At 49.8% G+C, this 71,553-nt stretch overlaps 1 protein-coding gene across 1 annotated transcript; it reads right to left on the bottom strand.

Annotated features, from left to right (window-relative positions):
- Positions 1-52,748: 52,748 nt before the first annotated feature.
- RPS19 (ribosomal protein S19) lies at positions 52,749-65,533 on the bottom strand. Its single transcript, XM_077336784.1, has 6 exons — positions 65,372-65,533; positions 64,093-64,163; positions 62,681-62,781; positions 57,856-58,039; positions 56,907-56,961; positions 52,749-52,812 (listed from the first exon to the last, which is right to left on the bottom strand). Exons 2-6 carry the CDS (start codon positions 64,161-64,163, stop codon positions 52,786-52,788), a joined length of 438 nt encoding a protein of 145 aa, XP_077192899.1. The 5' UTR covers positions 65,372-65,533; the 3' UTR covers positions 52,749-52,785.
- Positions 65,534-71,553: the final 6,020 nt, after the last annotated feature.

Raw genomic sequence — 71,553 nt, 5'->3', positions numbered from 1 at the left:
AAGGATGGTGTCCTCTTTAGGACAGGTATGTGAAATGAAATTCTGCATCCCTCCCTCCACTGCTGTTCGGGGGCGGGGGGGATCCAAAGTCTTCTGCAACCATCTCAAAAACACCCCAAAAGCAAGATCTATGCATCTTACCAGAGCCTGCATGAATATCCAGTGTCCTCTGAATTGAAGCACATATTCTGGCATATTCACGACTGCTTAATATGGGTCATTTGGCCAGATAGAAAGGTTGTGGGAGTTTGGTCTCTTTAGCCTAGAGAGGAGACGATTGAGAGGGGATCTGATAACCAGTTTCAAGGATTTACAAGGGTGCCATATGGAGCAGAGTTGTCCTCTTTTGCCCTGGAGGGATGGACCAGAACCAATGGGATGAAATTAATTCAAAAGAAATTCCGTATAAACATCAGGAAGAAGTTCCTGACAGAGCGGTTTCTCAGGCTTCCTTGGGAGGTGGTGGGTTCTCCGTCTTTGGAAATTTTTAGGCTGGATAGTCTAGATAGTCATCTGATGGAGAGGCTGATTCTGTGAAGGCAAACGGGTGGCAGGTTACAGTAGATGAGTGATTGGGATGTGAGTGCCATTAAAGGTTTTGTATTGTATTGTATATGTGAGTGTCCTGCATAGTGCAGGGGGTTGGACTAGATGACCCAGGAGACCCCTTCCAACTCTATTATTCTGTGATTCTATGATAGATATCTTTTTTCACATTTTGGAAGACTAAATACTTCCGCTAGAAACATGGGAATGTTCAAATACTTTTTGTTCTTCTGTCTGGGAGAGCCCTCTGGATCCATTGTAGTTTAAGTGCTATGTTAACTGCATGAGCATTAAAGTCCTCCTCTGCAGGAATCTACTCCTTCCTGACCAGTACAGGGTGTTGAAAATGGTTTACAGTGAGGGTTAACAAAGAACAAGGACGAGAGAAATGTTGCAGAGAACTGAAAGAACAAAAAAAGGTAACTGGAATTCGCTAAGGCCTAAGTACATATAGTGAATATGGTAATTTTTCACTTAATGGCCTTGTGTATGTTTGTGTATGTTTTTAACCTTAAAGAATTTTATTAAAAGCTGTGCACAATAAATGTTTATATAATTTTGTAACCTGTTGTCTCAATGGCACAGACGCCCAGCCGTTTACGTCCTACAATGAAGGTGGCCAACTTCCAAGGGGTGTCTGGAGAGTTGCTATTACAACTGGGTCGAATCTGAACTCCCCTCTGCACTGTATTCGATTTCCATTTTGATTTTGGGCGCTTTCAATTTTCCCTCTGCAACATCCATGATTGATCTGCAGCAACTCTACTTTCCCCCCGCGATATCCAGGAGCAGATATAAGTCACTATATTCGAAGACCCGGCTTTTACAGCCCATTCGTCCCAATTTTAGCGGAAGAATTCCACTTTTAAAAGAATTGTCCCGTGTCCTGGGGCTTTATTAAAATGTCCTGATTTTAAACCGCTTGGATGCACCCCCGCCAGCCTTCGAAGGCCACTCCCCCACTATAAGCCAGCTGATATACCATGCCACTGCTCAACGCCCCCTTCGTGGCTGGGGGAAAGAAGGAAGGGTGGTGGCTTCAGACCCCGGGCGGTGTGCAGGGACAGCAGGAAGCACGCAGCCGTGTGACAGGAGTCCTCGGGCTGTGAGCCTGCTCCGGCATATGCGGTTTCAGGGGTGCGGCGGTTTGCTTTGCAAGAACTCCGCTCTTGACGGCTGCTGCGGTTTTCTTGCCGCCGCCAGCAGAGAGGAGGCAACATTGCAGCTCATCTCTGCGGCCTCTTCACCAGGTCCGCCTCCGCTCACCCTCTTTGAAGGAGAAGCGGTAGTTTTGGCGGGCGGAGGAGAGATCCCTGGTCTTGCAGACACAGGTTCCAGAGCAGCTGTGGTTTGCTTCTTGGCGGTGATCCTGGCACCCCCTGCATGCTTAATGCAATAGAGCAAGCCTTTTGAGTTCTGGCTCACTGCCGCAAAGTTTCTCTCTCCCATCCACCCCCCACACATCTGAAGCCCTCGGATCTCCTGCAGTCAGCTGATCCCCAGAATTGCCCTGGATCACCAGACAGGCTTCTTCATCCCATCCCTACCCTTCCTCCCGTCTTCTCTGGCATTGCTCCAATCTCTGTGGCTTGGGGATGAGCTGTAAAACTGGGGGATTCCCCAGGTCCCACCTGGAGACTGGCATCCCTGTGGGACAGGTTGAGTGGGCGGAGAGGTTTGTTGGGGGTTAGGGAGTACCTTTGATGTAAGTTGGGGTGGATGCCCTGTTATATTTTGACCCAAACTACAGCAAGCAAGCGTGTAATTCCAGGTAGGTGTTAAAAGAGGTTTGTGTTTTGTGTATGTGTGTGTTTGTGTGTCTGTGTGTTTGTGTGTTTTACCACTTATCTCTTCAAAGTGGCTTCACTTGGGCCCCTTCTAAATTTTGTGATTTGCCTTGATCCTTACCAAGAGGAACAGACTAGAAATAAATAAGTTAAGGATTGGAAGGTTTTAGAAATTGTTAAAGGATACAGCTGGCATTGTGCCCCATTGAATTCCTTCCCCTCCCCAAGCCCAGCCATCTGCAGGTGTCACCCTAAAAAGTGTAGGTATTCCCCAACCCGGAGCTGGCAGAGCCTTCCCCTTCATACAGAGTTAGGGGTGCCACGACAGGCTTGGTGGTCTCCCATTAGGGCTGACAGCCTGAGGGGAGTGCGGTTTTGGGAGGGGAGGGAGACCTCCAGCCTGCCTTAGGTTGGCAATGCCATACTCAGTCTGTGGGCCCCACCACATAATCCAGCATGGATTAATTATAGACACCCTTAATTATAGATGCAAGTGATGCAGAGAGTGGTAAAGGCGGGGAATAAAAAGAAGGAAGCAAAGGGTACGATCAAGTATGAAATGCTGGTGGGCCCTACTTTAGCACTACTGTCCCCAGACGGTTTTTATTCCCTCCATGTCGTCCTTGTGAGCATTTACCACTTTAAATTTCGCTGGAGAAGTTGTCTTGTGATGGGGAGGTGGCAGGTTTTGCTGTTTGGGAGCGGTCCCCCCAAAATGATGCACGCGAATGACAACAGTCTATTGAACCTCAGTTCTTAACCATGCAATCTCATGTGTTTGAAATGAAGCCACCTTCCCTTCCCAGATATCAGGGTGTAAACTGCATGGAGCTTTTATTCCAACCCCAGATCGATTCAGTCCCTGCCCTCTACACAGAATGCGATTTCTGTTTGGATTTTGGGCGATTTAAATTTTCCTTCTGCAGCAAGAACGATTGATCCGGAGTGACCCTACCTTTATTGTGCGATATCTCAGACTGCTGTTAATCCTGAATAAAGAAATCTCCATGGTAGAGAACCTCTGATAGGCTACATCTGGTCATGTGACTCGCTTGCCTTAAAGGAGAAGCCCCTAATTTCTCTCAACTTCTGTCGGTCCTGGATTTTTCCTCCCTCCTCGGCCTTTTCCGATCCTCTCCCCCTCCCCTCCAAGAAAAGAAAGAGGCTCCACAACATGAGGAACTGTATTAAAGGGTCATGGCATTAGGAAAGTTGAGAACCACAGCAGTAAGGGATGTGAGGGGCCTCTTCCGAAGACCCTCGAGAGCTGCTGACCACCTGACACTAGAAAGTACTGGCCTTGATGTACTGATGGTCCAAGTCAGGGCAGCTTCGCACGAAGGTGGTAACTCTGGAAGATCTCCAGGCTCCACCTGGAGACTGGCAACCCAATGTGAGATGTGGGGACAAAGCCCTTTTAAGGGGGCTGGGACAAACAGAAGCCCCCCTAAGAAAGCTTCTCTACCCTCTCTAGCTCGAAGACGTGGCAGTGAGTCAGGACAGAGGTGTGTGTCACTTTTCTGTTTTGTACACCTCGTGCCATGTGTCGTTTCCTGCCCCGCGATGCCGTGGAAAATTCCGATTTTCTCTTATAATAAACCTTTTCAAACTTCCTGATTAAGGGCCTGTGCCCTTGGGCTCCTCAGCACAACAAAACAAACACACTTCAGCTGCCCGCTCCGCCACACGCCGCTCAAGCTATTAGCTTTCTGCCTCCCCAGATAATAGGGGGAGGGGGCTTTGTCTTTTTTAAAATGAGAATTAGAAGACATGTGGGGGGGAAACCAACGACGACCAAAGGCCAGCAGCCAATAACAGTTCAGATAAGCTCGGGAGCCTTCGTTTGGCTCAGGAAATGGACTTGGCATACAGTTCACGGGGTTTGCACTCTGCACGCTCCCAGAGGCCTGTCCCTGCAGCGAAATCTAGGGACCCAACTGCACCAAGCGGCGGGCTCCCCCGCGCAGCCTTAATGCTCAGACTTCATGTGCGCTCACGCAGCTGAGGAGGGATTAAGCTAAAGGATTCATGAGAAAAAAGGTAGGTTTTGAGCAGGGATTTGAAAGTAGCAGAAGTGGCGTTGACTTAAGTACTCTGGGATGGAGCTCCAGGCGTTGACGACAAAGGCAGAGGCGAGGCAGAGCTGTCTCCAGCTCCCCTTTTATGAGATGCATTGAAAATGTGGAGAGGAGAGGGGAGGGGAACGGGAGAATCCATTTTGGCAATTGATCCAGAGAGTCAGGCGGCTCGTTCCCACAGCCCCAAAGGCAGCGTTACTTGAAGAGCGTCTCTTCCTCCGGCATCCGATAAACCTTTTTTGAAATTTAAGAGACTCTTACGCAGGGGTAGTCAAACTGTGTCCCTCCAGATGTCCATGGACTACAATTCCCAGGAGCCCCTGCCAGCGTTCGCTGGCAGGGGGCTCCTGGGAATTGTAGTCCATGGACATCTGGAGGGCCGCAGTTTGACTACCCCTGCTCTTACGGCTCAGGCAGGAGGGGGTGGGCCCTGGGACTTGGGGGCTTGCTTTCCACTGTGGCTGCCATAGGGAAAAAGCTACTGGCAGGCGGATAGGACACCCAGATGTGTGTGGGTGGGATGGGCGTAAGGGCAATGACCTTTGCCCCGAGAAAAATAGCGCCAGGGAAAAGTGAAGTCAGTAAACGGCCCAGTTAAGGAGCTCCACACTTCATTTCTTCTCAACTTTAACCACTGAGAAATCCCTGAAACATTCTTCGGGCTTTGAGAAGCACCAGAAGTGGCGGGTTTCGTGCAGAATTGGGCTGGGAAGCAGAGCTGTGGACATGACCACCCGGGCCTCTCCCTTTCCCAACCTTCTCAAACCTACTGGGAGGTTTTCTATCAGCTCTTAGGTGGGAGTTTTCGAAGCCTAGGAGCTGATAGAAAACCTCCCGGTAAGTTTGAGCCTGTCGGGAATTTATATATGAAACAGTTGAAAGAATTAGGGGAACTTTATATTAGAAATAATACCCCTTGAAGAAGAAAGAAACTGAAAACGGGAAATAGAATTATATCAATTATCCGGAACCCGTTTTGGTGGCTCAAGTTGTGAACATTTAAAAGAACAAACAATAAATAAAAAAGAAGGAGAATTAAGAGCAGCCAATTGGCCGGAGTTTTTTCTTATATACTGGATTCCACAGCTGGGGAGGGGGGGGGAACATTGATCACTGATTTCCGTGTTACCTATTATTTAACTCTAAGCTTTCTTGACTGAACACTAGCCCTAATGTTGAGGAAACCGGCCCCAAGGAGCGCAAGTCAATGTGTTTCCTCGCCTCTATGCCTAGTTCGCCTCGCACTACCTCTGTCTCCTCTCCCCAGGTCCCTTGACTGCTTTGACCAATTCCCAAACCGGAATTGTTATCTTCTCAAGATAGCGAGCCGCGTCTGTTATTGTTTTCTATTGCTCAATAAAGAGCTGTGTACACTGATGGGGCTTATTAATAATAATAATTAATGAGGAAATTCTGAGCCGGGAGGTGGTCGTAATTACGCCACATTAATTACCCGAAATGGCAAGGTTGCAGTGATGAGATGCGTGTTTGAACAGTGTCTTGGTGGCATTTGTTACCCGGTCTCTTCGCCAAGAGCATCTCTGCCCTCCACTGGGCTGGATTTTCCCTAATGCCTTGGAGAAACCTCCTTCTCCCAGACCGTTTCATAATTAGATGACATACCTTGTTTTATCCTCGCTTTGGATTTCCTTTGGATGCTGCAAGTTGATTCTAGCGTTTCCACATTTAGGCTGCTTCCCGTATTTCCCAGGCTGGAATTTGCCATATGCTTTCTGCACTGAGTCTGATGGGGGCAGCCTCCCTAGCATGCTTTGCTCCCTTCCCCTTCTCAAAAAAATGTGATTTTTGCAAACTATTGCCTGCTTGCACCTTTGTTTCTGTTGTGCCCCTCAATTCCACCATTCTCCGCTTGTGATCACCTCTGCCATTTCTCCCCAGAGTGTCCTGAATGTAATTTTTTTTAAAAAACCATATAATGTTATAAAATTTTAACTCTGCTGTTCAAGACTGTTTTTTAAAAAAAGCTTTGTAATGCAATCACCCCCCCCCCATTTTTAAAGGCAGATTTTGAGAACGAAGGGAGGGGGAGGGGGAGAGGGAGGGAGAATGGCAATGAGGAAAGGAGCATTTCCAAACGACTCAAATGTGGGTGCAGGGGGAAACCCGACTGCACGCTTTTCCGCATTGGCCAGCCCCGAATTAGACCCCGTTAGATCCCACTTGAAAAGATGAAATCCAGGTTAATATGGATTATTTTGCTGTGAGGCAAGTGAGGGGACAATTTGGGACTGCGCCTAAAGAGGCAACTTCGCGTGCAGAAACGGACGAAAAAGTCAGCCCTTTAAACATGCAAATCTGAAGGATATCGCTAGTGCAAACACAGTCCCACTCTCAGCAAGTTGCCTTTTGAATCTGAAACATAAGCAGTCCATCCTCCCCACAACACCCCCCAATCCCAATAACCCCTTGTGTCTTTCCTTTTACCCGTTCTTCACTTCTATACCACACAGCTCCAGCAGTCAGGAAGAGGAAGATAAGTGGAAGGGATTTGTTTCCCGAAGGCAGCCTTTCTGAACCTTTTTACTATTGAGAAACCCCTGAAACGTTCTTCAGGCTTCGAGGAATCGCAGAAGTGGTGCCGGTAGGCCACACCTCCCTGCCACGCCCCCAGAAGTCACATGTCACTGGAAGTGACATCACCCAGACATTCCCACTGGATGTCATTTCACACTCCATTGCCCCCCACCCCCAATGCCAAAATCGGCCCAGCAGCCCACTGCACTAGGCTGGAAACAGGGCGAGGGCAGGCCTCCATCACCCCACCCCCCACATCCCCAAACAATGGGCTACTCTCTCTGGGGTAGCCTTCCTAGCCTTGGCACTTGCCTGTGTGTCTGCCCCCTTTGTCAAGCTCCAGGCGCACCAGCAAGGAAGACAGCTCTTGCCTATGACTCAACTTGCTGGTGCAGTCGCAGGGCTCAGTCGGGCTGGCTCACTCCACTTCCCTCGGCTTTCCCCGGAGGTGGCCAGCCTCAGTCCGGAGGGAAAAGCAGAAATTGGGCTGCAGGGACAGGGATTTGGACTCCCTTTCACATGCATTGCAGGCAGCTTTCCCCATTTATGAGGCAAAAGACACAGGGATGCCCCCCAATTCACACACTCGTGTGCTGCCCCCATGCTTCCCTTTCCTCCCCAACAATGAATGGGGGAAAAAAGTAGGGTCAGACTCTGTAAACAAAATTCAGCTGGGTTCATTGAAAAGAGCTTCACATCCCAGCATGGCTCTTAATTTTTTAAAAAATGCAGGCTCATAACGGGTTGCCCAGACATGCAGTGAGGGCAAGCTCCTCACCTGTCCCTCACTTCCCCTCCCACGGCCGTGCCAGGAAGGGGGAGGCTGCGATGCTTTCCCACTCTTTAGAGCTAGGATTGTGCCCAAGAAGACACAGCACAGCTCTCCATCCTCGCCTGAAGGTGGAACTGCTGCAGTGCAGGAACATCACCCCCCACCAGAAATGGCCCGGCAGCCTACTCCGCTGGGTATCCACCCCTGTGTCTGCCCTGCCACCCCTCTAGCACAGTTAAGTTAAAAAGTCGCTACAGCAAGGGATTTTATGATCGGGGCCCCACCCCTTTACATACTTTGCAGTCTCGTCATTGGCCATTTTGGGACAGAAGGACGGGTCAACATAACTATATATGGCTATATCACCCAAGTAATTTTTTAAAAAGTATTTAACAAAAATATAAGAAATTAATTAACTCCCACCCAATCAGGAAACCCTTCTAGGGCCATCAAGGAACCCCAGGGTTTCATGAAACCCCTATTGAGATAGCCTGCCCCTAGCCTCGGTTCATATAGTAGGCATGCAGTGATCTCATCCTTCCTGGTACTCCACAGGAAAGGGGAACAATAATGCCAGGAATAATTTTTTAGGACATCATATAACATCTCCAAGAATTAAACTGACTCAGCAGCATCAGAGCTGCAGAGAAATACGTTTTGATGTATTTTCATTTGGCCGTTTTCCAGGAATCTGGATTTCTGTGCTCAACGCTGTGACAGTTCAGCAAACTGGGGCAGACTTCTTTAATTTCCCTCTCCCCCACCCCTGCTTCTATTGGTTGTTGTTTTTTTTTAAGATATGTGGATGATGTGTTGGTAATGGATCTGACAAGTAAGTTTGGGATTTGAGCTCTAATTCATGGACATATGAGCTTTCAAGGAATCACATTGCTCAGTGGTGGATATGCATGTGTGCTTCTAGCTATTGGAAACAAGTTGTGTAAATTATATCAGCTGGGCTGAGAAAACAGATACCTTACAAATCAGAGACACTGCTGATAAATTATCTACCTGATATGCCCAGTGACCTCTTAAAGGTTGCTTTATGCAGGATTACTTCTGCCAGCTTGGTCTTTGCGAGGCAATGTAAACAACACAAATGCTCCTAAAATTACAAGACTGTTTGTTGAAGATAAAGGAGATCAATGCCCTTGTGAAATTAACCAGGTTTCACTAAAAAAGCATCGTCATTCATTGCTTTAGTGGGCACATTACAGAACGACCACCAACATGTGAGCTGATGCCAAAGTGATACCCTAAAATTTTTTCTTTAAAAGTTATTTCAAGACAGAGTTATGTTATGATTATTTATTATTACAGTGTTAATGAATATAATTATGTAATGATGCAGATTTTTATCATTAAGAAATTCATTTATATTGCAGAAATTGCTCTGCAATCACTGAGGAAGGATCAGGAAATCAGCTTTTCAATACCTAGGATCTCATTCTGATTGCCTAAGTAATACGAATAAACGCAAATTTTTGGAAGTGATTTACTAACAGTCTTTGGATTTCCTTTTGGTTCGTGTTCAATTTCTTGTGAAATTAACAGCATACCAGAAAACCAGAGACACACTTGAATTTGACCAGAGGACTCCTCAACCTTTTTGAACAAGCGGGCACTGTTGGAATTCTGACACTGTACTGTGGGTGTGTCCACAAAATGGTAGCCACAAAATGGCTGCTGCAGGAGAGGGAGCCACCTGCAAAATGATTGCCACAGATGAATTTCTTTAACACAATTTGGATTCTTGTGCTGTGGTGGCAGTTGCTGCGCAAGCTACGTCTTAAAATTCTGTGCAACCAACCAAATCTCCAATAGTCAGTCAGAAACCTTGCTGGGCAAAAGCCCATGGCACCCACTGGGGACCCCTTGGATTAGACCTACTATGGTCAAGGGTTATACAGAAGATGGAACTTGCAATATATATTTTTTTATGTTGTCATCAGCCATTCCTTTGTATCCAACTCTTAGCGATCCCACAGCACAGCTGTTGCCACAATCCCCGATCCTGCACTGTCTCCCTCAGCTGTACAATGTTTTGGCTGGTGTCTACCCTGGTCGCATCCAACCATCATGTTCTTTGTCAACCTGGGTTCCTTTTTCCCCAGATCAACCCTAGCATAATTGTTTTCTCCATTGAGTCAGATAGCGCGAGATGGCCAAATTAAGTGAGCCCGAGTTTTGTGATTTTGCCTACCAATAATATATCAGGCTTTATGCGCTGCAGTATTTTCTTGTTTGTGACTTTTGCTGTCCTAATTGCCCCATGCTGATAAGGTATGTCTATGGCTGCAAAGGGGAAAGGGATTGTTATGTATTTTATGTTATATTTCCTTCCATTGTTTTAATAAAAAAATTAAATTTTGTTTTAAAGTTACAGAGTTCTTCCCTGTAGAACAGGGGTGGCCAGACTGTGGTTCTCCTGCCTGCATGGCATGTGCTCACAGAGGCTCATGGGAATTGTAGTCCATGGACATCTGGAGAGCCATGGTTTGGCCACCCCTGATATTGAAGAATAACGGGGGAGGGGGTTATACATGTAATGAACCTGCTGTAATGCATTCATGCCATGGTGCTTTGTGCTCTGAAATTGTTACCTGTCTATGCTATATTGATGCAATGATCTGAAATGTTTCATGATGACTTTATCCTGCTTTGTAATTACTTGGGCTGGCTTTGCTTGACCAAAGAACAAAGGGCACCTGGGAATGTAAGCTAGCTTTATGACTGGCAGTATATTTCCATAAGTCTTTTGATGTCCCTTTGCTTTCTCATTACTTTGACAGCGCTCCTCTGCCCTTTTGTTGGCTTGTTTTATTCATTTATTTATCATTGCATTTCTATACTGCCGCTCCCAGAAACTGGCTCACAAGAAACAGTATCAATTAAAATACTCCCAATAGAACAGTAAAACAATATAAAATATATATACAGATACGAGATGGCAGCATGCTAATAGCTTTAAAAATTGCTCCCCATATTCCGGGCATCAGTCTTAAGATATATATGTGTACTAGAAAGAAAGCCCATCGCAACCAGGAATGCAATGGGCACTAGGACCCAGGGAACAATGGCAGGCGCAAATCTCTCTCTTTCTCTCTCCAGGGCAGCGAGATTCCACTGCGCTGTGGGGTGGAGCGGGCCTTTTCAAATTTGTTTTAAGAACTTTGTTTTTTAAATGCTTAATTTTTTTAAAACACCTGGGACATTTTTTGTCCCTTCCCTTCTGTGGGTGAAGAGGAGCTGGGCCAGGACAGCCCACCTCTTCCCTTCTGGATGGCCCATGCCCAACATAGGCCCTGTTGATTCCCAGGGCAAAAAAAGGGAATACGGATTTATCCGTTTTCCCTTGCTACAGGGCAAATGGCCTGAGTCAGGCCAGGCCTGGAATGGCCATGACCAAACGCCATCATGCAGAACTGAGAATTTGCCCCGTCCCAGACGAGTGTGAGGTGGGGCAAATTCCTGGTGCAGAAATGGTCAGAGTGAGTCAATTACAATCAACACAGCAACTAGGATCCTACTTGCACTAGGATCTGAAAAGTCTGGAACCACCAGAAGGAAATTAGAAGTACAGCATGAGTTAGGGTTACCAGGTCACCCCTGACCCCCAGAAGGGTTGCCAGATCCAGGCTGGGAACTCCTGGAGATTTGGGGCTGGAGCCTGGGGAGGACAGAGATCTCAGTGGAGTACAATGCCATAGAGCAGTGGTCCCCAACCCCCGGTCCGGAGACTGGTGCTGGTCCTTGGATCAGTCGACACCGGGCCACGGCTCCTCCTTGTCTTCCTCCCTGGCTGCTGCTTCGGGGGCTGCCCTGCCACTCTGCCACTGGCTCACCTTTGGTGCTCTCCAGCGGCCGCCATGGCTGGGCCTCCCCCTTGGCGTGGCACTGTACAGCTGCTGCTGGCAGCGCCCCCCAGCAGGTGATGGGAAGTCAGGGGCGCCGGCGGGAAAGCAAGTGGAGCAGGGGCTCAGGTGGCGGCAACATCCCTTGGCAAAAGACTACCCCTGCCCCCAGGCCTCAATAAAATTGTCAAGCGTTGACCAGTCCCTGGTGATAGAAAGGTTGGGGATCACTGCCATAGAGTACACCTTCCATAACATCCATTTTCCCCCCAGGGGAATTGATCTCTCTAGTCTGGAGATGGGCTGTAATACCAGAGGATCCCCAGGTCCAGCCTGGAGGCTGGCATCCCTAGGACAAGTATTCACAGGATGCCTTAAATCAGGGGTAGTCAAACTGCGGTCCTCCAGATGTCCATGGACTACAATTCCCAGAAGCCCCTGCCAGCATTCGCTGGCAGGGGCTCCTGGGAATTGTAGTCCATGGACATCTGAAGGGCCGCAGTTTGACTACCCCTGCCTTAAATGGTACAGAAAATCTGTAATAGGATCCTACTTGCACTATATTTAGACGTAAAGACCAAGAGTCCCAGTCTCTCTCTCTCTCTCTCTCTCTCTCTCTCTCTTTCATAATAGCACTTTACAGAGTGGATATGAAGCTAAAATGCTTGCTCGAGTTCACTGGATGAAAGGTCAGAATACCAATGTAAACAAAAGATAAATGCAAATGATTCCAGGAGTCTAAAACTTGCATGAGAAGAGAGGGGTAAAACAGGTTAATGTAACAGCATTATGCAACCTTGCGGTCTAGGCAATGCATCCACTGGTGCTAAGCAGATAAAGAGGGTCTTGCCCACAGGGATTTTTAGGTCACAGCTCTCTGCCACCCCCTCCCCCCACCCCTTTCAATAGGACTAGGATGGCGACCGGCTCACCAGAACCCAAATCCATCTTCTGCCAGCCGGTCCTGTCGCACTGCCACTGTGTCAGCCTTACAAGCGCTCCTCAATACCAGCGGTAACAAGAATTCAATAAGATTCACTCCGCTGAAGTTCCCGATATTAATTTTTTCCCCATCCTTTCTGTTCATTCCTACAGATATGAGCGCCGGCCTGAAAGCTTTTATTACTACGGGGGGTAGGGGGAGGTGCGGGAGAAGGCACAGAGAATGTCTCCCCGAATGTAAGAACACAGAATCGACTGTAAGTACACTTGCTAACAGAAGTTGCCAGCAGCTTCTTTTTCGGAGATAACGGCCTCACATTTGCATTTCAGTCAATGCGACACCCTGAATGGCTGGATTTTAATTGGGCGAGGGGTTTTTTAAATGGCACCCAGCAAGCCGAGATTGCCCAGAGGGGGGCCACGAATCCCCGCTCCGCCTCTCTTGAACACCCCCTTCGCCTGCTGATCTTCGTACGCCGCACCAATTTGGCTGAGACAGCCCTTACTTTCTGGTACTCGTCTCTGAGAAATTATAGCCTCCATTTCGTTACTGTGTACAAAGGCATATCTTAGTTTTGCTCTTCTCGCCGTTCCAATTTTCTTGTCAGATGTTCAATCAGCTGGCCGCGTGAGGATCGACTGGGTTTCCAGCTCTGGGTTGAGATCCCAGAGTGGTGTGATGTAAATTTTTATATATCCTGCCCTTCCCTGAAGGCTCGAGGTGAGTCTCAACAACAGCTTAACAATAGGAATAGCGCAATAACAGTGCCATAAATGATAATTAATAAAATTCAAGATCAATTATTTTAACTGTAAGGCGCCACTAGAACAGGGCCTACCAGCCCCATTCCCGCCAACACGCCCCCCCGAACCCAGTGAAGAAGTGCAGACTTAACACTGTGCAACCATAACTCTAACCCCATAGCGGACAAGTGAATCCCATCCCTCCTATAGAGGACCTCCACTGATGGCATAATGCCCTCGTGCCTAGCCACCAGTCCCCCCAGCCAGAGCGTCACTGCCGTAACAGCAGCGTTGATTTTTCGGACTGATCTATTCACCGCATCTATGGATACGGCACCTTGCCATGTCCTTCGCTCCACTATATTAGACCAGATGAGCATGGTCCCAGGCAGTCTCCGCTGTAATTCCGCCATATCCTCCAATATTGCCCTCTTCAGCATCACCCGCTTAGTGGATGGCAAATCATTGCCTCCCAAGTGAATTATGAGGGCCGATGGTGGCCCGTTGCTCTGCACCTCGTCCTCAACCGTGTCCAGCAATGTGTGCCACCGCAGACCTCTTTTCCCCTTCCACGATATGTTGACTTGCTCACCCAAGCCCAGATCGGGCCCCCATCTGGTGCTGCCGGCGTAGACTCCCGCCCAATAGACGTAACTGTGTCCGAAGACCCACACGGGAAGCCCTTTCGCACCTACTCCAAAAACAAGTCAACAATTAATATCCAACTCCGGGCGAACATAGGACCGATAGGCCTTAGATTTCCACCGTCCCAATCCCATGATTTTCCGTGAAGTTGCCCCCTCCTTGAACGCTTGCGTTGCTGCCCCTATTCTGAAAGAATGCATGCCAAAGCACCCCACAACAATGTCCAACCCGCGGATGCATGCCTGCAAGATGGCCACAAATTGAAATCTCGAAAGGCACGTCCCATCCTTGTGAATCAGCAGTGCCCCCGGCATCCTAGGCCTCTTCGCCAAAAAAGAGCGCATGCTCTTTACCGGGCAAGGGTTCCCTGTTCGAGATTCCACCAAACGAATAGTCGTTCCCCTCCCCCTCTGGTCAGTCTTTGACCGACGTACCATGATGCACAAGGAATCCCCTTGGAAATACACGTCTCCCTTGTCAAGGGGTGCCCCTGCTTTCGGTACCCTAGAAGGGGAAAGCAGCTCCCCCCCCCTCAGTGCTCCAAAAAAGGCCAGCGTGAATGTTGCTCTCGCCAGCGTTACTTCATAGGCATCCCAACAAACTTTTGGCAGCTGCCCCAAAATTTGCCGTAGCATCTGCCGTGAAATCGGCCTCCTAGCATCCCTCCTGACCGGTCCCATCCGCCTCCAGCCCTCAACAGCCTTCCTGGCTAAGAAAGATGTGCCCGGGTCTCCGGCCCCCAGCATCCTGCTGACAAAAGACAGCCCTGCAAGACGGGCTTGCATTGTCCCCGGGGCAATTCCCTTGTCCTTTAAGTGCGCTAAATAATGGAGCATCAAATTTTCTGACATTGGCCAGGCAGACCGGTGCCCTGTGGTTTTTGCAAAGTCCAGGAATCCCTGTGCCGCTCCCTCGTATGCACAACGGGTAGACGGGGCCAGCGATCCCCACACTCCTCGCAGTATCAGTCTTCCCCAAGGGACCACAGCTCAGTCGGAAAGTCCTCCGGTTCCTTGTTCGCCCCGGGGGCCAAAAGCTAAAATCTTTCGGTCTGGGAACGAGATAGAGCATCCGCTATCTCATTGTCCACACCTGGTACATGCCTAGCCCTAAATACGATATTAGCACCCAGACAAGTAAGCACTAGGCGCCTGACCAACCGCATAACCCGTTCCATTCTTGACGATTGCTTATTTACTACTTGGACCACTGCATAGTTGTCGCACCAGAATTGAACCCTGTGGTTCCCAAATTCCCCCTTCCAGAGCTCCACCGCTACCAGGATAGGAAACAGCTCAAGGAAGGTAAGGTCCCTATGAACCTCATCTGGCCAGCTCTTAGGCCATGGGGCCGCGCACCAGCGGTTGTTGTAAAAAACACCAAACCCATAACTACCCGCTGCATCCGAGTGCACCTGCAAAGCCTCACCGACATCCAGAGGTGTCCGCCAGATTGTGACCCCATTGTAACAATGCAGAAACTGCAACCACACCCCCATGTCCTCCTTCATGCCCTTAGTGACACTGATGTGATGGCCCGCAGACCAAGCGCCCCCTGTGGCCCTCGCCAATCTGGCACTAAAGGCCCTGCCTGGCGCTATAACCCTGCAGGCAAAATTCAAAAGGCCCAGGAGGGATAGCAGCTCCTTCAATGTGCATTTCCTTTTCGCCAATAGTTTCTGCAACCGTTCCTTCAGCATGTCCAGCTTATCCCCTGGCAAGCTGGATAAACCCAGGACGGAATCCAATTGAATGCCCAAGTACGTGAGTTTTGTGGTAGGACCTTCTGTTTTTTCTCCCGCCAGTGGAACCCCCAGCCCCTGTGCCATGACCTGAAAGGCCTCCAGTCCCTTCACGCAGGCATCTTCCCTGCTGGGGCCTGCAAAAAGAAAGTCATCCAGGTAATGAGTCAGCGCCTGCACTCCAAGTGTGCACTTCACGGCCCATTCCAAGAAGGAGCTAAAGGATTCGAAGGCCGCGCATGCTATGGAACAGCCCATGGGCATGGCCTTGTCTACATACCAGCAACCCTGCCATTTCATGCCCAGAAGGTCATAATCGGCCGGATGCACGGGAAGGAGCCTGAAGGCGGATTGCACATCGCACTTCGCCATCAGTGCCCCGTGCCCACAATCCCTCACCATCGCCACAGCCTGATCAAAGGACGCATACCGCATCGAGCAAAGCTCTGGCGGGATAAAATCGTTCACCGATGAGCCTGCAGGATAAGAGAGATGGTGAATAAGCCTAAATTGGCCTGGTGCTTTCTTTGGCACCACGCCCAGGGGGGATACCTGCAGGTTGGGCAATGGCGGGACTGGATATGGGCCCACTATTCGGCCCGCCGCCCGCTCCTTGTCCAGCTTCACCTGTAACACACTTGGCATAGCCACAGCCGATTTCAAGTTAGAGCAGTCAGTTGCTACCCTTTCACCTGTGTATGGTATGCGAAAGCCGTCCCAGAAACCCTACAGCAAATACTCCGCTGCCAGTTTGTCCGGGTAGGCTTTCAACATGTGTTCCAACACACTTACCCATATTGAGGTGTGAGCAATACTACGCAGCTCCGCTGGGATGGGTTAAGATGGCCTTTGCTGCGGTGGAAGGGGTTCCTGCGCCCGATCCCCCTTCCTTCCTGCTGGCAGAACGGGCCCCTCGAAAGGGCTGCTGTGAACCTCCTGCCCTGGTGCAGTACTGGCCAGCATGCCCTCCCCCACAAAATTCACATAGGTGATTGTACCTGCATTGCAGGCATCTGCAGGCTTTCCGATTAAAATCCCAGCAGGGGAGGCCTGTAACTTTCCTAAACGGTGGCACCCACTTTTCGCGCTCCTTCGTGCTGCACACATGAGGCCCCACTTTCACCAACCAGGAGCCCTGGTGCTTCAAGTCCCACCTGGCCGCAGGGTTATGGGAAGCCAGTTCCCTGACTTCCCGCTCATAATCCATAGCCGCTTCCTCCCCCCCACAGTCCCTCGCCTCTAAGACATGGGACAAGAAGCGTGCCAAATGCCACCCGCGTTCTGGATATGCCGCTGCTATTAGGGCCATGTATTCAGTGAAACCCCTGAGCCAATTGGCAAAATTGCGCTCACAGGGTTGCCCATCTGCCTTCTTTCTATCCCTCTTCGCCCCGCCCCCCCCCCTTTTCCAGCTCGGACAAAAGAGAACAGGTCCACAAAATAGCCTTCTAAAGCTCTTTCCCGCAACTTCCTTGGGAGGTGGATCCCCGGGGGAGCGTCTGTGTCCCGGTAGTTCCCTGGAGGCTCCCGCACCCCCCCAGCCACTTCTCCAGCCTCCAGCAAGCGCTTAAATGCCGCCCTGCGCCTGTGTAACCATGCAGGGAGGCCTGGGGCAAATGCCCCTTCTAGCCAGTAGTGGCCCTCTTTATGTGCCTCATCACTGTCGCTCGTGGTTGATGACTCACCATGCAAGTGAATGCACCGTCCCCTGCAGCGACGCCTTTTTGCAGGCCTGCGTTGTCTCTTGTGTCTCCGAGGTTTTGTGGACTGCCTAGGCCTGTCCTCACCAGAGCTCGTGCTCTCGGTCACCGAACTTGTCGAGGCTGAGCTGCTGGTACCCTCAGTGCTGGAAGACCGCTCTTGGCCTGAGTGGTGAGACAGCGCACATGCATACCCCCGCCAGTATGCTGCGTCTTCCCTTGGGGGCGTGGGGTGCCCCCGCTGTGCTCCCCCACTCCCAGAGGTAGAGGATGACTGCCTTGTGCCTGCATCCCCTGCACCCTCCCCCCGATATGCAATCCGGGCGTGGCCGGGCCTCCCTCACTCCCTGCCGTGCCCCAACTCCCCAGGGCCTGAGCCCCCAGCTCCTGCTGATGCTCCTTCCCCCCCTCTCCTGCTGGAGCTGGACGGGGCCCTGCCCGGCCCCCCCGGCCCGCCTGGGCACCTGGGGTGTCTCCCTTCCCTCGGGAGCTGCGCCGGGTACCGCGTGTTGCCTCGGGCTTGCAGTCCTCCCGCAGTCCTCCCGCGTTCCCGCTGCTCCGGCCTATCACCCCCGCTTGCTTGGCGCTCCCTATCAGGTCCCCCTTCCATCCCCATGGCTGGCCCCTGCCTCCTGGGGATGGCCCCCGCCCACGCTGCCCGGGCCCGAGCCCGAGCCGCGCTTGCCCGTTGCCCTGCGGTCCGCTTGGCAGGCCGTGCCCCACCCCACCCGTTTCGGCCCCATTCTTCGTCTCGGCCCGTGGGAGGGAGACAACAACCCTCTCAAGGGGAACCTTGCGGCTGTCTGGCCTCCTCCGCGAGCGCACCGACTGGACTCGGCCGACGCTGCTCATTGGCTGGCCGGGAAGGAAGAGGCCGCCTGCGAGCACATGGCGCTTATTTAAGTGCCATGCCTCGCTCCTCCTTCCCTGGCCCATGACGCAGCACGTGCCGGGGAAGGAAGGGAGGAAGCACCCTACTGTGCGTCCTCCCTCCTCTGTCCCCGCCCAGCTGCCTCGTTAATGGCGGCCGTGGTAAGTCACGGCCGCGCTTTCTTGATTTATAATTTGAGTTCTATGGCGGCCCATCTCAGGGGATTTTACAAGAATTTGATGAAACAGTTAAATTCAATAAACAATAAAAACAGCAAAAACAAGTCGAATTCGAAAGGTTTAAATCCTCAAAAAGATGGATCGGCTCGCTGTAGCTGCCAAATATAATGATCAGGCGGGCTAAAATCGAAGTCATTCTAAAATACTGCTTCCTTCTTCCTGGTGAGAGGGTGTCTAATTGATGCTGGCAGAGGCTGATGGGAATTGTAGGACCACAGGTTGACTACCCCTGCTCTATGACATTGTAGCCTGCTGAGATTCCCCCCCTCCCCAAACCCCACCCTCCCTAGGCTCTACCCCCCAAATCTCAAGGAATTTCCCAACCCAGATCTGCAACACTGTCTATCACTTCAGAGACTGCAGCAGGCAAGTTACATTCAGAGCTGCCACATATACAAGTTGGCTGCACTTTGTCTAGTACTTGGTCCTTGGTCCTTGGCTTGTGGAGCCCCACTTCTGCAGTTACTGCCAACTGAGAGCCACCTGAAATTCCATCCACTGCATGAGGCCTCTGTTTTGCTCGTTGGTTATCTATTCCTTCAGTGACGGCTGCTTCAAGGGGTAACCCATCTGCCTGACCCTCTTTCCTGAAACAAGGCGACATGTCATTGATGTGGCTCCAGAGGGCCAAGCGATGTGTTACTGTTTGGGAAGAGTTTGGCCCAAGTTCGCCTGGCCCAACTCACATTTTGTTTATTTATTTTTATGCATTTGTTAGACTTGTATGCTGCTGCTCCTGGCAACTCACAGCAATGCAAAGAGGAGTGCAGCATAAAAGCTTTAAATAGTTTTATTATTTATTTACTTATTTTAGATTTTGATACCACCCTTCCATACGGCTCTGGGCCGATTACATATAACATCATGGGGTAACTACATAGAACATTGCAACAAAGATAACAATCATATCATAACATGTCAACCAGAACAATATTTAAACAGGAATAGGAACACTGCCGTAGCTTTGGGTTGGTTGGATTCTTGGGAGGGGGTGTCTGGGGGGGGGCAGCTCGTTCCACCAGGTGGGGGCCAGGACCGAGAAGGCTCTGGCCCTTGTTGAGGTCTGACATGCTTCTCTGGGGCCAGGGATCCGCAGCCAATTGGAGGTAGCGGAGTGTAAGGCTCTTTGGGGGGTATAGGCAGGGAGGCCGTCTCTCAGGAACACTGGGCCCAGACTGCGTATGGCCTTGAAGTGAAACAACATTGTGTCAAAAGAGGAAAGAGAGAGTCCTGTCTAATTGTTCTGTTCTGTTCTGTTCTGTTCTGTTCTGTTCTGTTCTGTTCTGTTCTGTTCTGTTCTGTTCTGTTCTGTTCTGTTCTGTTCTGGAGACAATTAGGGAGGAAGTGTGCTCCAGGGAGCAGGAAATCTCCAAATGAGCTAATCAGGAGATAAGAGGGGATTAAGTGAAAAATATCAAGAAGCTCCTAGTCTAACTAGGCTAACTGCATTATAGCGATACTAGTTCCCAGGTGGGACCCAGGGATCCCTTGGAACTATAGCTTATCTCCAGGTTAAAGAGAGCAGTTCCCCTGGAGAAAATGGCTGCTCCCCATGTTGGAATGGGCAAGTTTTATAGTGTGCATGATTCAGCAGGATATGAAGAATATCCTACAGGGGGGACTGGAGGAGATGTGTGGTTAGGGTTGCCAGCTGTGGGCTGGGAAATGCCTGGAGATTTGGGGGTGGAGCTCGGAGTGGGTGGGATTTGGGGCAGGGAGGGGACCTCAGTGGAGCCCGCCATAGGCAGTAGGGCGGCAGCAGACTGACTCTTCTTGCTGCCGTGTTCCAAGTGGTTTGCCATTGCCTGCCTCTGGGTAGTAGTGTCCCTGGATGTGCTTGGAGGTCTCCTGTCCTAGTGCTGACCAAGGCCAACCCTGCTTAGCTTCCAGCTTCAGAAGGTGGGCTGGAGGGGATCATATTCCTGATGAGCTCCTTCCCCTCCTCAGAGTCTGTCCTTCCCTGGCTCCATCCCAAATCTCCAGGAATTTCTTAACCCAGGGCTGACAACTCTTCCCCAAAAGCCTTCATCTTTGGGGAGCTGGAAAATCCCTTTCCTGCTTGCGCCTGGCCATGGGATGTTCCATTGCTTGCTTCTCTCTCTCTCTCTCTCTCTTCCCCTCTCCCCCCATTTGTCTTTCTCCCCAATGAGGACCCCAAGTTGCTTTTACAAATGACATCTACAAAAAAAAATGTTTTTTTCAGATTAAAATAGGGCTGCTACACAGCAGCCAAAAAAGAACAGTAGGCAATATAGCAGGGGTAGTCAAACTGCGGCCCTCCAGATGTCCATGGACTACAATTCCCAGGAGCCCCTGCCAGCAAATGCTGGCAGGGGCTCCTGGGAATTGTAGTCCATGGACATCTGGTGGGCCGCAGTTTGACTACCCCTGCAATATAGTGTGCTTTGAATTTGCAGTAGACTTAACACCAGGAAGGAGCCTTGAGCCACCTGCCAAGCCACAAGGCCCCAGGGATTAACACCACACCTGAGGAACTGCTGAGATGTGTACCAATCAAAACCATTACAGTCTTGTGCCAGAAAATCTGGGAAACTAATAACTGGCCAGAAGATTGGAAAGGATCAGTGTTCATCCCACTACCGAAAAAGGGTAAATAAATAAATAAATAAAACTGCTGCAATTACCGCAAAATAGCCCTCATTTTTCAGGCTAGTAAAATCCTGCTTAAAATCATACAACACATAGCAACAACCATTGAATTACCAGATGCTCAAGCCAGCTTTCCGTAGGGGCATGGCACACATACACGCATAGCAAACCTGTGCTGGGTTTTGGAAAAGACTCGGGAATGTTTGTTTATCTATTTGTTTGTTCGATTTATTACCCGCCGCTGTCGAACAAATCATCTCGCAACAGGTTACAACATAAAATAGATCCCCACAAGATAAAACATTAAAACCACAACATAATCTGATGGTGAGAATAAGTTGATATATAAAAACCCAACATCATCCCCCCTCTTCCCTCCCCTGCACCCGAGGGTCAGACTCCCAGGGTGCCGATTGTCAGAATATAGTTGTGCTTTAGTATGTTTTATTTATTTGTTTCTTTGTTTGTTTATTTAGATTTTTATACCGCCCATTTCTTTGCAACTCTGGGCGGTTTACACAGAACATTATAACTTACATGGAACATTACATAACATCAAAACAAATTTTAAAAACATCAAAAGATTACAAAACCACAATTATATTCTCAGATGTAGATGTAGCTGTAAATATCAAAAGGATGTCTAAAGGTATCCCCGGTGCAAGCACCGGGTCATGTCTGACCCTTGGGGTGACGCCCTCTAGTGTTTTCTTGGCAGACTCAATGCGGGGTGGTTTGCCAGTGCCTTCCCCAGTCATTACTGTTTACCCCCCAGCAAGCTGGGTACTCATTTTACCGACCTCAGAAGGATGGAAGGCTGAGTCAACCTTGAGCCGGCTGCTGGGATCAAACTCCCAACCTTATGGGCAGACAGCTTCAGACAGCATGTCACTGCCTTACCACTCTGCGCCACAAGAGGCTCATAAAAAAGGATGTCTATATCTGCCTTATTGACCACAGGAAAGCCCTTGTTTGTGTGGATCATATCAAATTGTGGAAAGCCCTGCTAAATTTGGGGGTGCCAGTGCATTTGATCAAACTGATGCAGTTGCTCTGTGCAAACCATGAAGCCATTGGACGTACACCATTTGGCAACACTGACTGGTTCAAAATAGAGAAAGGAGTGTGCCAAGGTTGTATTCTTTTCCCCTTCCTGTATAACTTGTGTGCTGAGATCATTATGAGAGAGACTGAAAAAGAATCAGGCATTGGAATTAAGATTGGAGGAAGGAATATAAATAATCTTCAGTATGCTGATGACACAAACCTCCTGTGAAAAATTAAGGAAGGCCCAGAACAGCTGATTATAATGGTCATTACAATGATTACAAATGATGTAAGTAAGAAATTTGGCCTACATGTCACAATAACAATTAATGGCGAAGAGATCGGATGCCTCCAAGAATTCATTTTTCTTGGATCACAAATTAATGTGAGTGGCGATTGCAGTATGGAAATAAAATGTCTAATTGCTCTGGGCTGCTCAGCAATAACAAGCTTGGTATGGAACATGGAAAAGCAAGGGCATAAGCCTGACTACCAAATGGAGATTAACTCGATCTATCATATGTCCAATAACCACTTATGGCTGTAAAAGTTGGACGATGAAAAAATTGGACAAGAGGAGCATCAATTTGCTTGAACTCTGGTGCTGGAGAAGGCTTCCGCAGATTCCTTGGACAGCAAAAGTCACAAACAAATAAATACTAGAGTGCATAAAGCCTGATCTATCACAGGTAGGCAAAATCACAAAACTCTGGCTCACTTACTTTGGCCATAGAATGTGACCAAACTCAATGGAGAATGCTAGGATTGGTCACTGGAGAAAGGAAACCAGGCCAAAGAAGAACATGGTGGTGCAATACCATCAAAATGGACACTGGCCAGAATATTACAAAACTAAAAGAAGCAGTGCGAGATCAAAAATTGTGGTGACAGATGAGCCATATGATCACCAAGAATTAGACTCTACTGCAGGGGTAGTCAAAGTGTGGCCCTCCAGATGTCCATGGACCACAATTCCCAGAAGCCCCTGCCAGCATTCGCTGGCAAGGACTCCTGGGAATTGTAGTCCATGGACATCTGGAGGGCCGCAGTTTGACTATCCCTGCTCTACTGAATGGCTAACATCGGCATCCGCATCTGGAAAGAGGTGTGTGTTCATATGTGCCTAGAGCATGAGGGACGTGGCCTGGGAGCCAAGGGGGCAGCAGCCTGGAAAAGTTTGGGAACCGCTGCCCTAAATTAAGACAGAAAAGAGATTCTAAGTGTGGCAGATGGAAAATCTGTATTTCAAGAAGGGGTTGAGTCAGGAACAGTGAAATGTAAGCTGCCAAACAGACAAATTAGAGAGATCCTCATTGAAATTCGCCTGCATGTACGACAACTGGCAAACAACTTGATTTCAGTAAGAGTGCTTGTCAAAAGAAGGGTGGTAACATAATTGTGTGTGGGGGGGTGTTTCATTAAGCAAAAAGGGAAATTGATTGCAACTGGGAGAGTACAGGAGGATTTGTATGCTTTAGATCAGGGGTAGTCAAACTGCGGCCCTCCAGATGTCCATGGACTACAATTCCCAGAAGCCCCTGCCAGCGAATGCTTTAGATATGTGTTTTTTTTCCTGACACATACATGTGATACACTCTCTATGCAGAGTAAAACAATAGCTGAGATTGGTGTTCCTAGATATTACGTATCTTAGAAGGTGGTGCTCCAAAAAGAAACACTACACCAGTATTTGTTGGAGCTACACCTAACAGATTTCCCTTGGCCCACCCAGCTATACTTCATAATTGGATTTAGATAAGAGTGCATTATTTAATATTATTGAGGAACACTGAGGAAGACCCAGTAGGGTCGAAGCACATTTGGTCCGTTCATGTGCAGTTAGATCTCCATAGTTTTTTAAATACAGTTTTTACTTTGTTTTTAACCTAATATTGGTGCTCTTTAATAAATGATTGTTAATAAAGCTATTTTAGCCTTTTAAGCAGCTTGGTGCTTTGCTCCTCTTTGCATATTTAAACTCTGCAAAGCACCACAGAGCTGCTGTGAGGAATGACTCCAAAATCTTTTTTGAAAGGATTGCCCCAAAGGGAGGGCTCCTGCCTCTCCTCCTAGCTATTTTCCTACATAAAAACCTTGGGGGGGAGTGTTATTTCCCTGATTTTGCTGTTGTGCACAGATACTCCACAGAGAGCAGAGAAATGGGGGCATTAACCCCCTCCTGGTGCAGGTTTCAAATGGGAAAAACTGTTCCCAAACACCATTTGAATTGAGGGAACCCAGACCCAATTCAGTAACATGTATTTGGTCCTGAGTATCACTAGTTTAACACAACACCTGTTTTTAGTCTATAATGTGGCTAAGATCCAGGCTGTGCCAAAACGAAGCCCTTTCTTGGCTGCCTAAAACCTAAAAATCCACTGTGCGGCTTCCTCTTTTATTCTCTGAGCAACTGCTATCAAGACAACTACACATCTGAGTTGTAGCCGTGGCGGAGCTGCGCCTGCCGTAGCTACTTGTGAGATTAAAACACTCCATTCAACGTTCTGAAGTTGTGGCATTTTGGGTTTTTTTTTAAGGGACCCATTACCATTTTACGAACACATCTGCCCCAGATCTTGGAACCCAACCGGCGATTTGTAACACACGTTTTCGATACTGGCTCCTCCGTCAGCTGCGCACGACATACATTGCCTCTGCAATCGCTTGTTGTTTCAGAGTACATGGATGCAACGTGCAGCTGGCAGAGAAAAGCCTTTGGCAACATACAACGGCAAAGGATGCGTCGAATGTGAAAACGGGGAGCGCTCCATGCAAAACACCGCAGCCCAGGTTTCACCTGAGAGATGCTGGGGCGTCTGTGATCCCTAACCTCTACCTTTTTCTATAGTTCCTGAAGGGACCTTTCTTCCAAGATGCTTTGGGGTGGGGTGGGGGGTGGGGGAACAGAACAGATTGAGTGGGTAGATTAAGAGGCACTAGGGTAGCAGATGTGGATTTGTTTATTACGTTTTAAAAGCCCACTGTATTTAAATATGCTTTCGGCATGGAAAGCAGTTCATACATCGATTGAATCTTTCTCCCCAGATTACCGCAGGTTGCTTGGCTTTTGATTTAAGCTTCTGACACAATAACTTCCCCTTACGCCCAAGCAAGGGGCTAGTAAATTCACAGCCCTGCGAAGAACAAATAAGACAGCATTGCAATTTGAGAGCACTCACTGGGACCACGTTAACGTCTCCCACAACGGAAAGTCGCAGGAGGGCTTCCAATGTATTTTTCGGCTTCCACCAGGGTAACATCTGGGGAGAGCACCTTTTTAAAAAAAGAAACAACTAACTAGAGTGGAATATAGTAATGTATACTTTGGAGGGAAGTTTGAACTGCAATCGAAATACTGTTTTCTTAATTTAGATGTTTTGACATTTCCCTTGAGACTGAACGCACATGTTCAAACCCCGTCAGGGGGTTTTGGAAATTAGATTGAGGATGAATCCCTCAGGCAGACATAAGTTATGCTTCTTTTTTTAGCCTTCTGTTCCGTTGTGCAAGACTCCTTCTGGCAACATCGCAACTGAGTGGAACTCAGCTGTAGGCAGCCGTGGGCGGGGAGAACGTGCAGCAGAGGTGTACGATCACCTTTCGAGAAGCCCAGGCCAGCTAAGAGGGAATTTTTCACCACGCTCTTCCAGCACGGCATGGTGACACCATGCAATGTGCATGATGCATTTGCATTTTATTTATTTATAGCCCACTCCCTGCCCAATTAGGGATTCAGTGCAGTTTAGAAGATTGTTCTTCCTGCCTCTACACACACACATCCTGTGAGGCAGGCCAGGCTGAGAGTTTGTGATGGTGTCGTGGTTCGGTCCTTGGTGGCTTGGGAACGGGACCGAACCCCGCCATCAGAGGCGCCCGCGATCACGGAGGTAGGGCATGGTGATCATAGGCAAGCCGGCAGCTGGGCGCCCCACCCGATCGTTGAGGTGGCAATGGCCGCTAAAGAACCTCAATGTCCCCCTCCACCTTTTGACAAGGGCCCGGAGATGGCCCTTTGTTCCAGGAGAATGGGCCATCAGGAACCCCGGAAAACCTCGCATATGTGCATGAGTCATGATTGTATCAGCATGTTCCCTCCGCAAGTACTGGGTGGGGCAATACAGCCTAAGGAGGTGGGTTTTGTATAAAAGGGAGCTTCCACCTGGAGTTCGGTGGAAGCTCTTACTCCATACCAGCGGACTCCACGTTGCTGAAATAAAGCTTGTTCCTGTTGTATCGTTCACCCGGCCTGGCGTGACGTTTTCTTCAAAGGGGCACCCTGTTTTTTCAGTTAGCAAGCGGGTTCCCGACATCGTAAGAGCTTCCCACCGAACTCCAGGGTCGGCATCGCATCCGAGCGCTTATCGGGACGGATCCAGAGATGGCGTTTTCAAGCAACGGGGCGGTCTCGACCCCCACGAACCCCGGGAACATGAGTTTAATGTCCCCGGGAGATTTCCTCCGAAAATCGGGGGGCCAGGAGCAGCTGTCCGGGACCCCGAGACCCTCGGCAGCGGCGGCCAAGGGAAGGCGCCGGGCCATGGGTTTCCCAAGCACGGCGGGGAGCGCGCCGAGGTCTGGGGGGTTGGCCCCAACCTGGGACACCCAGCTGAGGCAGGCGCTTCGCCCGGTAGGACCTGAGGAATCCCTAGAGGACCTGCGGCGGGCCATGGCGGACTTGGCCAGGCGCTTGCAGGCAGCTGAAGCCCGTGAGCAAGCTCGGGCCGGGCCCGGGGGGACTGGTAATACAACGGCGGAGGGGATCGCGTCGAGTGAGGACGTCTCCAGCGACGAGGACGAGCCCGGTACTGGTGAGCGGGCCCCGGACCCCGACCCGGAGCAGTTTTCAGTCCCGAGTAGGCGAGACGGCCAGCGGAGAGGCGAGATAGCAGAGGATCTCGGGGGAGCGGGGGAGCCGACGGGGCGGCGAGAGCCGGACCAACGCAGGAGCGACGTGCAAGGCAGGGAGCGGCACGGCGTCGTTGGGCAAGTTGGTAGCCGGTGGAGCGGAGCAGGACGAGACGGCGGACGCCGAGAATCCCGGATCCGGAGGGGGTCGGACTACTCTCCAAAACGTTCCCCCCCAGAGCTTAAGGCGCGTTTCGACGGGACGCCGGACGACCTCCCGCAGTTCCTCCTCCACGCGCTGACGCATGCCCGGAGGTATGGAGACCGGTATGAGGACTCCGAGGACTTGGTCTGGGGGGTGGCCTCGTGTCTCCAGGGCAAGGCGGGTCAGTGGTACCTAGGGTTGGCCGAGCGCGGCGACCCGGCAACTCGGGACCTGCAGGACTTCGTGGTCGCGCTCCGCCGACGATTCCAGGACCCCCAGGCTGAGGACAAGGCAAAGAGTCGGATCAAGGGACTTCGACAGGGGACTAGGGGGGTTATGGACTATATAGACATTTTCCGGAGGGAAGCAGGCAAGGTGTTCTCCTGGAACGAGGAGACCCAAATTGAGTACTTCCGGGAGGGCCTTAACCCGAAGCTCAGGGAATGGGCCGTGATCAAGGGGACGGAAGAAGATCTGTCTACACTGGAGGGGTGGTGTTTTGTGGTCGCCAAGCTGGAAGCCAGCCTGGGTTGGGCCGCCGCACCCCCCCGGGAGGCCAAAGGCGGGTCAGCCGAGGCGCCGAGACCGGGCCCCGACAACTCTCACCCCAAACGACCCCCGAACCCCGAGCGGGAAAGGAGACGCCGGGAAGGTCTGTGCCTGAAATGCGGGGGGTCAGGACATTTCGCAGCAGCGTGCCAACGGCAAGGGGGGGAGGACCGCGGGCTCTCCCAGGGGGGAGGTGCGACACGCCCCCAGCAGGCACGCCGGGCGGAGGACCTCCGCAACGAACCGGGAAGCGCCCAGGCGACGGGAAACGGCCAGGACCTGCTGTAGACGGCGCCGGGCAGCAGGTCCCGCGGTGCGAGGGAAAACCCCTGCAGCATGAGGCGCGACCTCCGAACGTGGTAATTTTAGAGCTCCGGAACCCGGAGAACGGACTAAGTTGGGTGGGGGAGGCTCTTTTGGACTCTGGATGCGACCACAGCATGGTCCACCCCCAGATAGCCCGGGCTTTGGGGCTACCGAAGCGCATTCGGAAGGTTCCCCTGGTTTTCGTCCAGATGGACGGCAGCCCGATTCAGGGGGGACCTTTCGGGGAGGAGGTGGGTCCTATCGCCATCCACATAGGGGACCACCAAGAGCTGCGGTGGCTGATCCAGGTCCCCGTAGCGGGATATCGGGCGGTGTTGGGCCTGGATTGGCTGAAGGAACACAACCCCGTGGTGGACTGGCGGGCGGGGACCCTGAAGTTCGACTTGACGGTGGGTGCACGGCATCGGGTCCCCCACGAGAATTCCAGCCACAAGAGGACGGCGGCGCGTCCCAGGGGAGCGGCGGCGGCGCAGCAGGAGAAACCAGAGCCCGAGGTCCCGCCAGAGTACCGAGACCTCGCAGCCGTTTTCAGCGAGCGGGAAGCGGACGAGCTACCCCCACACCGCCGCACGGACTGCGCTATCAACATCCCAGAGGGGGCGGTACTACCCAAAGGGCGCATCTACAAGATGAGTGAGGGTGAGCTCAAGGACCTCCGGGAGTTTTTGGATAAAAATCTGGCCCGAGGTTTCATCCGGCCCGCTTCCAGTCCCATGGGAGCTCCAGTCTTGTTCGTCCGGAAAAAGGATGGGTCCCGACGGCTGTGCCAGGACTACCGGGGCCTCAACGCCATCGCAGCGGGGAACGCTTACCCCCTCCCGCTGATCCCGGATTTCTGGCCCGGCTGGGCAAAGGGACTCTGTTCACTAAGCTGGACCTAAGGGAGGCGTACTACCGGGTACGCATCCGGGAGGGGGATGAGTGGAAAACAGCGTTTAACTGTCAATTGGGTCAATTCGAATTTAAAGTGATGCCGTTCGGCTTAAGCGGGGCACCTGGGGTTTTCATGAGTCTAATTAATGAGGTGTTGCAGGACCTTCTGTTTCAGGGGGTGGTGGTTTATTTGGATGACGTCCTGATCTACAGCCAAGATCCCCAAGAGCACGTGACCCTGGTGAGGGAGGTGTTAAAGCGCCTGCTGGCAAACCACCTATACGTGAAGCTGGCTAAGTGCGAATTCCACCGTCCCTCCCTGGACTATTTGGGCTACCGCATCTCAGCCCAGGGCATAGCTATGGACCCCGAGAAGGTGCAGGCGGTGCTGGCCTGGGAAAGGCCCCGCACCCGGAAACAGCTACAAAGCTTCCTGGGGTTTGCTAACTTTTTTAGAGGCTTCATCCCCAGATACTCCTCCGTAGTGGCTCCCCTCACGGACTTGCTAGGTACCAAGGGGAGAGGTCCTCGCGCCACGCGGCCCAGCGCAGCGCTCGGCTGGAATGAGAAATCGGAGGCAGCGTTCCTGGCCCTCAAGCAAGCTTTCGCGTCTGAGCCCACGCTACTGCACGTCGACCCAACCCAGCCGATGGTGGTACAAGTCGACGCCAGCGACGCAGCAGCCGGGGCGGTTCTCCTGCAGCGAGACAAGGCGGGACAGCTGAGGCCGGCGGCCTACCTCTCACGAAAATTCGCCGAAACGGAGCGGAACTGGTCTACCTGGGAGAAGGAGGCGTTTGCGATTAAGTTCGCCCTCACCGAATGGCGGCATTGGCTGGAGGAAACAGAGGAGCCGTTCGAGGTCTGGACAGATCACAAGAATCTGGAGGCGCTCCGGCAACCGCGATCCCTGAACGCCAAGCAGATGAGGTGGGCGGAGTTCTTTTCGCGGTACAATTTCAAGCTTGGTCACATCCCCGGCAAAGAGAATTTCCTCGCGGACGCCCTCTCCCGTCTGCCGCATTATGGGGAGGGGTACGCTCCCTGCACCAGGTCCGTGTTTGGTGAGGAGCAGCTGGGACGGGGGGTCGTCACTAGGCGTCGGGCCAGGGAGGAATGGGAGCCCGACCCGGGGACCGCCCCGCTCCGAGACCGCCTAGTGGCAGCCTACGGGACAGACGAGGAGCTGGCTGAGCTCCGGGACTCTTTGATTTTGGACTCCGGTCTCTGGCGGAGGGGGGAGGCTGTCTACGTCCCGGAAGGGCTACGACGGGAAGCCCTCAGCCTCTGCCACGATGCTAAGACCGCCGGGCACTTCGGTTTCGTAAAATCCTGGAAGTTGGCCCGGCGGCGGTTTTGGTGGCCCAGTCTGCGGCGGGACACAAAAGCTTACGTCAGTGGTTGTCCTGTCTGCCTGACCTGCAAGCCGGGGGTTGGCAAGCCGAAAGGTCTGCTGCACCCGCTCGAGGTCCCGACCCGGCCGTGGTCAGTGATCTCCATGGACTTTATAACAGACTTGCCTCCCAGCAAGGGGAAAACGGTGATCTGGGTGGTGGTAGATCTATTTTCCAAACAGGCCCATTTCATTCCTTGCGCCAGTGTCCCCAGTGCTTCACAGTTGGCTCGGATGTTCCTGGATCACGTGTTCCGACTGCACGGGCTGCCGGACAAGGTGATTTCCGATCGGGGCTCACAATTCGTGTCCCGGTTTTGGCAAGCTTTCCTGCGCCTGTTAGACATCGAGCAAGGGCTGAGCTCCGCTTACCACCCCCAGACGGACGGGCAGACCGAGCGGGTTAATCAAGTACTGGAGCAGTACTTGCGGTGTTTCGGTTCCTATCATCAAGACACCTGGGTGCCCCTGCTCCCCCTGGCCGAGTTCGCGTACAACAACGCAGACCATAGCAGCACGGAGATGTCGCCTTTTGCCGTCGTCTACGGGACAGACCTGAGACACTTCCCGGAGCTTGGAGAGGTCCCCGCCCGGGAATCGGCCGACCTTCGCGAGTGGGGGAAGCGTGCCGGGAGCTGCTGGAAGTCGCTGCAGGAGCAGCTCCACAAAGTCAAGGCAGCGCAGAAAGAGGACGCCGACCGGAAGAGACGACCAGCTGAGGAGATCCGACCGGGGGATCGAGTTTACCTTTCCACCCGGAACCTACGGTTGAATTTGCCCAGCAAGAAGCTAGGCCCTCGGTTTTTGGGGCCTTTCGAGGTCTTGGCCCCGATCAACGAAGTTTCGGTCAAGCTCAAGCTCCCCAAGAACCTCCGGCACATCCATCCCGTCTTTCACGTGAGCCTTCTAAAAAAAACTCCGGACGGTGACGTTTGGCACCCTGTGTTTTCCCCGCCAGCGCCCGAGGTCCTGCCGGGGGGGGAGCACCACGAGGTGGCGGATATCCTGGACTCTAGACTCCACAGGGGGAAGTTGCAGTACCTCGTGGAATGGAAGGACTTCGCTTTGGGGGACCGGGAATGGGTCTGGGCAGCGGACGTCCTTGCGCCCCGACTCACTGAACGTTTCCACAAGCGGTATCCTGGCCGTCCCGGGGGGTTGGAGAATGGACCTTTGGGGGGGCAGAATGTCGTGGTTCGGTCCTTGGTGGCTTGGGAACGGGACCGAACCCCGCCATCAGAGGCGCCCGCGATCACGGAGGTAGGGCATGGTGATCATAGGCAAGCCGGCAGCTGGGCGCCCCACCCGATCGTTGAGGTGGCAATGGCCGCTAAAGAACCTCAATGTCCCCCTCCACCTTTTGACAAGGGCCCGGAGATGGCCCTTTGTTCCAGGAGAATGGGCCATCAGGAACCCCGGAAAACCTCGCATATGTGCATGAGTCATGATTGTATCAGCATGTTCCCTCCGCAAGTACTGGGTGGGGCAATACAGCCTAAGGAGGTGGGTTTTGTATAAAAGGGAGCTTCCACCTGGAGTTCGGTGGAAGCTCTTACTCCATACCAGCGGACTCCACGTTGCTGAAATAAAGCTTGTTCCTGTTGTATCGTTCACCCGGCCTGGCGTGACGTTTTCTTCAAAGGGGCACCCTGTTTTTTCAGTTAGCAAGCGGGTTCCGGACAGATGGGCTAGGGACACCAGACTCCAGGTAGGACCTGCAGCTGATCTCCAGGCAACACAGCTCAGTTCCCCCGGAGAAAACAATTGTTTTGGAGGGTGGACTCCGTGGCATTATACTCCACTGAGATTCCTCCTTGTCCCAAGTCCCACCCACTCCCAACTAGAGTTGCACGATTCGGCCGCTTCGGCGATCACTGAAGCCTGAGGCGGTCAGCACTGGCTGCCTCAGCCTTCAGTAACTGCGGCCGAACCGTTCCGAACCGTGCCGAACCGCACAACCCTACTCCCAACTCCACCATCAAAATCTCCAAGTATTTCCCCACCCAGAGCTGGCAATCCTACGATGGACCCACAGTCAGCTAGACACCATAGTGGAAAGTGGGGATTAGAACCCAGGTCACCCAAGGTCCTAGTCCACACCTAGGGTTGCCAGCTCTGGGTTGGGAAATTCCGGGAGATTTGGGGGAGGTTGAGTCTGGGGATGGTACTGTTTGCAGAGCGGAGGGACTTCATCAGGGTATAATGCCATAAAGTCCGTCTTCCAAAGCAGCTCTTTTATCCAGGGGCCCTGATCTCTGTTGGCTGAAGCTGTAATAGTGAGGAAGCTCCATCTACCACCTGGAAGCTGGCAACCCTGTCCTACAGCCAGGAACACCAAGTCTCTCCCTGCCTAAGCAAACCTCAAGTCTTCATTTTGATACTCTAGAACAGCGTGTCTGATCTTTTTTTACTGTTGAGAAACCTTGGAAGCATTCTTCAGGCTTCGATATAGCCCACAAGTGGTGCGATCGTGTAGATCAGGGGTAGTCAAACTGCGGCCCTCCAGATGTCCACGGACTACAATTCCCAGGAGCCCCTGCCAGCATTCGCTGGCAGGGGCTCCTGGGAATTGTAGTCCATGGACATCTGGAGGGCCGCAGTTTGACTACCCCTGGTGTAGATTATGGTTCGGAAGCATGGCTATGTACAGGACCTCCCCTTCCCACTCCCTCCAGGTGCATCATTGCTCATTTTGGAGGGGACATGGGTCAACATGACCATATATGATCATATCACTATATAAACATTTGGGAGATATATTAAAATTAATTCACTCCCACCCATTCAGGAAACCCTTCCAGGGCCTTAATCCTGGTTGAGAAAGCCTGCTCTAGAGTAATTCAATTGTGGAGTCCCCACCCCTGCATTGCCAGAGTGGAAGCCAGTCCCCCAATTTATTTAACAATCTCTGGTCTTTATGGCTTTGAGGCATGGCCCAGCTTCCACCCACCCCGATCCCTGCAACCTACACCACATGCCTGATTTTCCATTACTGCAGCACAAACGTCCAATACCGGCAAGAAGATATACGGCCACTTAGATTAATGAAGATTATTACTAAATGGCTCTCGGCAAAAATGAGACAAGTCAACTGATTAGTACAAGGATATGTTGGCCTTCCCCTTTCATTTGCAGAGGAAGGGAGATGTTAACAGGCCACTGGAGAAAGGATCCCGGCCATTTCCTTCACTACTCAAAAGAAAGAAAGGGAAAGGGAAAGCTCCTTTAAGAAAGAAATCTAACAGGCACAATAATTTATGTGAACTTCTGCATAAAAATTAATCTAAATATAGTGTATTATGTTCACAGGTGGCTGTAACCAAACTTTACCTGGAACAAATGCGCTGCCGTCTTTGATTTTATGTAGACATCCGTATAGGACGTATTCTCCTCTTAAAGGTAAAGGTATCCCCTGTGCAAGCTCCGGGTTCAAGCTCTGACCCTTGGGGTGACGCCCTCTAGCGTTTTCATGGCAGACTCAATACGGGGTGGTTTGCCAGTGCCTTCCCCAGTCATTACCTTTTACCCCCCAGCAAGCTGGGTACTCATTTTACCAACCTCAGAAGGATGGAAGGCTGAGTCAACCTCGAGCTGGCTGCTGGGATTGAACTCCCAGCCTCATGGAGAGAGCGTTCAGACTGCATGTTTGCTGCCTTACCACTCTGCACCAGAAGAGGCTCTTATTCTCCTCTTAGGGTGCTGTTAATAAGGGACTAGTACAAGCCTATTTGAATTCTCAATGCCCTGCAGACTTAGCCACAGAAAGTTAACTTCATTTTTGAAGTGTGATTTTCACAGGATTAAAGAGATCCCAAGGAACAAAAAGGAGGGCAAACTTCAGCACATCACAGAGCCAACTTTATTAGAGCCTGATGTCAGGCCACTTTTGGATTACAGATATGTGTCAGGGTTGTCCTCCCCTGTGACGAACCACATTAAGAGCCAGCTTGGTGTAGTGGTTAGGAGTGCGGACTTCTAATCTGGCATGCCGGGTTCGATTCTGCACTCCCCCACATGGAGCCAGCTGGGTGACCTTGGGCTCGCCAAGGTACTCATAAAGCTGTTCTGACCGAGCAGTGATATCTGGGCTCTCTCAGTCTCACTCACCCCACAGGGTGTCTGTTGTGGGGTGAGGAAAGGGAAGGCGACTGTAAGCCGCTTTGAGTCTCCTTCAGGTAAAGAAAAGCATATAAGAACCAATTCTTCTTCTTCAGTTCAAAAATAGAAAAATGAGCTTCAATAAGGCTTCTACCTGGAACCTGAAAAGGAGGGAGAGAGAGAGAGAGAGAGAGGATCAAATCCTCTAAACATCTTAACACAGCCTGCGGCGCCACAGGCGCCGCGGACTAAATAAAGCCGTAAGGGGTTAGTGGGAGGAGTTAGGGCGGCCTCTGTCCGGGATGAGGTAGGGTGCCGATTGGCCCCTTCCTCTGGACAGACCATCGGCTGGGCCAATCGGCAGGCGCAAAGCCTGCCGATTGGCCCGGCCGATTCCCACCCTGCCGACAAGGGAGCAACTGCGAGCCGCGCAGAACGCGGCTCACAGTTGCTCCCTTGCCGGTGGCACCTCTCACCACGTCAGGCCACCGGCCAAGGGAGCCCCCGCCAGCCTCACTGCGCGCAACTGCCAGGGTCTCCCTTACCTAGCGCCCACTGTATTTTTCTTACAGCGGACTTGATTACTAGTACTATTATAATACAACTTACTCACAGAGTCACTGCCTGCTGTGGCCCCTAAAGGTATGTCTAATGCCTATAATCGCAACTTGAGAGTTCCTAAATCTCATCTAAGGAGAACGCTGACAGCAGACGACACCCCATTGACCCACATTCCAAACAAGGTGCATAGGAAAGCGAGACCTCAGTTGCCACAAAGTAGGGACGATTTGGGTGGGTGGGGATTTTCAGATGTATCACCATAGCCCTTCCACGTGTGATACAACCTTGCCAGCTGTTTACAGATGTTGGCAGCCAGAGAAGTGATGCTGCTTTCCTACAGATCTGAGAAGCTGCCACAGAGATAGGGAGGGGGAAATTACAGTTACTGTTCAATTCCTCTTCTAGCAGGGGTGGCCAAACTATAGCTCTTCAGATGTTCATGGACTACAGTTCCCATGAGCCCCTGCTAGCATCATGGGAATTGTAGTCCATGGACATGAGAATCACAGTTTCTAGAGCAGGGGTAGTCAAACTGCGGCCCTCCAGATGTCCATGGACTACAATTCCCATGAGCCCCTGCCAGCAAACGAATTATAATCCATGGACATCTGGAGGGCTGCAGTTTGACTACCCCTGTTCTAGAGGATAGATTCTATGGCATTGGCCCGTTGAATTCCTTCTCCTCCCCAAACCATGGGGATCTCTCAAACCAGGGCTGGCCACCCTACATAGGAAATCTACAGCAGGAGGATTGGCAGCTCTGTTAGTAGGGTTCCCAACCTCAAGGCAGGGCCTGGAGATCTGCTGGAATGACAACCTGATGCCCTTTACTTCTTAGCCTCCTGCTGTGGGCACCTGGGAGCCAGCTCTGGAAGATCACATGGACTCCAAAGGATCCAGAACAGTTCTGCCCACGAAAACATTAAGGCGGATTTGCATTCATGCATAAACATGAATTCAAGAAGTGTGTGGGGAGGGCCCCATTTGCTTTACTGTTCTTTAACGACCCTGATTGAAAGAACAAACAACCGCATTAACTGCCTCTAATGGGCAATTAATCCTCATAAGAAGAAAGAAAGAAAGAAAGAAAGAAAGAAAGAAAGAAAGAAAGAAAGAAAGAAAGAAAGAAAGAAAGAAAGAAAGAAAGAAAGAAAGAAAGAAAGAAAGAAAGAAAGAAAGAAAGAAAGAAAGAAAGAAAGAAGTTTGAAGAGAGCAGGCAGACAGACCGCTGTCTGGGTGGTATATGCATTTCCCTAACCTTAAGCCTCCCTCCACCAATCAACACTCAGCAGGGGCTATAGCAGCCAATCAGACCCCACAGCAGGGGGTGAATTTAAAACAGCCAATCATCCAGCCACAACAGGAGATGCAAAACAGCCAATCAACCCTAACAGAAGGGAGAATTCAAGCACCCCATCAGCAAGCCCACCCAGCTGCCAACAGGCATGGTCAGCTCACAAGCCAATGTAAGCATGCTTCAGCTGGCAGCAGATGCGAATCTTCCTGAACTGCACATTCTGGTCTCTTTTCAACACCACAGGGAGGAATTCTGCAACTTCAGAAACTCAAGAGCCTTAGCAAAATAATTCAACTTATTACATTTAAAAAAAATCCATTCAAATTGCTCAAGGCAATGCATGTGGTTCTCCCTTTCCCCTGCCAATTTTATCCTAACAACAACCCTGTGAGGTAGGGCTGAGAGACTGTGGCTGGCCCCAGAGGCCACATGGAAGTGAGGAGAATGCTGTTAAGTCCCTACTGAGGATGAGAACAATGGGTATTATCAACAAAGAAAAGTGAATTAAAAAGCAGTGAAATCTATGGCAAATCCTGTAAGTTTGAATCCCTACTCTGCCATGTTAGGGTTGAGGTCAGCAGTAATTAGAGAGCAACGAGAGTTTCAGGGTGTAAGGAAGCTGTCAAGAATCAAATGACCTCGTGTCACAGGAGATCTGAGTCTCGAAAGCTTACACCCTGAACTCTTGTTGGACTCCAGTCTGTTCTCCTGCAAGCCAAAATATCTACCCTCTGAAAATACAGTCTATAAAAGTTGGCTGAGTGACCTCATGCTTTTAGCCGTAGCCTACCTCACAGGGTTGCTGGGAGTGTACAACAGAGTGGGCAGGATTTAGGGCAGGGAGGGCCCATGGTGGAGAGTAATGTTATGGAGTCCACCCTCCAAAGCAGCCATTTTCTCCAGGGTAACTGATCTCTTTAGTCTGGGGATGAGCTATAATTCCAGGGGATGCCCAGGTCCCACATTCTAAAGTAGAGCTGCCTGTCTCATTTTTGATGTGGAAGCACATCTACTGGCACGCCCTCTGAAACGGAAATGATTACAGATATATGTCTGTTGACCTACTCCAGGCAGTGCACTAGTAGGTAAGAAGGTGGGTGGCAGTGGCACAAACAGATCTCTTCAAGCCAGCTGCAGGAGATGGCTGGTGGCAGCTGGCAAGGCACAGTGCTAAGCCCTGCTTGCTGTGCTGCCATAGCCATCAAAATGAAGAGCCGTGGCTAGGAGTGTGGCCACCCTTGGGAGATGGGCCATGGATACAATTATGTTTCCCCCATGCTCACCATTCTGAGTTGTTTGTGAATACCCTTTTCCTTGTTGCCTTCCCCTCTCCACCCCTCAGCCCCCCCCAATCTGCCTTTATAAAAAAGGTGCCTGCTTTATCTATGTTTTAGTTGTGCCCCTTAATCCCACCATTCTGTGCCATTGATTGCCTCCCCCTCCTCCCCAAAGTGTCCTGAATGTAATTTTTTAAAGAAAACATTTTTTTTTAAACTCAGAAACAGCATTGTAACGCTATCACCCTTAAAAAAGCAGTCTTGTCATCTTACACAGCGGTGTTATGGTGTTATAACATTATAACTGTTTTTCTTTAGCAATTACTTTCGGGACACTTTGGAGGGGGGAAGAGGAGAGGCAATGAAGGGCTCAGAATGATGGGATTAACGGGTGCAACAAAACAAAGGTGCAAGTAGGCCAAATTTTGCATAAAACGCATTTTTGGAAAGGAGAAAGGGAGCAAAGCATGACAGGAGGTTGTCTCCTTCAGACTCTAGTGCGAAAAGCATGTCACAAATTTCAGGCTGGAAAATAAGGGGAGCAAAGCCCAAATGCAGAAACGCTAGAGTCGACTTGCAGCATCCGAAGGAAACCCAAAGCGAGGCTAAAACAAAGTATGTCTCCTAATGCGGAAACGGTCTCTGAGGCAGTTGCTGGACCAGGAGTAGGCAAACTGCGGCCCTCCAGATGTCCATGGACATCTGGAGGGCCGCAGATTGACTACCCCTGTGCTAGACTAAGGATCAGACTCTGCACCGACCACCAAACAATTCTACACACAAATGTTCAGTTTTTCTCAGTTCTAAGCAACTTGCAGAGCAGAACCTTCATGCAGGTCAGTAAGGTCTACTGACAATTAGACAATTTTGCTGGACTTTCCCTGTAGCATCTGTAACCCCTGGCCCTTTGTCCCATCACTCAACAGAACAGGTCTAAATTGTTTCTGGGTGCAAAATAACATAACTACACATTTTTTTAAACCCTTGGAATAAAATTAATCATGCTTTAAATTATGTGCAGCTGTTGAAAAAAACACATTCCTTATGGACTTCTTATCAAAGATGATGAGAAATCATTTGTGCATTCTTCCAAAAATTCTATGCACCAAATGTCTAGATTCTGTTATAGAGATCATATTTTTAGATTCCAGCTCAGTAAATCCCCCCCCAGGCTTCTTAAACTTCCAAAAGCACTTACTAAATTGTTCCTATATTTTCTGGGGCATGGAACCATTAGACCAGGGGTGGCCAAACTGTGATTCTCCTGATATCCATGGACTACAATTACCATGACCCCCTGTGAGGACACTGGTAACAGTAGTCCATGGACATCTGGAGAGCTACAGTTTGGCCACCCCTATTTCAGGGCTTTCAGCCACACTGGGCTGTGTATTGTCCCCGGACTACAATTCAGTCCATGGATTACAATTCCCATGAGCCCCTGCCAGCTGCTACATCTCCAGATAACCAAGTTCAGTTCCCTTGGAGATGAGGGAGACTTTGGAGGGAGAACGCTATGGCATTACACACTGCTGAAATTCCTCGCCTCGCCAAACCATGCCCTGCTGAGGCCACACACAAACACACACTGCTGAGCCTCCAGGTATATCGTAACCCAGGGGTAGTCAAGCTGGGGCCCTCCAGATGTCCATGGACTACAATTCCCAGGAGTCCCCTGCCAGCGAATGCTGGCAGGGGGCTCCTGGGAATTGTAGTCCATGGACATCTGGAGGGCCGCAGTTTGACTACCCCTGTCCTAACCTAAGGATGGCCAGGAATGGTAGTTCAGATTCAGATACCTTTATTGGCATAAGGTTTGATATACTTAAAACAAAATTTACAACAGAAACAAATTCTGGACATAAACACATGGACAACAGTCATAAGGCCTTATGCCGTATAGCCGATCTGCAGCAGAGATAGATTAGTTCTCAGGATAGTTGACAGGATTTTTGTGAGGTCCACTATCTGACAAGGCTCCTTTACACTCAGCAGCATCTTCACTAGATGTTTCGCATCGCTGCACAGATATTTCAGTTTTCCCATGGTAGTTCATGGACATCTGGAGAGCCACCTTTTGCCCACCCGTGTCCTAACCCGTAAGCCTACATTATACCCAATTCCCCCCTCCCCAAGCTCCACCCCAAATCTCCAGACTTTAAACATGCATAAGACACAGAGGGGAAGAGTGCCAAAGGGTGAGAAATTATTAGGGGGGGATTCCTCAAAATGGAAGAGTTGGTTCTTATATCCTGCTTTTCACTACCTGAAGGGGCCCCTAAGCAGCTTACAATCGCTTTCCCTTCCTCTCCCGACAAAAGGTACCCTGTGAAGTAGAATCCTGAGAGAATCCTAACCGAACTGCTCTGTGAAAACAGCTCTCAGAGGACAGTGACTGGCCCAAGGTAACCCTGCTAACTGCATGTGGCGGAGAACTGGGTTATCCAGCCCGGCTCTCCGGAATAGAGGTCCTCACGCTTAACCATCACACCAAGCTGGATTTGTTTGTGACATCTGGCTTGAGATTTATAGGCTCAATAAATTGTTTTCAGGGTCTCAAACTTTTTTGTTTTTAGGGGGGGGGAGAGTGGAGAAATATTTTTAAAACTGACCTGATGTTCTCCTGAATCCCTAGAGAAGGTTTAAGGGGTGGGGGGGATCATAAGTATTGAAGAATCTCGGTATTTCCCAATGAGAATCATTGAACAAAGTAAAAAGGAAAGAGCCATACCTGCCTGGACATTTAAAAGCCAATTTAAAGGCCGATTGCAGGGAGGGGGCCTGCAGGTACTTTTCCCACAGTGCCAGAACCAAGTTCTACAGTCTCTAAAAATTAAAATAAAAACGTCACTTTAAAAACGTGCAGAACATGGTTCAGGGATGAATGATAGAATCATAGAATCATAGAGTTGGAAGGGACCTTCTTCTGTCCCACAGCTCAAGTGGCTGTAGAGCTGCTTCCAGAAAGTGTTCAACTCAAACCAAACGTTTTTAGATCACTTTAATTAGGCATCACTTACACAAATGCAAAGGTTCTTCTAAGGTAAAAGTGATTCTTTGTAAGTTTGGGTAGGTGAAAAGGAGTGAGGCATCCATCTGCTGGGTATGGCTGAAGACTAACAAAGAGTTTGGAAAGAAAGAGAAAGGGGTATTTTCCCGCCTTGGCTGTTACCAGGAAATTGGGCTTAAGGTCCAATCACATTTGAGGAACATGGGAAAGAGCAAGCTTACTACAATACCCAGCATCCTTTCTCTTAAAGTGACAGGGGAGAATATCTCCTGTTTCTCAGAACTCCAGCCAAAAGCTGCCTGGACAGAACAGACCTCCTTGATCATCTAGTCCAACCCCCTGCACTATGCAGGACACTCACATCCCTATCGCTCATCCACTGTAACCTGCCACACCCTTGAACATTCACAGAATTGGCTTCTCTGTCAGATGGCTCTCCAGCCTCTGTTTAAAAACTTCCAAAGAAGGAGAACCCACCACCTCCCAAGGAAGCCTGTTCCACTGAGGAACCGTTCTGTCAGGAACTTCTTCCGGGTGTTTAGATGGAATTTCTTTTGAATTAACTTTATCACATTGGTTCTGGTCCATCCCTCTGGGGCAAAAGAGAACACAGGAAGACACATAGCAGCACCCACTACCAACAGTGTCACAAGGCGTGAGCAAGGCCATAAGTGCAACTCTTGTACAATCTCCCGCAGTACTAACAAATATAACCGAGATCCCATGATGACAAAGGAGAATTGCATTTGCCTCTGAGCAGTGCCCTGGATTTCCTTGATTTCAAATACTAACCAGGGCTGATCAAAGCTTCTGAGATCAGTCTATCTTGTACCTATGGACAAAAGAAGGGTGGTGGACAGCACTGTCATGTCACAACTGATTTAGGCAACCTCCGAAGATGTTCGGAGGTGGTCTGCCAGTACCTGGCTCCACATCATGACTCTGGTATTCCTTGGAGGTCAACCATCTAAATTCTGACCAGAACCAGCCCAGCTGAGCTTCCATGATCTGATGAGATCAAGTGAGCCGGGGCCATCCAGGCCGGGGCTGTCTCACCATGACCAGCCAGAATCAAACAAGCCAAGGACAATTAGGTCAGAGAAATGCCAAAAGAATACTATGATCCCATACAGCAGGGGTAGTCAAACTGCGGCCCTCCAGTTGTCCATGGACTACAATTCCCATGAGCCCCTGCCAGCTTTTGCTGGCAGGGGCTCATGGGAATTGTACTCCATGGACATCTGGAGGGCCGCAGTTTGACTACCCCTGCCACACAGGGACTGGCTCCAGTCTATACAGCTAAACCAAGAAACCACCCATCTCTGTTGGCAATTGTGGAAATAATATCTCCAGATATCCATGAACTACAATGACCATGAACCCCTCATGGTAATTACCAGGACACTGGTAAGGACATCTGGAGAGCCACCGTTTGGCCACCCCTGCTTCAGGGCTTTCAGCCACACCGGGCTGCTTGCTGTCCCTTCAACTAGGGGCCCTGAGGGCCCTCATTTTCTTCATTTCTCAGCTCTTCTGCTAGGAGACCCCTCAGGCCTTGCCTCTCAGCTAGGCCTCGAGGCATCTTTAATTTCTTTTCTTTCTTTTTTTTTTAACTCTACAAGTCCTCCTATTTCCCAATATCAATCATAAGCTAGAGCTCCTCTTGAGATGAAGTGCACTGGGCCTTCTCTTTTGTTTGGCAAGCGGGCCTTCAAAAGTATTCACTTGAGTGCCATCTGGTGGCTCCCAGGAAGCCGTAACGGGATACATGAAGCAAGTCTCCTTCAGCTGCAATGGCCACCTTCAGAACCCAGCATGTGCCGGTTGACCATAGTTCAAGGTCAGCCACCAGGGAAGTTTGGAATTTTTATGGCTGCAATCGCAAACTTTGGCTGGGAAGAGGGAAAATGCAGAAGTTGGGGGGAAGGGGATTTTTCAAAATCCAGGTTCTCAGCAATGGAAAACATCCTGAATTTGAAATGGGTGCCATCACTGCTTAAGGCCCGGTGACTTCGAACGCACCTGCATCCTCATCACATTGATATTTAAACTAGACTAATACCAATGAACGTGTAATGACGCTGGAAACATCATCAGAATTGTATATTCAATCACGCCCTGCATCTACGCCGGCTGCCGCTCCTGAATGAATCATAATACTGCCTTGTTGATGAAGATATATCCCCCCTCTCCCACTCCCCTCCAGCTTTTAATAATGATTTAAATTATTTTTAAAAAGTGAAAGCTCTGGGCCTGTCCCGCAGCTACTTCCTACAGGGCACCATTAAAAAGAAAACATTCCACGGGCACACGCGCCAAAAAAAAAATGACTAACCAAAGCCACCAGCCCCTCCAAAACGACTTTGCTCCCCCAAGTGATAAATCTCTGCTCCCCACCCCCTCCACGGCAAGCTGAGCAGCTGTAAACACCAGCTGCCACGTCCCTTTCAAATCCCGCTTCCAGATCAGCGCCGCTATCAGAAATGCATTACTTTGCCGCTGTCGCTTGTCGAAGGCGCCATTTAAAAATTTGCAACGGCTTCTCCCCGCTGAAAGCCGTAAATCTCCCCCATTTTAATGCCTCTTTATGGGTGGCGGAGGAGCGACAGGTGGGGGGGGGGGAAAGAGACCCATCAGGCCCCCGCTGTTACGTATATTGAATTAACAATTCTTAGCAGCTCTAATTATTTCCAGAAGGGGTTCTCGGAAGGCGGCTGGAGAGACTGCGGAATATTAAAAAACCCGTTCCGCGCGATTTTGCGCGGCCCCTGTGCACAAACACTCGGTGTTTGCTGTGAGGCCTCAGTCGGCACTTAACAAGCAAGTCTTGTCCGAGCGGCTGAGAGACGATTTTTCACAGAGCTTGCCCTGCTTTGGTGGGGAAGTCCTTTGGATCAGGGGGTCTCTAATCTCTGCCCCCCAAAGACCCAACTCATTAGCTTATGTCAAGGACTGACGGCTACCTTTAGCACTCCTTGACAGGGACAAATGACAAAGAACTTCTGCTAACAATCCCGGCTAGGCTCTTTCGTCTTCCTCTGGCAGGATTTCTGAAGTCTCTTTTTTTTTTTCCCCACCCCGTTAAGATACATGTTTGCCTGAGGAACAACGGGCCGGTGGTTGGACCCTTGACTAGCCTGTCTTGAAGGATTTCACTCTGTGAAGGAGAAAAGTGACCATTTCTCTCACACGCACACCTAAGCAGCGATAGCCTCAGCAGCCCTGCTCGGTCCTGGCTCAGAGAAATAGAGAAAGTAGCTCCGGGCAGAACCATGTCGGGAAAAGAACGGCAAAAAATAGCCCAGCGGGGGACAAACCCTCTCACTGGTCTAATGGCAGTCCTATGGCCTGTGTATGGATCCTGCACTCCAGGCTAACAAGCCAATCTAGCTACCCATTATTTAATGTAGATTTATGTCGAATTAGAAGTTGTTCCAGCTATTTCCATATTCCATTAATCAGGGGTAGTCAAACTGCGGCCCTCCAGATGTCCATGGACTACAATTCCCAGGAGCCCCCTGCCAGCATTCGCTGGCAGGGGGCTCCTGGGAATTGTAGTCCATGGACATCTGGAGGGCCGCAGTTTGACTACCCCTGCCATTAATGGTATCCCGAGACACGCATTCATCAACAACCCTCCCAGGGGCCATATCGCATTTGCTTAAAGAGCCTGCTTTTCTTCAGTTGCGTCATTGGGCTATAGCCTGCGGTGGCTGCCATGCCATCAGCGCGTTTCTGCTCCAGATTCCTCTCGCACAGATGCCCAAGTGAAGCTTTTCCCAGCACAGGAAGGATGAGGAGTGTTCTCCGGCTTTGTTTTCCTACGTCCTACTACCGCTGAAGACCCAGGAGCATGTGCCCCAGCAAAGGAGCTGGGGGGAAAGAACCAAAAGCAAAGGTTTTTTTTTAAAAAAAAATAGGTTCATTTTATTTCAATGCAGTTAATTAATTCCATGGTGAGAATTTGAGCACGCCAGCCACGTATTGGATATTGGAATATTCTGGTAAGGCATCAAGCTGCAACCAGATTGAGTATTCCATCAGAAAACATGGATTCCCAGCTTGTTCCTGGGCACAGATCCGGGTGTAAACTGCACGGAGCTTTTATTCCAACCCCAGGTCGATTCAGTCCCTGCCCTCTACACAGAATGCGATTTCCGCTTGGATTTGGGGCGATTTAAATTTTCCTTCTGCAGCAAGAAGGATTGATCCGGAGTGACCCTACCTTTATTGTGCGATATCTTAGAGTGCTTTTAATGCTCAATATCCGGATTGGGAAACCAAGCTCCGTGGTAGAGAACTTCTGATAGGCCACACCTGGTCATGTGACAAGCTTGCCCTAAAGGAGAAGCCCATAATTTCTCTCAACTTCTGTCGGTCCTGGATTTTTCCTCCCTCCGCTACCTTTTTTGATCCTCTCCACCACCACCACCACCACCCCCCCAAGAAAAGAAAGAGGCTCCCTGCCTGGCTCCTCTCCCCCACCCCTTCAAGAAAAGAAAGAAAGAGGCTTGCCCCCCCCCTTCTGAACTACCCTAACCACATGCAGAACACTTTCCTGTTTCAATGGGGAGGGGGGGGGGAGGAAGACCCAAGTTCAAAGCGATCTGGATTCAACAGGATTGACAATGGAATAAAGAAAGTAAGTGCAGACTCTGCCCTGGATGCTGGTGTTGACATTAAAGCTCTTCATTGATTGGGACCAGAGGAGCTGAAGAACCACCTACTTCCTTATTAATCTACTGGAGCACACCAGTCATCTTTGGAGACCCTGCTTTGGGTGCCTCCCCCCCCCAATTGAAATTAGGTAGCTGGCCAATCAGGAGACAGAGTTCTTTGTTGTGGATGCAAAACTCTCGAACTCTTCCCCAGGGAGATTGGTCCATTCCCCCCAGTTGCCATCTTCTGTTGGCAGATGAAGACTTTTAATTAGTTGAGTTATTTTTTTTAACTTCCTGTTTAAAAATTTTACAGTCATTCAGACCGACGTTCAAATACACAATTGAAATAGCAAATGAATACAAAAAGAAATATTGGAATACAAAAAGAGCGTTTAAAATCAGAAATATAAAACATGTCAGGATTAAAACTCAGAATTAATTGCAGGGGTAGTCAAACTACAACCCTCCAGATGTCCATGGACAATGTCAGGGGCTCATGAGAATTGTAGTCCATGGACATCTGGAGGGCCGCAGTTTGACTACCCCTCATTAAAAGCATTGGCTAAGTAGAGAGTCAGTGATTTACATCAATATGGGCAGGTCAGCGTGCTCCTCCTCCTAAAGTAGTCAATGACAGTGGAAAGGGAAGGGATCCCAGCCATTCACACTTTTGCCAACAGAGTCCTACCACTTTGCTCTGTGTTGCTATTGGCAGCTGGAGTTGAGCAAGGTGTCTCCTTCCCTGGGGCTGGGGATGCAGAATCTTAGAATCACAGAGTTGGAAGGGACCTCCAGGGTCCTCCAGTCCAACCCCCTGCACAGTACAGGAACTCACAACAACCTGCCCACCCACAGTGACCATAATTGACCCCCCAAAAAAACCCAAAATCTCCAGAATCCAGCCTGGCCTGGAGGAAATTCACCTACCATCCCACAGTGTTGATCAGCAATTCCCTGGGTATGCAAGGAAGGGCCCTTTTGAGGTTTTTTGTTTTAACTCAGGGGCCTCCCACAAACTCCAGACCCTGGAAGAGGGGCCTTCTGTAGCTGACAACCCGTGTGCATCTGGGCACAAGGCTGCAGTAGACCCCTGGTGAGATTTGGGCCTTGGATGGCAGGGAGACGTGCCCTCTGCAACATAGCACCCACCCTGCCAAGCTCTGAGCCTTGGGTGGCAGGGAGAGGGGCCTTCTGCCTCTCCACAAAAGCCCTTCTTTACAGTAAAGTATCAATAGGTTTCATACGGACAAGTGATGCCAGGGGTCCTACTCTGTTGTGCCTCATCGGTGACAGAAACCTTGCTAATGAAGCAATGGTTCCATCTAGGTGACATGTGGGAGGGGGGGCACAGGGAGGCATAGTCAGCCTCAAAGCCTGAAAAAATAAATCCAGGTGTGCCTCCACCGTCAAAAAGTTGAGAAAGGCTGGCTTAGATAATGTTACCACCTACTCACCAAGGCTACTAGCCCAACAGATCTATCCTCCATGAATGTCTAATCCCCTTTTAAAGCAGTCCATGCCATCGCTATGCCCTCTTACAGCAACCCCACATTTTAATAGAACCTGAGTTGGAAGGGGGCATACAGGCCACCTAGTCCAAGCCTCTGCTCAGTGCAGGAGCTGCCTGAATAATTTGCTCTGGAAAGTATTCCTTTTGCCCTGTCCTGAAGTGCCAGAATTCTGGCAGAGGGAGACAAAAATTGCAAGGGATAAAGTACCCCCTGAGGACCCACCCGGCAGGGGTGGCGGATTAAGTTTAAGTTAACAGTCTGGAAGGGGAATCAGTTGAATCTGGATCCACTCCAGCTCGCTATTGGTACAATCAAATCAGAGTCCAGTAGCACCTTTAAGACCAACAAAGATTTATTCAAGGTGTGAGCTTTCGACTCGAAAGCTCACGCCTTGAATAAATCTTTGTTGGTCTTAAAGGTGCTACTGGACTCTGATTTGATTGTGCTACTTCAGACTAACACAGCTACCCATTTGAATCTATGACTATTTGTAGTACAGCTGTTAGGGGGCTTTGGTGGGATGCATTTATAACATACACATCTTGGTCTAATATAAGCATACATATGCACGAACAGCACAGTAACACGGAATCGGAGCAGCTTTCTCCAAGCAGTGGGTGGGTAAAATGGAGGCCAATTGACACACTAAGAGACTGGCTGTACTATCCAGAGAAATGTCCTTTTTAGCAAGCACATCAGCTAGGACGATTGCTAAACGTAGATTCAGCTTCTCTTTTAAAGGGGAAAAAATGACTTTCGGACACGGCCGGTGACTTGATCTGGGTTCCTCGTGGGCTTAGAGAGGCAACTTTTGCTCACAATATCAGATTACGCCAATCTTTCCAATCACACCACATGAGATATTGTCCCTTTCCATTTTTTCTCAGGAGGGTTGCAAATTCTTAATTGAGTTTGTAAAATGCTGAGCTCCAGAGAGACAGTGGAGAAGCGTACTTCAGTCAAGCCGCAGAGAATACTCTGGGGCTTTGATACCATCATCAAAAGCCACCGCTAAGGCTGAGGTGGCAGTTTTTATTCCGAAATGCCATGTTTTAAATCATTCATAAACTCCAGGGGGAAAGCCCTGGAGACTAACCCACAGCCTCTGTGCCTTTAAAGCAGGAGTGTATATATACACTCTTTTTAAAAGAGAAAAATCAATTTCAGGGCAGTATTAAAAATAAAGATGGGATGTTTGAAGCCGATATTATATGGTAATGTTTTTAAGATATGTCAGAGAAACACAGCGGGGAAATAAAGACCACCAAAACACACACACACTTCTTCCCCATTAGCTGTTTTATTTCAAATCAAATGGCACGCCCACCAACAGCATCTCCCAAATTAACACCTGCCTCCCCCAAGATGAGTTATCTACTGCAGAGCTTTGCCAAGTTTAGAAGACCTTGAAAGTAAATAAGTGTACAGCAATACCACCGCAGGCAGGACGGAATTCAATTTAGCCCTCCCCAAACTCCTGAAAATACCAACGCCCACTTCAAAGAATGCCATGCAAAGCCATAGAGGTACAAAAAATACAGTAGTTAAACAAAGGATCAGCTCAAGGCACCCTTTCCCAACTTTTTGATCGTTGAGAAGTACTATTTCAGGTGACACTGCTATAACTATCCAGCAACAGCTTCCAAACTTCTGGCGAATGTAACGGGGGGGGGGGGGGAAATCCAGGTGGCGGTTCATGAGTAGATACAACTGGGTGTCATCCACGTACTGGTGACAACCCAGCCCATAGCTCTGGACCAGCTGGACCACCAGAGGGTGCATAAAGATGTCAAATAGCATGGAAGAATCGCATCTGAGTGACCCCACGAGGGAGTCGATAAGGGTGTGATAATTCCTCCCCTACTGCCACCCTCTGCATCCAGTTCCGGATGGTCGACTACATCAAAAGCGGCCAACAAGTCAAGCATCAAGAGTATGGCTGAATTGCCCTGATTTGGTTGTTGCCGGAGATCATCCACCAAGGCGACCAACACCACCTCCACCCCATGGCCAAGATGGAAGCCCGACTGGTATGGGTTGAGGACCGAAGTTCCTCTAAGGAGCTGGTATGCCACGGCACTTTCAACTACCTCACACAAGATGCGAAACCAGGTGGTAGCTGGCCAGGACCTGTGGATCCAGCAATGGCTTTTTCAGTAGGGAAGACCTTTGCCTCTTTCAATGCCTCTGGGAACTCCCCCACAAATGGGAGAGATTGATGGTCTTGTCCAGAGGGCTTCTTATCCGGTCACCAGTTTCGAGCAACCATGATGGACATGGATCCAAGGGACAGGTGGTTGCTCTCACTGACCCTAGAAACTTGTCCACTTCAGCTACTGAGAACCACCTGAAGCCATCAACCGTATCGCCCCCGCACAACAACAACCAAAGGGCCTTTAATTCCTTTTCTGTATTAAAAGTAGCAGGAAAGTCTCAAAAGCTCACTAATGCCTCACAGCCAAGTGCCACTTGACTAATGTTTTGGCAGCCCTTCTGGACGGCAAAGATCCAACTACCCTTAACCAGGGGTAGTCAACCTGTGGTCTTCCAAATGCTGGCAGGGGCTCATGGGAACTGTAGTCCATGGACATCTGGAAGACCACAGGTTGACTTGTTGTTAGGTGCAAAGTCTTGTCCGACCCATTGCGACCCCATGGACAATGATCCTCCAGGCCATCCTGTCCTCTACCATTCCCCGGAGTCCATTTAAGCTCGCACCGACTGCTTCAGTGACTCCATCCAGCCACCTCATTCTCTGTCGTCCCCTTCTTCTTTTGCCCTCGATCGCTCCCAGCATTAGGCTCTTCTCCAGGGAGTCCTTCCTTCTCATGAGGTGGCCAAAGTATTTGAGTTTCATCTTCAGGATCTGGCCTTCTAAAGAGCAGTCAGGGTTGATCTCCTCTAGGACTGACCGGTTTGTTTGCCTTGCAGTCCAAGGGACTCGCAAGAGTCTTCTCCAGCACCAGAGTTCAAAAGCCTCAATTCTTTGACACTCGGCCTTCCTTATGGTCCAACTTTCGCAGCCACACATTGCCCTGGGAAGACCATAGCCTTGACTAAACGCAATTTTGTTGCGTCTGTGGACATATGTTTTGTCCATGGACATCTGGAGGACCACAGATTGACTACCCCTGCCCTAAACAATTGGGCCAGGGGAGAGCTCATGAATACGATAGAGGCAGCATAAAACTCATGCTTAGCTGCCCTAACCTCCTTCTCGTATGCCCTCATAAGTGTGCAATAAGATGGACAACCTCCAACACCAGCTAGACCAGGGCAGGTCAGCGCTGCTCATACCATCGGCAGCGTTTGACACAGTAGACCATGAGCTCCTAGCTCACCACCTCACCGACACCGGAATACGGGGAACGGCCCTCAAATGGCTGAATTACTTCCTCCGGGGCCATGGACAGTGATAGGAGAGAGAATATCTAACCAACACCAACTCACAACTGGAGTCCCACAAGGAGCAGTCCTCTCTCCTATCTTACTTAACATCTTTATGTGCCCTCTGGCTCAGCTGGTGCGGAGGTTTGGGCTGGGTTGACATCCAGCTCTTCCTCCTGATGGCTGACCGCCCTGACTCCCCCCCGGAATCCTTAGCTAGATGTCTGGAAGCAGTGACAAAATGGATCAAGCAGAGTCGCCTGAAGCTCAACCCTACAAAGACAGAGGTCCTATGGTTGGGTAGGAAGGGACCATGGGAGGAAGCGTGTCTGCCCACCTTGGATGGTGTGCAGCTCTCACCAACGCACTCCACCAGGAACCTGGGCGTGATCCTGGATGCTTCCCTTACAGTGGAAGCCCAGGTCACAAAGGTAGTGCGGCTGGCATTCTACCACCTCCGCAAAGCCATTAGCACCCTATCTGGACCCAGAACACCTAGCCACAGTGATCCATGCGACGGTCACCTCTAGGCTGGACTTTTGCTACTTGCTTTATGCTACTTGCTTTATGCAGGCCTACCCTCATCCTTGATTCGGAAACTACAACTGGTGCAAAATGCTGCGGCCAGGATTCTCACTAAAACATCATGGAGATCCCACATCCAGCTGGCACTCCAACAACTTGGCTGGCTCCCAGTTCAATTCCAGATTAAGCTTAAGGTTCTGGTAATCACCTTTAAGGCCATACGTGGTTTGGGCCCAGTGTATCTGAGAGACCGCCTCCCTGCCTATACCCCTAGAGTCGGATCCCTGGCCCCAGAGAAGCACGTCGGACCTCCACAAGGGCCAGAGCCTTCTCGGTCCTGGCTCCCACCTGGTGGAACGAGCTCCCTGAGGAGATCAGAGCCCTGCCCGAACTTCCACAGTTTTGCAGGCCCTGTCAGAGCGAGCTCTTCCACCAGGCATTCGCTTGAGGCCGACCTACTCAGAACACCTGCTGGTCCATCCATGACTCTCCCAATGTTACTGTTGTTATTTATATTATAAATGTGGTTTTGTAATCTTTTGATGCTTTATTGAAAGCTGTTTCGATGTTATAGTCTGTATAATGTTCCATGTAAGTTATATAACGTTCAGTGTAAACCGCCCAGAGCTGCAAAGAAATGGGTGGTATAGAAATCTAAATAAATAAATAAATGTTCTTGTCACCTTTTTGCACGACTTCCCTCTTCCTCTCCCTTAGCTTCCTGGTATACCAGGGGAGCAGTTTGATGTGAGAGAGGAGAGGGCGCCTGGGAGCGATCTCGTCAATAGTGGTGGTCAAACAGGACTGCCAGCCCTCCACTAACACTGCCAGAGAATCACCGGAAGGCATTGGGTTCCACAGAGCATTCAGAAATCCAATTGAATCCATAAGTCTCTGTGGGCAGGCTAAAATACGCCTGTGGCCCACATGGGGAGGGGATGGTATCCTGAGCCAGCTTTCAGAGTGTAGTCTGACCATGGAACAAGATCAACCGCCATCAGATCCACCTCTACCCCAGCACTGAAGACCAAATCAAGCGTGTGGCTAGCCTGATGGGTGGGTCCAGCAACAATTTGGGGGAACCTCACTGTCTCGACGGTCGATGCCAGATCTGAACCATATCTAGAGTACAGCGAACTGGCATGGACACTGAAGCCCCCCAGGATTAAAAGCCTGGGGTACTGCAAAGCTCAGCCTGCCTCCACCACCTCCAGAAGACTTGGCCGACTAGCTGGGGGAGTGTTGGGCGGACGGTGAACCACCCACATAGCTCTCTGCGACCCCCATTCCACTCCGACACGCTCCACTTCGATGATCAACGGCGCCGGGAAAGCCCTGTAGGAGAAAACCTCCCAATTAATTTTTTCCAGTAAGAGGGTGGGATGGAAGCAAAATTGCCTTCAAGGGGGAGAAAGAACATTGCCTGTAAAAACGGGGATCCATTTTGGCAAGCAGGCAGCTATTACTACAGAGCAATCCACCAGCATAGCTGGAACAGGGCTGTCGGCCAATTAAGTTGATTAAGCTCCCTTTAATATCTCCAAAAGGTGCTTGTATCAAGATATTTCAGTAATATGCAAATATAATTGATTAGAAGGCAGAAAATTAAAGAGTTTAATAAGAGCTACCAGTCATGGTTAGAAGAAAAGGACATCTTTAACATTCTCTTTTCTTTGCCCGATTACAGAAAGGCGTCAGAACCAAAACAGCCTTGTTAAAAAAAAAAGGATGCCCTTAATAGCAGGCCAAGCCAATTAAAATTTGCCCTCGCCAATTAAGACTGGTCCCCAACCAACTCATGCTTCAGTTCTTTAATATACTTATTAAAGCTTGCAGCTGTAATCTGAAGGAACAATGCCTGAGTCACACTGAAAAGGGATGCCTTTACAAAGTATTAATTATACCCGCCAGTTGTGTATGTTCTAGGCAGCCACGGTTATCACTATGCGCAAGGAAGAACAAAACGGACACAAAAATCACATCCCGAATTGTAACTTCTAAAGACCCTAGCCCCAACAGGCAAAGAAAGTTTGAAGAGATGCACCCGAAGTTATCAGGTGCTCCGAAGGAAATGGAATCGAGAAACCGGGAAGAAGGGAGTCTTTCAGAATCAACACAATCAGTAAATAATTTTATTTTTAAGTCGAAGCTCGTTTTAATGTTTCTTGCTTGCGGCAGCCACCTGGAAAACAAAACAGAAGAAGATCAGCCTTGAACACACTGTGCGGTCACCCCAAGGGATTTCCAGAGCAGGAATCAGGTTCCAAAGCACTCAACCATTTATTCTTTAGGGTTGCAGACCACAGCTGTTGGTCCTACGCAGCGGTGCAAAGGGCCTTTCCTTCACCTTAAATGTGGAGGGGTGAGCCCCATCCTAAGCCAACTGCCCTTCTCTAGCTGCACACCAGGGGTAGTCAAACTGCGGCCCTCCAGATGTCCATGGACTACAATTCCCAGAAGCCCCTGCCAGCGAATGCTGGCAGGGGCTTCTGGGAATTGTAGTCCATGAACATCTGCCGGGCCGCAGTTTGACTACCCCTGCTGCACACCTTTCTGCATGGGGAACCAGAGCTGGTCAGGCCTCCTCCCTTTATAAGGCTCCAACCACAACTGGGGAACACCTGGTGGCCTACCTGTATACCAGGTTCTCTCAACCAGGTTTTTGTGAAACCCTGGGGTTTCTTGATGGACCTAGGGTTCCCAGAATGGGTGTGGAGTTAATTTTTAATACATTTTTAAAATTTGCTAAGCGTTTATCAGGCGATATGACCATACATGGCCAATGTTTACTTGCCCCTCCTCTCCCAAAATGGCCGATGGGCCTGGAGGGGATGGGAAGGGGAGGGGTCCCAGGTGGGCGAATACACAGCTCTGCTTCCCAACCACCTTCTGCACGATTGCGCCACTCCTGGGGTTTCTCATAGCCTGAAGAATGTTTCACGGTAAAAAAGTAGAGAAAGGCAGCTCTACAGAAAAGCCCTATGGGAGCATGCCCAATCCCAGGAAAGGACCAACAGCCCTTTCTAAGTAATCTCTCCCCTTCTGCTCCACTTTCTTGCAGCCAGAGTGGAATTTCCAGACAGCTGGAAGTCAATGGGCACAAGGCCAGCAATCGGCTCATTCTTAAAGCACCAGCTTTAGCAATGCACTATCCCACTCTCCTGACCAATGACATAGCCCTCTACCAAGCTAAAAGGTGTTCTGTAATCCTAGTACAGACCCCCGCAAGACATGCCCTAGCAGGGGTGGGTAAATTGTGGCCCTCCAGCTGTCCACAATTTGCCCAGCCCTGACCTAGCAGCATCTTTCTCCAGTCTTCGAGGGCCAATCTTTCAGAGCCTGCGGGCACATCTGGAATTCTGGCGCAGGGTGGTGGGCGTGGCCTCAAAATGGCTGCCACAGGGGTAAGAGCCAACCACAAGATGGCTGCCATGGCTTACTGTCCGTCACCCACAATGAAGATCCTTGTGCTGTGGCGGCAGCTGCTGCCAGAGCAACCTTTTGAAAAATCTGCACGGCTAATTGGAATTCCCAGTGGCCAGTCGGCTGTGCTAGGCAAAAATTATTCCTGGCTCCTCTTAACTTTCTAAATAACACTTGGCAGGAGCTGTGGCACCCATGGGCACCATATTGTTATCAAATAGCTCAGCAGAAAGGCAGATCAGTGCCCCGTGGATATAAATAGGAGGTTAAGGTGCCAAAAGCTGACATTCGTTGGCCTGGATTTTTTTAAGTTCATCAAGGGAGCAGGCGAGGGACAAGAACATGAAGAGCTGAGTTATCTCTGCACTTACACAAGCCTCTCTCAACTTTTTTAGCTTTCAGAAATCCCTGAAACATTCTTCGGGCTTTGAGAAACCCCAGAAGCAGCACAATTGTGCAGAATATGGTGAGGAAGCATGACTGTGTACAGCCCACTCGGGACCCCTCCCCTGCCCATCACTGGCCATTTGGGGTGGGGAGACAGGTCGATATGACCATATATACTCCTATCCCGCAATAAACGTTTAACACATTTTTAAAATGTATTAAAAATTAACCCCCACCCATTTGGGAAACCCTTGCAGGGCCTTCACGAAACCCTGGCATCTATGTCTGATTCACCAAAACAGCCCACTAAAAGTAACCCAGGCGACTTAAGGGAATGGGCACACCACCGGGCAATGGTGAATTCAGAAGCCCACCTATGCCAAGCACCTCCACTCTAGTCCACAGCTTGTCCATCTACTAGCAGAGGTAACAAAGGCTGCAATATGGGGCTGGTATAATTTTTTCCTGTCTCGGACTGATAAGAGAACATCTGAGATAATTCGATTAGATTCACGCTCCGGCTCTGCATTGAAGACAATGAGCTCTATCTCACGCCAAGCGTGTGTGATTTTTCATCCCAGGACTGCTTCGGAGGTGCTCTGCTTAAGTAACTCCCATGAATTTGCAGAAAGCAACCATTTTGCAAGGAATAATTCACCTGGGGTAAGCTGTAAATGTCAACACAGGGCTGGTTAATGCTCATCATCCCTGCACTTTATCGGATGGCGCTGGAGCCGTTAAGAATTTTATTGGGGACAGATCATCAAGTACAAGTTTTAAGGAGGGGGGGGGACATCTGAGTGAAGCTAAGGACAGACACATCCCCGATGTAAATGAGATTTTAAGAAAACCAAGCTGGTGGCGCTCTCATTAATACACAGTCGAAATTGTTCTCAAACGCTCTCTCAAGTTGCTTATTCCAGCTCCCTCCCTCCCTCTTTAATTTTGCTTTCTGCATATTGCTTAAGAGCAGGGGAGGATTTAAGCACAGGCTCCATTCTGGTATCAAGAGCCAGATCACACTTTGGCCTCCCGGAGGAGGCTGGAGATTCACTCCCTGCCATCTTGGTGTAGTGATTAGGAGTGCGGACTTCTAATCTGGCGAGCCGGGTACGATTCCGTACTCCCCCACATGCAGCCAGCTGGGTGACCTTGGGCTCGCCACAGCACTGATAAAGCTGTTCTGACCGAGCAGGAATATCAGGGCTCTCTCAGCCCCACCTCCCTCACAGGGTATCTGCTGTGGGGAGAGGAAAGGGAAGGCGAATGTAAGCCGCTATGAGACTCCTTCGGGTAGAGAAAATATGAGAACCAACTTTTCTTCTTCAGTAATATCAGGCCTCTCTCAGCCCCACCTTTCCTTCCTCTCCTTACAGACACCCTGGGAGGTAGGTGGGACTGAGAGAGTTTGGAGAGATCTGGGACTTGCCCAAGGTCCCCCAGCCAGCTGCCTGTGCTGGAGTAAGGAATCAAAGGCCACTGCTCTTAACCCCAACACCAAGGCCACCTGTACTGTTAACTACCACTTAAAGGGGGCCATGAATATTGACAGTGTACATGACTACATGGGGAAGGGCTGGTTTTGATCAGGGAAAGCACACCACGTAGACTGAACCACCTTTCCTCCAAATCAGAGTGCCCCACGCTGGAGCTATTCGCATTTCGAAAGTCCAGAGATGACTGCCATCCTTGTGTTTCGCTCAGACCAATGTGGCTGTCATAGCAAACCAGTGGTATTCACAAGCCAAGACAACACCCAGAAATGAATTTGCGTGGAAGGAGAAACTCATTTCGAAACCCCAAGTACACCGCTTGACAATAAAGTCTGAGCAATAGAGAAAATGCGCACTTCAAGTGTTTGTTTTACATGCCAACCACCCAATCCAGCCAGCCTCTTCTAAATCCAATGCACTGCTTTCATTTTTTAACAAAGCTTCCTGCCCAATTTGTGGAAGAAACCAGGTGGCTGGAATGAAGTGAAAAGGAGATGAACTCCACACAAGCAGTTGTGACCAGCAGTCTTGGGACACCTCGAAGGCCACCCCATGTGCTGTGGCAACAGCCCATTTCCAAAATCATGACGGAGTCTTTCAGGCAGGCCTTTCAAGTTAGTCTAGAAACAAAGCAGTCTACAAAAACATTGATTGGTCTCTGTGTTCATGCTACACTGATCACCTGGGGCATAAAGGGAACTGATTGTGATCAAGACTCCCTGAATCAGGGGCAATCAACCTGTGGTCCTCCAGATGTTCATGGACTACAATTCCCATGAGCCCCTGCCAGCATTTGCTGGCAGGGGCTCATGGGAATTGTAGTCCATGAACATCTGGAGGACCACAGGTTGACTACCCCTGCCCTGATGGAATTCCTAAGGCTGCCAAGGACCACCAGCATAGCTATCCAAGAAGCCAGTTTTAAGCTGCTACAAGACACCCTTATGAGAACTTCTTGTGTAAACGAGTTTACCTGTCCGGCAATCCTGTCCAGATCCCTCTGCCCCTGTGGAGTAAGTTTGCGACCTCTGAAATAAAAACAACGCAGAAGATCAGCGCTTTCAAGTTGCAGAACCCTCACCCCAAAAGTATACCAATCTTCACACCTCTGCTCCCCTTCAGTAGGTTAAAGTTGCCCCCCAATCCCGGTTTCCACCTACACGGGTATGTGCAATGCATAGGGAACTATTCTGCAGAAAATATTTTCACAACACGACACACCGGAAGATCACAAAACAGACCAGTTCTGGGAGACTGACGAGGGGGACGTAACGATAGTCACAGGGACAGATAGCTTTTAATTGGGATTAGTCGGATACACGGAGAAGAGTTCTGTTATTACCTGCAGAAGGCCTTTTTTAACCCCTGGGGAACCCCTGGAACACTCTTTAGGCTTTGAGAAACCCCAGAAGTGGCACAATCATACAGAATATGGTTGGGAAGCAGAGCTGTGGACATGCCCACCAAGGGCCCCTCCCTTTTCCACTCCCTCCAGGCCAATCACTGGCCATTTTGAGAGGGATGGGTGGGTTGACATGACCCACACATGTTCATTATCACCTGTTAATGCATTTTTAAAAATGACTAAACATTTAACTCCCACCTATTCAGGAAACCTTTCCAGGGCCGTCAAGAAACCCCAGGGTTTCAGGAACCCCTGCTCTATATCCTGCTGTTGGATGCTCAGTGGAACTGGATGGCCACTATGTGAGACAAGATGCTGAACTAGATGGACCACTGGTCTGATTCAACATGGCTCTTCTTGAGTTCTTCATTTATGGTGTCAAACAAGCCATTTATGGACAAAGAGCACAACATCGCTGCATGGTTTTCATGATACTAACGACTTTTCTCACCCCGTACACTTATTTACTTAGGGCTACCGCACTGGATTTACGTCTTCACGTCTTCTGCAAACTCACCCATCCTGGTCCTTCTCCACCATCTTGAGCCCTTCGAGAGCCTGCAGGACTCTCCTGGCAACGCTCTTGGAGCCCCGGCTGAAGTGGCTGGGCATCACTCCGTTGCGCTGGCGACCCCCGTAGATCTTGGTCATGGAGCCCACCCCAGCGCCGCCACGGAGGTACAGGTGGCGGGCAGTGGATGCTAAAAAATAATAATAATAAAATTACACAGCTTAAAAACAAAAAAAGAACGCAATCCTTTTCCTTGCACTTTCAACCTGAATAATCTAGTATAAGCCTCAGTAGAGGAAACAGAAAATCCAATCAGGCAGACTGACCCATCTTTAGAAAGTTTGAAAACGTCATTTAGAGCAGGGGTAGTCAACCTGTGGTCCTGTCCATGGACTACAATTCCCAAATTGCTGGCAGGGGCTCATGGGAATTGTAGTCCATGGACATCTGGAGAACCACAGGTTGACTACCCCTGATTTAGAGCACTCCTCATACACAGCTACTTTTACTCTTCGCGGGTTTTATAAAGAACTATTACAAAGTTTTACTTTGTTTTAAAAAAAAAAACCTGAATAGTAAGAATAACACTACCTGGTGTAGTAATCTAGCGACCCAGGTTTGATTCCCCACTCTGCCACATGCAGAACTTAGACTAGTCACAGTCCGGATAGTACTGTTCTCACAGAGCCATCAGAGCTCTCTCAGGCCCACCTACCTCCCAAGAGTTCTGTTGTGGGGAAAGGAAGGCAAGGCAAGGCAATCGTGAACCACTTTGAGACTCCTTTGGGCAGCGAGAAGTGGGGTACAAAACCCAACTCGTCTTTTGTTTTTCCATACCTGCGATTAGCACAGCTCTCCATTTTCTAGTTACATGGCTACTCTGACTCACAGCTACAGCTCTCTCCCATGAGCAGCTTACAGTCCGAGCTGAAATGACACAACCTCAGACTGCAGAATCTGCCTTGCAGAGCGCGATGCTCTCTGCAAGGCCACCCTGTGCCAGGCACACAACTCAGCAGATGGCTCCCAGGAGAGGAGAAAGTGATTAAGAGCAGGGAAGGAGTGGGGAAACCGGCCAGAGAGGATGCTGTTTACGAGCGTTAAAGAGTTCACTGCCAACCCCAAGCTGCTGCCAATATAAGGATTAGAGCACAGGGGTAGGGAGAAACTTCACAAAGGAGGAACAGGGCACCGCAGAGTTAGGACCTGGTAAGAAGGCATGGTGCCAAAATCCCGCATTTTCATCTAAAATGCAACGGCAGGTAATAAGGAAAAAGAACGCAAAGAACGGAAGAGCCCTTTTAAACAACCACCGTGGTTGCTTTACGCAAACCACCTGACTTCCCTTCGAGCAAACTGCTCAGGAACAGACAGAACAAAAGGCAGCCGGAGGCGATACGCCCGTCAGTCTTCCAGCCCCCCACATCCCATCTGAACGGTTTCCGTGGCACAGAAGCAACAACTGGGAGCGCCGTGCTTAATAGGCATCTCTGCAGCAGAATCGGCGACAGGAATAAAAAGATATGTCCATCTTTAGAGTTGCTACGCAAGCCCCCCCCTCCCCTCAAGAGAGGCACGTTTAAAAAGCCAGACAAGAAACAGCAGAAAATTGGCCGGTATTATTCACCATGAATGCGCACAGATGTGCATGTCTGAGACGCCAGCCGAACGCCGGGGAAGGAGCGAGGCAGAAATCTCCATGCTGAATAAACTCTAAATCTCTCCAACTGTTACGGGAAGGCTTGTGAAGTCGAGAACAAAACTATCTGGGGCCTTAGGAAGGGACAATTTGCTTGGCTGGCTACCAAGATTCGCTGAAGCCCTTATTGCAGCCACGGACTTGGACGGAACGGTTAAGAATTACGGCAATGAATGCAACTGCTCGAAGGGGGAAAGGGAGGAATAGCCAAATGCAGCCCCCCAATCCAAGCAACAGCCTGCCCTTCCAAGGACAGCAATACTCCTAGAACAGGGGTAGTCAAACTGCGGCCTTCCAGATGTCCATGGACTACAATTCCCAGGTGCCCCTGCCAGCGTTAGCTGGCAGGGGCTTATGGGAATTGTAGTCCATGGACATCTGGAGGGCCGCAGTTTGACTACCCCTGCCCTAGAAGATGAACCAGCAAAAACAAACCAAACATTCTTATGGGAATGCAGCTGAAGGCTGAATTTTGACAGTCTGAAGAGGTGAGAACTGAACAAAGTATTCTTGGGCATGCCCGGGTGTTAAAATAGGGCCTTGAGCCACTCCACAGCGGCCTGGGCTACAGGTAGTGGCATGTGCAATGCAGCTTGGGGTTCAGTCCTACCTGATCGCCTGCATCACAGGCTGAAGCCCAATGCATTCCTAGAGCAAGTCCATCTGGCACTGAAGCATGATCACTTCTGGCAGAGAAAATCAAACAGAGCTTCTCTGCTCCCTTCCCAGAACTGGGCAAAAGCAAAGACCGTCACAGCAGCCAAAGAGGAGGAAGGAGGAACAGCGCTAACTACAGCCCAGAGAAGGCTTTCTGCCCAGTTGGTGGAGACGGGAGAAAAACTGGTTTTTATGGGCTGCTTTTCACTACGCAAGGAAGTCCCCAAAAAGCAGCTTACCATCACCTTCCCTTCCTCTCTTTACAACTGCACTATGATAATCCCTATTTCATTGCCCAAAGAAATGTGCCTGCACATTAAAGCTCACGCCTAGAATAAAACTTTGTTGGTTGTAAAAGTGCCACTGGACTCTTCACAACAGACACCCTGTGAGGTAGGCAGGGCTGAGAGCACCCTAACAGAACTGAGAATATTTTATCTTCACAACAGCCCTATGAAGAGAAGATGACGATGAAAAATAATAATTTTTTTTGTACCCTGCTCTTCGCTACCTGAAGGAGTCTCAAAGCGGCTTACAATACCTTCCTCTTCCCACAAGAGGCACCCTGGGAGGTAGATGAGGTTGGGAGAGCTTTGAGAGAACAGTGACTGGCCCAAGGTCACCCAGCTGGCTGCATGTGGAAGAAGGGTGGGGAGTCAAATCCGGTTCTCCAAATCTCTTGTTTCTGCCCACAGGAAAGAGCTCTCTCCTGGCAGTCCCAGGGAGAAAATTAACCAAGCATCTGCAATACCTCCAAAGGTATTAGGGTTTTGGAACAACTTCTGCCTATTTCTTCCCCATGGAGAACCGGCTGTGTTTTAGCTGAAGTGCCCCAATCTCTATTGCAAACTGCAGTTGCCTGGCTGGTGGCTAAAGGAGGCCCAGATGTCCTGTGGAAAGAGCCTTATCCCCACCACAGTCAGCTGCAGCAACAATGACGCTTCTTAAGGTTAGCGCATGTTGAGGTTGGAATGAAGGAAAGCACAGCTGCCACTTCGCAAAAAACCTCAGCTCCTGGGCTTGGCAATAAGCAAGACAGAGGCCCCCTTTGGTAGCACATCAAGTTGGGAAGATGTTTTGGTGTCTTCTAGAACAGTGGTCCGCAAGCGCTCGCGCGCTGCGGACCGCCGCTCCGGAGCGAGAGGAGAGGGCGGCCTAGGGGCCCGCGCACGCGCGGCAGCCCCAGCACAAACGCGCATGCGCGGCAGTCCACGCATGCGCGTTTGTGCCGCTGCCATGCCGGCGGCCGCGGCTCCCCCTCCCGGCCCGCCAGCAAATCGGCCGCTAAAGCTAAAGTGGCCGATTAGCTGGCGGCTCGGCAAGCTTCTCTTCCCTCCCCTCCCGAAACAAGAAGCTTGCCGGGCCGCAAGCTAATCGGCCGCTTTGGCGGCCGCTTTGCTGGCGGCCTGGCGAGCTTCTCGCTTGGGGGGGGGGGGGAGGGAAGAAGGAGCTGCGGCCCAGCGCCAAGGCCTTCGCGGCCCGGCACCAGGCCGTGGCCCGTGGGTTGGGGACCACTGTTCTAGAAGCAACAGACCCACAACTAAAAGCACATCATTATATCCGGCTATGCACGAACACCACCTCCCGTGCTCCACGTGAACCTTCTGGCTGAAAACTGCTCGATAGTCATTATGTTTATCAAAAGAGCAAGTTCGTAGCCCTCGTGATTGTGCGAGACATTTTCAAAATGGTGCCTGCCTCTGGCTTTGCTCCACGACCACCAACCCCTGGTGATATTTTCTCTTTCCCTGGTTTAGAGCTAAGAACAGCATTTCTCAACTTTTTTACTATTGAGAACTCCCCTGAAACATTCCTCAGGCTTCAAGAAACCCCAGAAGTGGCGCAATGGAGCAGAATATTGTTGGGAAGCATCGCTGTGCACATGCCAACCCAGGACCCCTTCCCTTCCCACCCCCTCCTGGCCCAGCATTGGCCATTTGGGGAAGGGGGGGGTCAACATATTGATATATGGTCATATCACCCAATGAATGTTTAACAAATTTTGAAAGTAGATAAAAAATTGAATTGACTCCCAATCATTTGGGAAACCCATCGAGAAACCCCAGAGTTTCACAAAACCTTGGCTTAGAATTTCTAGTATCTTTTTGTTAAAGCCCCCAGAATACATGCCCACCTACTCCTTACAGGAAATGCATGTTTGCTCCTGCATGCTTGTGTTATAGCTAACAGTATGGCTACTCTAGTGATGGTGTAAAACGGATAAAAAGTTGGGAGTTGCGGTGTGGGTTTTTAAAAAAAAATATGACTCTGGCATAGCCGACATAGTCCCAGTTCACTTAGTTACTTCTTTTGCAGCCTTGTGGCAGACATAATTTAAAGCAATGCGTTTTGGCCAAAACAGTCCTAGGACAGTGTATGAGTGTTAAGACAGAATATACTAGGAGGGTCTCAGGCATGCACCTCCCAAAGTGGGAAATCGCACACACAGCCATTCAGACATACTGGAACCCTTACCAGCTCTAGTGTAGAACCAGTTCTCGTCGTAGGGGGCCAGCTCCTTGTGTTTGGCTAGTTTGACAGTGTCCACCCATTCAGGTACCTTCAGTTTACCTGACCTGCAAGAACAATTCAAAGACCAATTATCAGCAGATAAGAGTACACACGCTCATGTATGATATTACCACCCAAAGAGGCATTTTTGTGCTGCTATTTTCCACAACTACAAAGCAAGAACCAAGATCCAGGCCTGCATACCTTGCAGACTGATAACTATGCTCTAAGAAGCCCAAACAGATATACAGTTGGATTCTAATCGAACAGTGCAACACAGGCACTGGCTTGATGGATTTACTTGGTACATGAACAGGATACTAGAAGAAAAGCATGCTAGCTGACAGTATGAACACACTGTGTTTGGCTTATTCCATAGACTTTGGGGACCTTAAGCCAGCCTTTCTCAACTTTTTTTACTGTCGAGAAACCCCTGAAACGTTCTTCAGGCTTCAAGAAACCCCAGAAGTGGAGCAATTGCACAGAATATGGTTGGGAAGCAAAGCTGTGAACACGCCCACCCAGGACCCCTCCGCTTCCCACCCCCACCAGGCCCATCATTGGCCATTTGGGGGGAGGATCAATATAATCCATATATCATCCAATAATTGTTTAACAAATTTAAAATATATACAAAAAGTTAATTAACTCCCGGGCCACAGCTCCTCCTTGTCTTCCTCCCTGGCTGCTGCCTCGCGGGCTGCCCTGCCACTCTGCCACCAGCTCACCTTTGGTGCTTTCCAGCGGCTGCCATGGCTGGGGCTCCCCCTCAGCATGGCACTGTGCAGCTGCTGCTGGCAGCGCTTCCCAGCGGGTGGCGGGAAGCAAGCAGAGCAGGGGCCTAGGTGGTTGCAAGGTTCCTCAGAAAAAGACTACACCCTCCCCACCGGTGCCTCAGTAAAACTGTCAAGTGTTGACTGGTCTATGGTGATAAAAAGGTTGGGGACCACTGAGCTAGACGGTCCAAAATGCTTTATTTTTCATTAAGAGTTGGCATGCTTCCCTCATCAAGTTAAACTGGAGCTGCCACATGACGGAAGCTGGTTTTAGAACTCCCTTCACTGTGCCTAAATAGCTCTCTGCCCCAAAAGTTGCCACTAGGAATAGCAGACAAGTATTCAGCACCTGACTCACCAAGGGTAGAAAGATGGTTTAGGCATCAAACTTTTGGTGATTACATCTTGACTGCTTACCTGCTCAAAAAGAATAGGCCGCTTTTCCTTATGTTGTCGAATCAAATACAGACAAACCGCAGTTACTGAGGGTTAGCTATCTCAGTCTACTCCCAACGTTCACCAAAAGGAACTTAACTGCTGACTCATTTCTCTAATATTTAGCTTACAATTGTTAAATTCATTTTTTTCTGGGCAACTTACTTTTTGAGGAAGGCAGCGAGGGCCCTCACAAACTCCTGCTGGTTCACGTCTTTTACAGTTACACCTGGCATCTGCAAAAGAAAGAGGGAAAATACAAATAATCAATTTGTACCAATACAAGTTTAATGCATCGTTAGGAAATTGTATTATTTATGTTGTCTCCAGTTCCTTTAGTTCTTCATTTCCTTTCTCCTTCTTATCCACTAGATGCTACTTGGCACCCAGAGTAAGACCACTGTCTATGAAAATCAGCATTACTAACCATAGCTGGCAGCACTTTTCCAGGGTCTTGGCAGAGATCCCTTATGTCAGGGGTAGTCAAACTGCGGCCCTCCAGATGTCCATGGACTACAATTCCCAGGAGTCCCCTGCCAGCAAATCCTGGGAATTGTAGTCCATGGACATCTGGAGGGCCGCAGTTTGACTACCCCTGCTTTATGTCAACAGCTACCTAATCTATTTAACTGGAGAAGGCAGTGACAGATGGGGCCGTCTGCATTCAAAGCAGGTGCTCTTCTGAGAATACATGGCCCCACTTTTTAGTAGTCAATTTATTAAACTATATCCACACCCCACCTTTCCTCTTGGCTCAGCATGTTGAACACACAAAGCTGCCTTACACTAAATCAGACCCAAACCAGAACTGCCTACTCAGACTGACAAAAGTTCTCCAGCATCTCACAGCTACTGCCTGATCCTTTTAACTAGAGATCCCAGGGACTGAACGAGGCAGAAACTCTGGCCAATGAAACAGAACTCCCTGCTTGAAAATCCATACCAAACCATTTCTCTAAGAATCCTGCGACCATCTAGCTCCCATAAAGAGAAGGAGGTCTGAGGGTGGATAAATTGGATTGATTTTAAATTTCATTGGACTTCTAAAGCCTGTGTAATGATATTTTGAGTTTTGGAAGCCACCATGGCTGCATTCCGCACGCGTTGATCAATGCAAATTCGTCGCAGATTTTCCAACACGTGCAAAGCGGGCCGTGAGCATCTAAGAAAGGGCGGGGTATAAGTGTAAAAATGAATGAATAAATAAAATGCTTGTCTTTCAAATACGTGGGCAGCTGTGCATGGGGAGGCCTTCCTTTCCCCTGGCCTAAGCTCCCATACAGATTTCCCATTCAGCCCCCCAAAGAAAGGCTCTTCCGCGCACATGCGCCCGCCGCCGGGTCCCTAGCACAGGCCAAGGCCGCCCTCAGTAGCCGGAGACCCTCAGGGGAACGGAAGGCGCGCCGACCTCCCCTCCCCGGAGCTCCGGCCTAGCGCCGCTCACCGTGTGGCCGCCGCTGCGCTCCCGGGCAGGCGAAAGAGAAGGCGCGGGGCTTCCCACCCGCTCAGCTCAGGGCTCCGAGCCTCGCGATGTTTGATCGCCCAATCACTCGGCCGCGAGACTTGGGATCCCCCAATCCACGCGAGGAGGAGGTGGGGATGGATGCCGGGATGTAGGCCGGCCCCGGAAGTTGGGGAGGTTCTTTCCCGCAGATGGGCGGAAGTGAAGTTGGCCTGGGGAAGTGGCGTTATTCGCGTTGGCCTCTAGGAGCGCTAGAGGGCGAAGCGCGAAGCGTGCGCTTGCTTGAGAGCAGCTCAATCGGAGGCAGCAGGGCTTACTTTTAAGTGTAGGATCTGGCCCATTGTGTAGGATCTGGCCCATTGAGGGCGCAGACCGCGGTACTCCTATTCCGCAGTCGCTGCAGGCGGGCCTTTACTTTTAAGTAAACTTAAAATAGGATCATCCAATAATATAATGTACCAGCCAAGTTTTATTCAAGGTTGGAGTGTCTGTCTGCATGCGTTTCTTCAGACAATGAAATTGAACTCACCAGACTACATATACAAGGTGAGAGCAAATTGGCAGTAAATTAGTAAACAGTAAATTAGTAAACAATATCCCACAAATATGCAGAATAATGGAGATACTTAGCAGATTCAAGAGCCTTGCTAGAATAACAAACTGAGTTATCAGGTTATGGGTCCTGTGGGTTCAACTCCAGGCCAAAAAACATAGTAAACGGAATTAAAATGTCTAGATTAGTTATTGATGGCAGATACATCCCAAGTTTAACAAAGTTGTTAAATCTGTGGGTTCAGAGGAAGCCAGGACACTGGGCATACAAACAGCTCTTTTTATTGTGATCTCTGCATGGTACAACTTAGATTCAAGTGGATAGCCGTGTTGGCCTGAAATAGTACAACAAAATTTGAGTCCAATGGCACCTTTAAGACCAACAAAGTTCTTTTCACGGTGTGAGCTTTCATGTGCATGTATACTTCCTCAGACAATGGAACAAAAATCATAAGAGTACAGATATAAGGATAAAGTAAATTAGTAGCAAATTAGTAAACGGCATCACATCCAAAATATGCAGTATGATAATACCTTGCTAGAAAAGCAAATCAGTCCCTTGGGTTCAATTGTCGTTCACAAAAACATTGGGGGAATAAAAATGTCAAGGTTAGCGATTAATGGCAGCCACTTTCCCAGTTGTGAAAAGAAGTAATTAAAAGTGACTTGTTACTAGCCTCATGTGTCTCCAACCAAGCATGGAAGCATCCCCACAAGTGACAAGCCCTACTGTGTGTGTTTGTCCTGTCCTGAGACCAGAGAGTTAGATTCTCAATTACATTGCATACTTACTTAAATCCCATTACAGTCACATTGTCCCAAATAAAAGAGGGGATTGTAAAGGGTGTGAATATAAGAATTCCATGAGGTTAGCATATGTAGTGAGATAAGAAACCTATGTCCATGTTGAGTCTGGAGATTCCATTGTTTTGAGTGCTGTAATAACTTGTACTTCTACAATATCATTTTCCAGTCTGTTCTTGAAGCTTCTTTGCAATCAAACAGCTACTTAGAGGTCCCTCATTGAATGTCCTGGAAGGCTAAAGTGTTCCCCTACAGGTTTTTCAGTCCTGTGGTTTTGATGTCAGACTTGTGTCTATTAATTATTTGGCAGAGGGTTTGACCTGTCTGCCCTCTGTAGAGAACAGAGAGGCAACCACATAATCTCCAATAACACAGTCACTAGACCTAACAACATCATATGCCGTTAAATGCCAACAATGCCTCTCTAATCTTAAATGCCAACAATGCCCTTGTAGACACACTCTTTCTAGTTTCTGCCACTCCCAAGTCTCTAGATGCTGCCTTTATTTGGCTACTCCTGCACCTGCGTAGCACAGCTACTATGCTTCCCAGTGCTTCTGCCCTGCCAAATTCCTTTAATTTCCTTGCCTTTGGTGGCAAGGACATCATTGAGGATGGGGGGGGGGGGTGGCTCCAGGGTCCTGGAGGGCAGCCAGGATAGGTTTGGATTGGCAATGCCCCCCCCATCACTATGGCCTTAGGTCCAAAGGTACCACTAGACTCAAACTTTGTTCTGCTACCCACCAGAATCTAGAATGCTAAAAGTCAGGAAACAAAAATATTGCTTTATTTCGGAAAATATATTAATAGCTTGAATCATATGTGGCCTGATATCCACCTGGTTCCCCCAAAGATCCATAAAAGTATATTTTCACTCATACATATAGCCTTCTTGGGACCTGATAGGCTTGCCAATTTCAAGGTGGTGCCTGGAGAGCTCCCAGAATTGCATCTTAGCAGCAGCATGCAGAAGGTAAAATGTGAAGTCTTCTCCATTCAAGCTATATCGGGGCTGGGCAATGATCAAGTAAGGCAAATCATTAAAGAAAGGATTAATGACGTAGAGTGCCAACTAGACCTGCCTAGATCGCCTGAGTATATTTGTTCCCCCCCCCAAAAAAAACAAAACCACAGGTATATCCAGAAACCGGCAGCTTCTCTGTTCTTTCTGGAGGTTAAGACCCACAGGAGGGCATTTACTCTTGTGAGGTGTTCTGCTTTACCATCTGCACTGCTTGAGGGGTGCTATAAAAAGACTCCAAAAGCAGAGAGAATCTGTATATGCAGAGGTGGGGAATCAGAGCCTGTCAGGCCTGACCTTTTCAGATGGGAGTTTGCAATAAGATCATCATCCCCCTCTTGCCCCATTGGCTCTCAGGAAGGGGAAATTACAAACAGATAGCCCAGATATTGTGCCATAACATGCACATTTCTTCCAAAGCATGTCATTGGAAATCTCTCATGCCTTAGGCAACACTGCTAACCCTGATCTGTTTTTAGTTTAATTCTGGTTTAAACATTCGATGTATAAGGGTTTATTTGCTGCTAAGCATTTTGTTAGATTGCAGTTTTGAAGGTTGTGTACGTTTTATAGCCGGCTTGGAGTGGTATTACAAATAAATCTGAATCAACTGAGCACCAGACCACAGAAATCCGTTCCCTGAGAGAAAAATGGCTGCTTCGGAGGGTGGATGCTGTGGCATTATAGCCTGCTGAGGTTCCCCACAAAACCCAACCTTCCCAAGGTCCCCCCTCTCCATCTCCAGGGATTTCCCAACCCAGAACGTGCAGCCCTACTGATGGTGCAAGGTCTTTAGGCCTCATCTGGAAGTGGGCCAGAGTCTGGAAACGTGGTCTCTAGAACTTCTCACAACTTGGAGGGTGTTGTGCAGGGGTAGTCAAACTGCGCCCCTCCAGATGTCCATGGACTACAATTCCCAGGAGCCCCCTGCCAGCGTTCGCTGGCAGGGGGCTCCTGGGAATTGTAGTCCATGGACATCTGGAGGGCCGCAGTTTGACTACCCCTGGACTGTTGTGTATGCCAGGCAGCAGAGGGCTGAGCTTGGGTTTGGAGCAGGATCCAAGCAGCCCCGAAGGACAGCCAATGAACTGCCAGGTCCCCAACTGCAGGGTCCAATGAGTTTTAATCAATCAGGCTCCGCTAATCCAATCAAGGCTCAGCCAAGGGTGTGTCCACCTCTACCCCTGTGTATATATTTGGGGGCTTGTCCAGGCAAGTCCCCAGTCAATGCAGTTACTTCCAACCTGGAATCACTTTCACAAATAAAAGAGCTGAAATGCACGACTGCACCTCGTTTCTGCCCTACTGAACCCACTATACAGCGGAGAAGAAGGGGGTGCCCATCGTTCTATATCTACTGAAAAATAAAACAACAAAAACACAGGCCAGGCATTCAAAAGGAAAACTGGTGGATGTGAGGCAGCCCTCAAAAGATGTGCATATGATGCAGCCTTTCTCAACTTCTTTATCATTGAGAAGCCCCTGAAACATTCTTCAGGCTTCAAGAAACCACAGAAGGGGCGCAATCATGCAGAATATGGTTGGGAAGCAGAGCTGTGGACACGCCCACCTGGGGGTCCTCCCCTTTGCACCTCCTTCTGGCCCATCATTGGTCATGGGGGGGGGGCAGGTTGACATGACCATATATGGTCATATCATATAATGTTTAACGTATTTCTAATACACACACCCCAATTCAGGAAACCCTCCCAGGCTGTCAAGAAACCCCAGGGTTTCACAAAACCCTGGTTGAGAAAGCCTGATATAATGTGATCCTACATGAATACAGTTCACGCCAGCATGGGCCAAATACCTGCCCAAACTTTGGTCCGGCAAGAGAGACAACAAACTGGCCAAAGTGCTGAACAGAATAAGGTAAACTAAATGAGAGTACAGCATACTTAGCTACTGCTTGTGCTTCCATAGGGATTAACAAGAAAGCTGCTGTGGGCAAAGATGAATCCATGAGGAAAGTCCAAAGAAAACATCTGCACTTGGTGACTTATGCCTGCCTCTTTCCCTCAAAACACTGCTTGGCAAGGCATGCATAACAAGACACATAACAAGACACATGGCTTGGGTGTTGGGACCAGAGTACCTGAAGGACCATCTTCTCCCATATATTCTTGCCCAGGAATAAGATTACAGAAAGAGTCCCTCCTGAGTGTCCCATCAATGAAAGAAACGGTTGGAATTGCAATCAGCAAGCAGTTTGGTGAAGCCAGCCTTGAAGGGCTGTTGTTAAGCTCTTTAAGTAGCGGAACTGTACCTGTGTGCTCACTACTGCATCAAGTGAGGTTGCCATGGAAAAAACCCCGAGCACATGTCCTGGGGATTCCTTTGTTTAAAGTGGGCTCTCTCCCACTTCGTCTTTCTTCAGGAAGACCTGAGTGTGCTCAGAAGCAAGGAGCAGGCAGGGGTCCCCCACTTTCCCAATGCACCTCACCCCACCCCAGCTCCCTCCCAAACTTACCCCAAGCTATGCAAATAAACCCAACATGCTGACATCACTCAGAAGCGACGTCAATACATTGGGGCCCTTGGAAGAGTGACACTCTGATTTGGGGCCAAAACTGGAGGGTTAGAAGCAAATTATACCATAGAGTTTTGCCCAAAAGCCAGAGCATCCTGCTCCTCAGATGACCCCCAAGATGCTGACGTTACTTCTGGGTGACATCAGTTTAATTTCTGGAGTACTTCCAACTTTTGGGGAAGGGTCCCCCCGTTCCCTGCTGGCAGCATCAATGGACTCCCCTCCCTTCCGCAGGCTCCATCCTCAAATCTCCAGTAGCTTCCCAACTTGGAGCTGGCCGCCCTCTCCTCCCATCCACTGGCCAGGAGGGACTCCCTAATCATAACAGGGATGGTACAAGAGATATTTCAAAGAAGGAAACGGGTCTATGGACTTCCCTGCTATAGGGTATCTATTCTCAGCCACTCTGTGCATTATCTTCACGCTGCATTGTATTTCAACCAATGCAAAGCCATTTCACTGTTTAAAATGTCGTGCTGAATTATTCACGCTCGGTTCCACTTTCGACTCATTTCAGGTTTCTGCGTCCTCGTCCCGTCTGTCTCCTTGCTTTTCAGAGGTCTCTTCCTGTTGATCGACTTCACCTGGCCACCCGTAGCCTCACGTCTCCATCAGAAAGGCAGACTACCAATCAGATAAACAAATAGCTGGTACACCGAAACAGCTCCCTGTGAGCCTGGCAGCAGCTCAGACACCCACAAGATGGGGAGGGGAGGGGAATAAGCTCTCAAGAGTCAAGGCAGACCAAGGAAGCTCTGAATAGAAGCTAGATAGCCATCGGACAGAACTGTTGATTCGCTTCAACAGATTGTGAGTAGGGCTTGGCTCTCGTGGCCCTTTTTCCAGGCCCAGGGAAATGCCGACCACCACTTTGGGGTCAGGAGGCAGATTTCCCCTAGCCCAGACTAGCCAATGATTCTGATTTGGGGGGAGGGACAACATCTGAGCATGGGACAGGGGTCACTGTGGGTGGGCAGGTAGTTGTGAATTCCCTGCATTCTGTGGTGGGTTGAACTCGGTGAACCCAGAGGTTGCTTCCAACTCTATGATTCATTCAAATGGGTAGCCGTGTTGGTCTGAAGTAGCACAATCAAATCAGAGTCCAGTAGCACCTTTAAGACCAACAAAGATTTATTCAGGGCATGAGCTTTCGAGTGCTTGCACTCGAAAGCTCACGCCCTGAATAAATCTTTGTTGGTCTTAAAGGTGCTACTGGACTCTGATTTGATTGAACTCTATGATTCAGTGACTCTT

Source organism: Paroedura picta, chromosome 5 (assembly GCF_049243985.1).
Source record: "Paroedura picta isolate Pp20150507F chromosome 5, Ppicta_v3.0, whole genome shotgun sequence".
NCBI classification, from domain to species: domain Eukaryota; kingdom Metazoa; phylum Chordata; class Lepidosauria; order Squamata; family Gekkonidae; genus Paroedura; species Paroedura picta.
This window is presented reverse-complemented; position numbering and strand designations above follow the sequence as displayed.

Bases quoted from the DNA above. Each gene is read 5' to 3' on its own strand.
- RPS19 (XM_077336784.1), bottom strand. From the start codon at position 64,163: ATGCCAGGTGTAACTGTAAAAGACGTGAACCAGCAGGAGTTTGTGAGG. The intron at 62,782-64,092 runs GTAAGTTGCCCA...TTGTTCTTGCAG, and splicing joins CTCGCTGCCTTCCTCAAAAA to GTCAGGTAAACTGAAGGTAC. The intron at 52,813-56,906 runs GTAAACTCGTTT...TTTGTTTTCCAG, and splicing joins TGGACAGGATTGCCGGACAG to GTGGCTGCCGCAAGCAAGAA.